This window comes from Lithobates pipiens, unplaced genomic scaffold (assembly GCF_037356315.1).
Source record: "Lithobates pipiens isolate NorthernLeopardFrog02 unplaced genomic scaffold, aLitPip1_a1.2 Scaffold_13, whole genome shotgun sequence".
Lineage (NCBI taxonomy): Eukaryota > Metazoa > Chordata > Amphibia > Anura > Ranidae > Lithobates > Lithobates pipiens.
Genome location: NW_027507718.1, coordinates 488,717,066 through 488,789,154, shown reverse-complemented (window position 1 = coordinate 488,789,154; position 72,089 = coordinate 488,717,066). Strand labels below are relative to the sequence as shown.

Sequence of the window (72,089 nt, the reverse complement as noted above, 5' to 3'; positions counted from 1 at the left end):
ACGCACCCCCCCGCGCGCGCGTCTCCTCGCTGACACACGCACCCCCCGCGCGTCTCCTCGCTGACCCACGCACCCCCCCCCCGCGCGCGTCTCCTCGCTGACCCACGCACACCCCCCCGTCTCCTCACTGACCCACGCACCCCCCCCCGCGCGCGTCTCCTCGCTGACCCACGCACCCCCCCCGCGCGCGCTCCTCGCTGACCCACGCACCCCCCCCGCGCGCGTCTCCTCGCTGACCCACGCACCCCCCCCCGCGCTCGTCTCCTCGCTGACCCACGCACCCCCCCCGCGCGCGTCTTCTCGCTGACCCACGCACCCCCTCCTCGCTGACCCACGCACCCCCCCCCGCGCGCGTCTCCTCGCTGACCCACGCACCCCCCCCGCGCGCGTCTCCTCGCTGACCCACGCACCCCCCCCGCGCGCGTCTCCTCGCTGACCCACGCACCCCCCCCGCGCGCGTCTCCTCGCTGACCCACGCACGTCTCCTCGCTGACCCACGCACCCCCCCCGCGCGCGTCTCCTCGCTGACCCACGCACCCCCCCCGCGCGCGTCTCCTCGCTGACCCACGCACCCCCCCGCGCGCGTCTCCTCGCTGACCCACGCACCCCCCCCGCGCGTGTCTCCTCGCTGACCCACGCACCCCCCCCGCGCGTGTCTCCTCGCTGACCCACGCACCCCCCCCGCGCGCGTCTCCTCGCTGACCCACGCACCCCCCCCGCGCGCGTCTCCTCGCGGACCCACGCACCCCCCGCGCGCGTCTCCTCGCTGACCCACGCACCCCCCGCGCGCGTCTCCTCGCTGACCACGCACCCCCCGCGCGCGTCTCCGCGCTGACCCACGCACCCCCCGCGCGCGTCTCCTCGCTGACCCACGCACCGCGCGGCTCCTCGCTGACCCACGCACCCCCCGCGCGCGTCTCCTCGCTGACCCGCGCGTCTCCTCGCTGACCCACGCACCCCCCGCGCGCGTCTCCTCGCTGACCCACCACCCCCCGCGCCGTCTCCTCGCTGACCCACGCACCCCCCGCGCGCGCGTCTCCTCGCTGACCCACGCACCCCCCGCGCGCGCGTCTCCTCGCTGACCCACGCACCCCCCCCCCGCGCGTCTCCTCGCTGACCCACGCACCCCCGCGTCTCCTCGCTGACCCACGCACCCCCCGCGTCTCCTCGCTGACCCACGCACCCCCCGCGTCTCCTCGCTGACCCACGCACCCCCCGCGCGTCTCCTCGCTGACCCACGCACCCCCCGCGCGTCTCCTCGCTGACCCACGCACCCCCCGCGCGCGGTCTCCTCGCTGACCCACGCACCCCCCCGCGCGTCTCCTCGCTGACCCACGCACCCCCCCCGCGCGCGCGTCTCCTCGCTGACCCACGCACCCCCCCCGCGCGCGTCTCCTCGCTGACCCACGCACCCCCGTCTCCTCGCTGACCCACGCACCCCCCCCGCGCGCGTCTCCTCGCTGACCCACGCACCCCCCCCCGCGTCTCCTCGCTGACCCACGCACCCGCGTCTCCTCGCTGACCCACGCACCCGCGTCTCCTCGCTGACCCGCGCGCGCGTCTCCTCGCTGACCCACGCACCCCCCCCCCCCGCGCGCGTCTCCTCGCTGACCCACGCACCCCCCCCCCCGCGCGTCTCCTCGCTGACCCACGCACCCCCCCGCGCGCGTCTCCTCGCTGACCCACGCACCCCCCCCCGCGCGCGTCTCCTCGCTGACCTACGCACCCCCCCCGCGCGCGTCTCCTCGCTGACCCACGCACCCCCCCCCGCGCGCGTCTCCTCGCTGACCCACGCACCCCCCCCCGCGCGCGTCTCCTCGCTGACCCACGCACCCCCCGCGCGCGCGTCTCCTCGCTGACCCACGCACCCCCCGCGCGCGTCTCCTCGCTGACCCACGCACCCCCCGCGTGCGCGCGTCTCCTCGCTGACCCACGCACCCCCCGCGCGCGTCTCCTCGCTGACCTACGCACCCCCGCGCGCGCGCGCGTCTCCTCGCTGACCCACGCACCCCCCGCGCGCGTCTCCTCACTGACCCACGCACCCCCCTGCGCGCGTCTCCTCGCTGACCCACGCACCCCCGCGCGCGTCTCCTCGCTGACCCACGCACCCCCGCGCTCTCCTCGCTGACCCACGCACCCCCCGCGCGAACGCGTCTCCTCGCTGACCCACGCATCCCCCGCGCGTCTCCTCGCTGACCCACGCACCCCGCGCGTCTCCTCGCTGACCCACGCACCCCCCGCGCGCGCGTCTCCTCGCTGACCCACGCACCCCCCGCGCGTCTCCTCGCTGACCCACGCACCCCCCGCGCGCGCGCGTCTCCTCGCTGACCCACGCACCCCCCCGCGCGCGTCTCCTCGCTGACCCACGCACCCCCCGCGCGCGCGCGTCTCCTCGCTGACCCACGCACCCCCCGCGCGCGTCTCCTCGCTGACCCACGCACCCCCCCCGCGCGCGCGCGTCTCCTCGCTGACCCACGCACCCCCCGCGCGCGTCTCCTCGCTGACCCACGCACCCCCCGCGCGTCTCCTCGCTGACCCACGCACCCCCCGCGCGCGTCTCCTCGCTGACCCACGCACCCCCCGCGCGCGTCTCCTCGCTGACCCACGCACCCCCCGCGCGCGTCTCCTCGCTGACCCACGCACCCCCCGCGCGCGTCTCCTCGCTGACCCACGCACCCCCCGCGCGCGTCTCCTCGCTGACCCACGCACCCCCCGCGCGTCTCCTCGCTGACCGACGCACCCCCCGCGCGTCTCCTCGCTGACCCACGCACCCCGCGCGCGTCTCCTCGCTGACCCACGCACCCCGCGCGCGTCTCCTCGCTGACCCACGCGCCCCCCCGCGCGCGTGTCTCCTCGCTGACCCACGCGCCCCCCCGCGCGTCTCCTCGCTGACCCACGCGCCCCCCCCCGCGTCTCCTCGCTGACCCACGCGCCTCCCCCGCGCGCGTCTCCTCGCTGACCCACGCGCCCCCCCCGCGCGCGTCTCCTCGCTGTCCCACGCGCCCCCCCCGCGCGCGTCACCTCGCTGACCCACGCGCCCCCCCCGCGCGCGTCTCCTCGCTGACCCCCGCGCCCGCCCCCCCCCCCGCGCGCGTCTCCTCGCTGACCCACGCACCCCCCCCCGCTCGCGCGTCTCCTCGCTGACCCACGCACCCCCTCCCCCCGCGCGCGTCTCCTCGCTGACCCACGCACCCCCCCCGCGCGCGCGTCTCCTCGCTGACACACGCACCCCCCGCGCGTCTCCTCGCTGACCCACGCACCCCCCCCCCGCGCGCGTCTCCTCGCTGACCCACGCACACCCCCCCGTCTCCTCACTGACCCACGCACCCCCCCCGCGCGCGTCTCCTCGCTGACCCACGCACCCCCCCCCGCGCGCGTCTCCTCGCTGACCCACGCACCCCCCCCCGCGCTCGTCTCCTCGCTGACCCACGCACCCCCCCCGCGCGCGTCTTCTCGCTGACCCACGCACCCCCCCCCCCGCGCGCGTCTCCTCGCTGACCCACGCACCCCCCCCGCGCGCGTCTCCTCGCTGACCCACGCACCCCCCCCCCCCCCCCGCGCGTCTCCTCGCTGACCCACGCACCCCCCCGCGCGCGTCTCCTCGCTGAAACACGCACCCACCCCGCGCGCGTCTCCTCGCTGACCCACGCACCCCCCCGCGCGCGTCTCCTCGCTGACCCACGCACCCCCCCCGCGCGTCTCCTCGCTGACCCACGCACCCCCCCCGCGCGTCTCCTCGCTGACCCACGCACCCCCCCCGCGCGCGTCTCCTCGCTGACCCACGCACCCCCCCCCCCCCCCGCGCGCGTCTCCTCGCTGACCCACGCACCCCCCCCGCGCGCGTCTCCTCGCTGACCCACGCACCCCCCCCCGCGCGCGTCTCCTCGCTGACCCACGCACCCCCCGCGCGCGCGCGTCTCCTCGCTGACCCACGCACCCCCGCGCGTCTCCTCGCTGACCCACGCACCCCCGCGCGTCTCCTCGCTGACCCACGCACCCCCGCGCGTCTCCTCGCTGACCCACGCACCCCCGCGCGTCTCCTCGCTGACCCACGCACCCCCGCGCGTCTCCTCGCTGACCCACGCACCCCCCGCGGCTCCTCGCTGACCCACGCACCCCCCGCGGCTCCTCGCTGACCCACGCACCCCCCGCGCGGCTCCTCGCTGACCCACGCACCCCCCGCGCGTCTCCTCGCTGACCCACGCACCCCCCGCGCGTCTCCTCGCTGACCCACGCACCCCCCGCCCGCGCGTCTCCTCGCTGACCCACGCACCCCCCGCCCGCGCGTCTCCTCGCTGACCCACGCACCCCCCGCGCGCGCGTCTCCTCGCTGACCCACGCACCCCCCGTCTCGTCGCTGACCCACGCACCACCCCCGCGCGCGTCTCCTCGCTGACCCACGCACCCCCCCCGCGCGCGTCTACTCGCTGACCCACGCGCACCCCCCCCCCCGCGCGCGTCTCCTCGCTGACCCCCCCCGCGCGTCTCCTCGCTGACCCACGCACCCCCCCCGCGCGCGTCTACTCGCTGACCCACGCGCACCCCCCCCCCCGCGCGCGTCTCCTCGCTGACCCCCCCCGCGCGTCTCCTCGCTGACCCACGCACCCCCCGCGCGTCTCCTCGCTGACCCACGCACCCCCCGCCCGCGCGTCTCCTCGCTGACCCACGCACCCCCCGCCCGCGCGTCTCCTCGCTGACCCACGCACCCCCCGCGCGCGCGTCTCCTCGCTGACCCACGCACCCCCCGTCTCGTCGCTGACCCACGCACCACCCCCGCGCGCGTCTCCTCGCTGACCCACGCACCCCCCCCGCGCGCGTCTACTCGCTGACCCACGCGCACCCCCCCCCCGCGCGCGTCTCCTCGCTGACCCCCCCCGCGCGTCTCCTCGCTGACCCACGCACCCCCCCCGCGCGCGTCTACTCGCTGACCCACGCGCACCCCCCCCCCGCGCGCGTCTCCTCGCTGACCCCCCCCGCGCGTCTCCTCGCTGACCCACGCACCCCCCGCGCGCGCGCGTCTCCTCGCTGACCCGCGCGTCTCCTCGCTGACCCATGCACCCCCCGCGCGCGTCTCCTCGCTGACCCACGCACCCCCCGCGCGCGCGTCTCCTCGCTGACCCACGCACCCCCCCCCTCCCCCCCCCGCGCGTCTCCTCGCTGACCCACGCACCGCCCGCGCGCGCGCGTCTCCTCGCTGACCCACGCACCCCCCCGCGCGCGTCTCCTCGCTGACCCACGCACCCCCGCGCGTCTCCGCGCTGACCCACGCACCCCCGCGCGTCTCCTCGCTGACCCACGCACCCCCGCGCGTCTCCTCGCTGACCCACGCACCCCCGCGCGTCTCCTCGCTGACCCACGCACCCCCCGCGTCTCCTCGCTGACCCACGCACCCCCCGCGTCTCCTCGCTGACCCACGCACCCCCCGCGGCTCCTCGCTGACCCACGCACCCCCCGCGGCTCCTCGCTGACCCACGCACCCCCCGCGCGTCTCCTCGCTGACCCACGCACCCCCCGCGCGTCTCCTCGCTGACCAACGCACCCCCGCGCGTCTCCTCGCTGACCCACGCACCCCCGCGCGTCTCCTCGCTGACCCACGCACCCCCCGCGTCTCCTCGCTGACCCACGCACCCCCCGCGTCTCCTCGCTGACCCACGCACCCCAAGCGTCTCCTCGCTGACCCACGCACCCCCCGCGTCTCCTCGCTGACCCACGCACCCCCCGCGTCTCCTCGCTGACCCACGCACCCCCCGCGCGTCTCCTCGCTGACCCACGCACCCCCCGCGCGTCTCCTCGCTGACCCACGCACCCCCCGCGCGTCTCCTCGCTGACCCAGGCACCCCCCGCGCGTCTCCTCGCTGACCCACGCACCCCCCGCGCGTCTCCTCGCTGACCCACGCACCCCCCGCGCGTCTCCTCGCTGACCCACGCACCCCCCGCGCGTCTCCTCGCTGACCCACGCACCCCCCGCGCGTCTCCTCGCTGACCCACGCACCCCCCGCGCGTCTCCTCGCTGACCCACGCACCCCCCGCGCGCGCGTCTCCTCGCTGACCCACGCACCCCCCGCGCGTCTCCTCGCTGACCCACGCACCCCCCGCGCGCGCGTCTCCTCGCTGACCCACGCACCCCCCGTCTCCTCGCTGACCCACGCACCCCCCGTCTCCTCGCTGACCCACGCACCCCCCGTCTCCTCGCTGACCCACGCACCCCCCGTCTCCTCGCTGACCCACGCACCCCCCGTCTCCTCGCTGACCCACGCACCCCCCCGCGCGCGCGTCTCCTCGCTGACCCACGCACCCCCCGTCTCCTCGCTGACCCACGCACCCCCCGTCTCCTCGCTGACCCACGCACCCCCCGTCTCCTCGCTGACCCACGCACCCCCCCCGCGCGCGTCTCCTCGCTGACCCACGCACCCCCCCCCCCGCGCGCGTCTCCTCGCTGACCCACGCACCCCCCCCGAGCGCGTCTCCTCGCTGACCCACGCACCCCCCCCCGCGCGTCTCCTCGCTGACCCACGCAGCCCCCCCCCCGCGCGTCTCCTCGCTGACCCACGCACCCCCCCCCCCCCCCGCGCGCGTCTCCTCGCTGACCCACGCACCCCCCCAGCGCGCGTCTCCTCGCTGACCTACGCACCCCCCCCGCGCGCGTCTCCTCGCTGACCCACGCACCGCCCCCGCGCGCGCGTCTCCTCGCTGACCCACGCACCCCCCCCCCGCGCGCGTCTCCTCGCTGACCCACGCACCCACCCCCCCGCGCGCGTCTCCTCGCTGACCCACGCACCCACCCCCCCCTCGCGCGTCTCCTCGCTGACCCACGCACCCGCCCCCCCCGCGCGTCTCCTCGCTGACCCACGCACCCACCCCCCCGCGCGTCTCCTCGCTGACCCACGCACCCACCCCCCCGCGCGCGTCTCCTCGCTGACCCACGCACCAACCCCCCCCGCGCGTCTCCTCGCTGACCCACGCACCCACCCCCCCCCGCGCGCGTCTCCTCGCTGACCCACGCACCCACCCCCGAAACGCATCACCCCGCCGCGCGTCTGTCACGGCTGCCCCGAAACGAATCACCCCCCCCCCGCCGCGCGTCTGTCACGGCTGCCCCGAAACGCATTACCACCCCCCGCGCGTCTGTCACGGCTGCCCCGAAACCATCACCTCCCCCCGCCGCGCGTCTGTCACAGCTGCCCCGAAACGCATCACCCCCCGCCGCGCGTCTGTCACGGCTTCCCCGAAACGCATCACCACCCCCGCGCGTCTGTTACGGCTGCCCCAAAACGCATCACCACCCCCGCCACGCGCCTGTCACGGCTGCCCCGAAATGAATCACCCCCCCTGCCGCGCGTCTGTCACGGCTGCCCCGAAACGCATTACCAACCCCCCCGCGTGTCTGTCACGGCTGCCCCGAAACGCATCACCTCCCCCCGCCGCGCGTCTGTCACAGCTGCCCCGAAACGCATCACCCCCCGCCGCGCGTCTGTCACGGCTGCCCCGAAACGCATCACCACCCCCGCGCGTCTGTTACGGCTGCCCCAAAATGCATCACCACCCCCGCCACGCGTCTGTCGCGGCTGTCCCGAAACGCATCACACCCCCCGTGTCTGTCATCACTGCCCCGAAACGCATCACACCCCCCGCGTCTGTCATCGCTGCCCTGAAACGCATCACACCCCCGCGTCTGTCATGGCCGCCCCAAAACACATCACCACCCCCGCGCGTCTGTTATGGTTCCCCCGAAACGCATGACCACCCCCCCGCCGCGCGTCTGTCACAGCTGCCCCGAAATGCATCACACCCCCCGCGTTTGTCATCGCTGCCCCGAAATGCATCACCATTGAAGGGATTGAAGAGGATCTGGTAGATTCTGTTAAGCTCTTAAAACCCTCCAGAATTTCTACAATCAATATTGTTGTCTTTGACTCGGCGGTTTATTGGGGATATTTTAGTTGCTTTCAAAATGACAAAATGACAAAATGACAAGGTACAAGTGAAGATTTTGAAGGCACTCTTAGTAATCCATGAAGCCCACGCCTTGTAGAAATCAGCCATAGTAAATCATTTAGCTGCTCACATATATTGACATTGAACATGTAATAGATGCATATTAAAGTGATATTCATGGTAATTATTTATTTATTCTTTTTTTATAACAAACGCGTAGCGCTGGCCCCGCGGGGTTGCCACGTGTTACAGTATCCACACATTTCACCCTGCCGCCACACATCCATTAGACACACTTCTCAGCCAATGAACAGTCTATTGCTTGTTTTTGTTGTGTGTTTTTTTCAGTGGATTGAACTAGGTTGGGGAAAAGGGACATGGGATGCCCATAGAATGGGCATAAAAGTAGCTGCGCCACAACTTAGAGAGTCACACGCAGAGTAAAAGTAGCCGTGCATATAGTTCTTCAGCAGAACAAAAGATGGTTGACTCTAAACTTGACAGTCCTCTCCTCGGCACACTTCATCCAGCACACTACTTAAGCCGCGTACACACGTAGCCATCCGTCCGACGTATTTAGTCTGGCGGACTTCCCGCCAGACTGTACGTCGGACTTTCCGAACGGGCTACTTGCCCACACACGGCACTTTTTCAGCGGACTAATATGGCGTACTAAGTCCGCCGTACTATCCGCCCTACTTTTGAAATGAACGGACTCACCCACACACGCGGAGGAAAGTCCGCTCATTTCGAGTGCGTCTCCAGGTAGGTGGGGCCCGCGAAGGAGACGTTGCTGGCCCCACCGCCTGGTATGGTCTTAAAGGGGAACCCCAATGCCGAAAAAAATCGGCGTGGGGGTCCCCCCAGGTCCACATCAGACCCTTGTTCGAGCACGCTACCCGGCGCGCCCCCCCCCCCTCCTGAGCCATACCAAGCCGCGTGCCCTCAACATGGGGGGCGCCTTGGGGAAGGAGGGGCCGCGGGGTCTGCGGGCGGGGGGCTTATCGGAATCCGGGAGCCCCCTTTAATAAGGGGGCCCCGGATACCGGCCCCCCACCCTATGTGAATGAGTATGGGGTATAATGTAACCCTACCCATTCACCTGTAAAATAAAAGTACAAATAAAAAACAACACACAAGATAAAATAGTTTATTGCACAGCTCCGGGGGTCTTCGGGGGTCTTCTCGCCGGACTCCTCCGCTATCTTCTTGTAGCTCTTTTGCTAGCGGAGGAGCCCGGCTTTTCTTCCTCGCCGCCGGCCTCTTCTTCCGACTTCGGGGTCTTGTCCCCCTCTTCGGTTATTCTGCCGGGCCACCGCGCCTTCTTCTAGCTCTTTTACAGGCGGTGGCCAGGTCTTCAGTCACCATGCGACATCAACCCATGTGACATCCCCTGAAGACCCCGGCCCTTGTCCCTATATAAGTCGCCGCGTTCCCGGTCCCCGTCATTGTGAGCGGAGGACTCGGCAAGGCAACATCTGAAGAAGAGAAGAACGGAAGGTGGCGGCGACAGAAGACCAGGCCACCGCTTGTAAAAGAGCTAGAAGAAGGCGCGGTGGCCCGGCAGAAGAACCGAAGAGGGCGACAAGACCCCCGAAGTCGGGAGAAGAGGCCGGCGGCGAGGAAGAAAAGCCGGGCTCCTCCGCTAGCAAAAGAGCTACAAGAAGATAGCGGAGGAGTCTGGCGAGAAGACCCCCGAAGACGGAAGACCCCCGGAGCTGTGCAATAAACTATTTTATCTTGTGTGTTGTGTTTTTTTTTGTACTTTTATTTTACAGGTGAATGGGTAGGGGTACATTGTACCCCATACTCATTCACATAGGGTGGGGGGCCGGTATCCGGGGCCCCCTTATTAAAGGGGGCTCCCGGATTCCAATAAGCCCCCCGCCCGCAGACCCCGACAACCAACGGCTAGGGTTGTCGGGAAGAGGCCCTTGTCCTCATCAACATGGGGACAAGGTGCTTGGGGTGGGGGGGCCGCGTGGCCCCCCCTTCCCCAAGGCACCCCCCATGTTGAGGGCACGCGGCCTGGTACGACTCAGGGGGGAGCGCTCGCTCGTCCCCCCCTTTCCTTGACGTCTCCTTCGCAGGCCCTGCCTACCTGGAGACCCGTTCGAAATGAGCGGACTTTTCTCCGGGGCGGGAAAAGTCCGCTCATTTCAAAAGTACGGCGGACTGGCACACATGGCCGGATTGTCCGCCGAAATGCGAGTCCGGCGGGAAGATTGGAGTGTAAAACTACTTTCTAAGTCCGCCGTACTTTCGGGTCAAAAAAGTATGCCGGAGGCTACACACGGGGGGATTGTTTGGCGGACTTCAGTTTGCCGGACTTTTCCACCCGCTTGTTTGATTGTGTGTACGCGGCATGAGGAACACTTCACTGTTCATCTTTAGTCTCCTGTCACTCCATGACTAGGCTTCACTATGAATAAGTCCCAGTATTTATTACTTGATGGCCTTTTGTAGGCCGAGGTCTGCAGTACCCCTTTTCTGGTACAAACCGATTTACTTGAGAAGAATAAATGTAGATGGACTACTGATCCCAGCAAGTCTGATTGCAAATCCTGCCCGCCCTCCTGGCTGCAGCAACTTGAAACAAAACTCCCACAGTCTATCCCTCTGGCTCTACATCTAGCTACCACGGCATGTCTCTTCCAGAGCTTTCCACTCGCCGAAACTTGTCTTGGATCCTTCCTGAATGACTTTACTCCAAACATGCTGACCAACTGTCCTTCCAGCTCCTGTTCCAGGACACCTCTCCATGGCCATGTAAGGAGAGGCTCCCTCCCAGCTCCCAAACTCCCCACCTGAGGTATACCCCCCCCCCCCCCCGTACAGAAAGGGGGTTCCCTCAGCCACCACAGTCTAACACTCCATCATCCTCCCCTTTTTCCAGAACCTTCTCCCTGGAAACAGAGGAGGTGCCCAAGAGCTGAAGCACATGTCAGTAACTTACTGCTATACTAAACCACTTCCCTGGACCCAGATCAAAACGGGCTTAGCACACAGCATAGACCTGCTTAAATTTACCTGCGCTTTCAGTTTACACAAAACCTACACCTCGCACCTACCTACCTAAGGTAGAAGGGGTTACACCCCCCCACCAGAATACAGTTGGTCGCCAGCTGTCAAAAATGTAAAAATGGTTCCTGGGCATCCCATGTTACAAGTTGGATGGTGAAAGGAAATAACTTGGACAGGGCTATAGTACGAATAAATTACGTACCAAAAATAGATATATACACTCTTGCCACGTATATACACTGTACAATTCAACATGCAACCCTAACTACAGGTCCCTGCAGCTAGGCACATACACTTGGGAGCCTGAGCATTGCTCCTGCAGGAGGAAAACTCTGACTCACCACATTACTTGTCCTCCGGAGCGGTGGAGATGGACAGCCATCCCATCTTAGGAGTTCCTAAAAGACAAAAATGCACAACAGCCTATCTTTACGTACTAACTGTATAATTTACATCACTACTGGAAGGGCGTTATGATCCTCCCTAGATGAGAAAAATCTGATCCACATTACCACATATATTTCTCCTGTTTGTCATTATTCTATCAAAAGGGAATTATTTAACCCCAAACAGAACAATAACCAAACATATATGTATAGAACTTCTAACAGTCCTTCTTTTGCTCCTGCTAGAAGGGGCCCCTTCTCGGACAACAGGCAGCAAAGAGGTGGGCAGGGACAGTACCCCCAAGTGTCCTTGATAACAGTCCTTCCATCAGACACTCTGGGTAGCAGGTGAAAGCTGTCCCTGTAAAAGAAATGTCAGTGAAGAAAACCACGCAGACCCTGTCCTGTTCTTGCAGCCCTTGTGGCTGCTGCTATGGTGGCTGCACAGCCCAGCAGTCCTCCTCACACATAGAAGCTGGGATCCGGCAACCTCTTCCTGCTATCCCTTTCTCCTCTGATGGAGACTGAATGGCTCCTGGTAGGTTGACCCGCCTTTACAACCAGGACTCTGTCTGTAGGTGGCACGGCCCAGCTTCCATTCCTCCCGAATGTCCTTGAACCGGGCCCAAGCATCACTCTCTGGTGCCCTTAAAGGCTTTGAGACATGCATGAACTCCCAGATTGGGTCGTCCTCCCACTCTCCCCGGGAGTTCTTCACGATGTCCATAATTTGAGAGGGGACATACGGAAAATCTAGATCCCACTCCAGAGCAACCCTTCTCTATATTTCCCACTGAAACCGAGAGAACCTTGCCAATTCCTTGGGCTTCCCTTTTCCGGGCAAGACAAGCCTCTTGGGCCTTTAATACCCACTGCCTGTAGGTGGAGGGTCTGCTTATGAAGAGTCTACTGCAAGAATCTGGGGTCCATACTGGGGGATGAGTTTCTTCCCTTGTCTCTGCAGAATGAGAGTCTCCTGTCTCCCATTCCTCCTCATCGGAGCTTTCCTCAGGGGACAACCATGCAAATGGTCCTTCCACGGACCCATATTTTTCTACTATTCTGGGGGAACCCCAATCAATGACCCGGCCCTTGCTTACCCCACCCAGCTCACCTGAAGGCGCACCTCCTTTTAGCATGGGCTGCTTACGGAGAGGTACAGCAAGGGCCTTGGAGCAGGCCGGCTCCTCAGGGATTTCATCCCTGCACACTAGCACATGCAATCACCAGGCCCCTGGCCAGGCTATAGGTCGTGATAGCATCCTCTTCCTCATGCATGTCCAGGATCTTTGCAGAGGAGTCGCCAGGCCACAACACCTCTCCACCTTTTGGCTGGTGATCCCTTGCCCTCTCCGGCGGCTTACACAAAACCTACACCTAGCACCTACCTACCTAAGGTTGAGGGTGCTACACGTTCTACTTACCTGATCTGTGCAGTTTTGTACAGAACATCCCTACTCCTCTTTTTGTGGCCCCTCGCTGGTACTCCTGGCCCCTCTCACCTGCCGAGTACACCCAGAGCAAGCAGCTTGCAATAGGGGCACCTCAGCAGCTTGCTCCCGAGCTGCGGCTCTGCATATTTATTCACGCACAGAGCTGCAGCTTGGCCTGCCCCTCTCACTTCTCATTGGCTTCATTGGGGTGAACAAGTGGATGTACCCATTGGTGATCACAACAACCACTATGGGCTCCATGAAAAGCACATCTTTTTACAGGCAAACCTTTTATAGATCCTAGTTTTCTACATGTATATTGAGATAGTGGGGGTTATTTAGCCCAAGTGTAGCACCCTCTAGCGAGAACAGTCCACAGAAATGTTTTTTTCAGGGCTTATTGGCCCACTTTTATTAAAGAAGATCCAACAAAACAGGGTTTCCCTCGCAGGGGGTTTTCACAGTCAGAATCAGCATTAAATGACAGGATGTTCAGGTGCCTGGCTCTCTTCAGCAGCAACACCACTGCTCAGGCTCCCACATGGAGTCCTCCTGACTCTTGTCAGTGACCTCAGGCTCGGGTCTCTGGCTTTCACAGTGCATCCTGCACTCTCTGGGTTCACCCATGCAAACCTGGACTCCTTGGGAGGGTGGAGCCCAGAACTATGGTCAGGTGTTCTAAGAATAGGCCAGCACACACCTGACCAGTCTGTGTGCTGGTGAGTCTCAAAATCCGGACCCAGGACTGGGAATTTCATCCCACCCAGATCGCTATGAAATCGGCGGGCTCCAGATCCCAAAACAGATTTTCCTAAACAACGAGGAAACTGAAAAGCCAGTTTCCTCCCAAATGAGCAAATCCCCTGGAGCCCCTCAACCTGCCTGGTTGAGAATCCTGCGTCCTTCCGCTGGTGGGGTACCACACTAACACAATATACATGAAGAGTGCTTGCCTACCACGTCAACTAGGCCAAATCCATATGTCAAACTTTAGTTGGCCACACAACCCAACTTTTTTTAAGCAATGGTCTATATCGCAGCACCACATTTCCTGATTGGTGAGAATCCAGCTTTTAGCCCTTTTAAAGAGGAAGTAAACCCTGATGGGTTTACTTCCTCTTTCATTCCCTGCAAAGGTAAAGCATAATGGACTACTATGCATCATCAAAAATAGATGGAGCTTATGATCATAGAAAATAATTATTGCACACATTATGGCGATTATTGATCACATCTATGCAAGTGTGTGTGTGTGTGTGTATATATATATATATATATATATATATATATATATATATATATATATATATATATATATATATATATATTATATTTTTATTATTATTTATTTAAATTTTTTTTTTTCAGGCCAAACGCATATTGATCCAAAAGAATCGATTAAGGCTACCCTGGAAAGTACATTAAAATACTTAGCAGAAATGTTACTCCCCAATCTCTATAGTTGTTATTCAAGAGCACATTTACAGGACCTACCCAAAGGTTTTTCAGGCGCAATGCAGGCAATTTCAGGTAAACCATCAATCTATGTGCAGTTCATTTCCTTCTAAATTGATATTCGGGCAAATTTTTAGTTTTTTGTTTTTTTGGGGGAAATTTGGATGTATCCGAGTTTCCGAATTACAATAGTAATGCATTTAAGCAAATCCAAACATAAGAAAAAGGAAAATCCGACGGAATTTGCATTTTTAAAAAGAATACAATAAAAAATAAAAGAACAGAATTCAAAAGACAATAAAATAGAATAGAAAGAATATAACCGTTATTCAAATAGAATCAATTTGAATGGAATAGAAAAAAATAATAGAATAGAAAAAATACAGAATAGAATGTAACCATCATTCAAATTTCAAATGCAATTCAAATGGGATTTGATTCAAATGCAATTCGGTAAATTCAAATAGATTTGAATACGAAAAACAATGTCACATGTCTAGTGTCATGTAATAACTGGGGGGTGGAACCCTGGCATTTAGCTACAGGTGGAGGGCACAGGTGTTTTGTGAAGCCCTGCTGCCAGCAGTTTGTCAAACTCTTACAGATGATGGGGCAGTATGAACCCAGGGGGGATAAATGCCTGGAATACAAGAGGTCTGAGTAGCTTGAAAAAGTCTAGACTTGTTTTGAAATGTTGCTGTGTGGAAAAGCAGTTTGGTTTGTACTGCCATGCAGAGACGGTCCGCCAGATACGCTCACTACGCAAGCTGAATAGGGCTCCGCCGGTTTGGGGGGCCCTGATAGTTGGATTGGCTCTGCTCAGGGCCGGACTGGCTGCCCCTGGGGCCGCCGCCGCTGTGAGGGCAGCGGCGCCAGAAAAAGTATGGCTGCAGGGCCGGGTCGACGTGCAACTGCACAGACACCAGCGCTGTTCCGAAGTTTGCCGTGCTCAGAAAGAGCCTGTACACGCTCTGCAATCTTTGGAAAGGCGGGCGCATGCGCAGTGGCACGATGGCGCAGAGAAGTGCCATTTTTAAAAGTAAAGCAGTAGCACTCAGTCTGGTGTGTGCTGTGCCTCTTCCTATATCCCCCCTGCAGCCTCTGACCTCCCATCCCCCCCGCAGCCTCTGACCTCCCCCCCGCAGCCTCTGACCTCCCCCCGCAGCCTCTGACCTCCTGTCCCCCCCCGCCTCTGACCTCCTGTCCCCCCCGCAGCCTCTGACCTCCTGTCCCCCCCCGCAGCCTCTGACCTCCTGTCTCCCCCCCCCCGCAGCCTCTGACCTCCTGCCCCCCCCACCCGCATCCTCTGACCTCCTGTCACCCCCCCGCAGCCTCTGACCTCCTGTCACCCCCCCGCAGCCTCTGACCTCCTGTCCCCCCCCCCGCAGCCTCTGACCTCCTGTCCCCCCCCGCAGCCTCTGACCTCCTGTCCCCCCCCTGCAGGCTCTGACCTCCTGTCCCCCCCGCAGCCTCTGACCTCCTGTCCCCGCCCTAGCCTCTGACCTCCTGCCCCCCCCCCCCCCCCGCAGCCTCTGACCTCCGGTAAACATTTAGGGGATATTTAAAAGTACATATAGGTAAGCCTTATTATTGGCTTACCAATAGGTAAAAGTCAGAGGTGGGAGTTTACTCCCACTTTATGGTTGCTCCAAGCTGGCAAAAAGTCTCATCCTTGAACCAGGCATTAAATAAGACGGAAGAATCTCTGCTCTCTATGTGGAAGCGGTGATCTCTCACTGGCATGGCATACTGCCAGAGGTCAGTTTTTTCTACTCAAGCTGTGGTTGTTTTCTAAAGAAAAATAACTGAGAGATTTTGCTCACCTTGTTTTGGCAGACACACAGCTCTTCACTCTGCAGCACCACCAAAGAACAGGGAGCAAAGAAAACCATTTTATGTGTGCCTTTCTAAGCACAAGGCACCACTAGCCAAAATGCTGAAACTAGATAGGCATGCAGCCCAACACGTAAACTTGCCTAACCAATTGGCAACTGCAATACGTGTGTATGTATATATATATATATATATATATATATATATATATGTGTGTGTGTGTATATATATATATATATATATATATATATGTGTGTGTGTGTGTGTGTGTGTGTATATATATATATATATATATATATATATATTTATTTTGCAGTTTGCCAGTGGTATACCAGGGTTATGGCTGAAGTGATTTTTAAATTTTATTTTTATTTTTTCCTTGAAAGTGATCCGAGTGGCTCATTAGCCACTGGATTGCTTTCCAAAGCAGTGGGAGGGGATGTTATTCCCCCCGCCCACCGGTGTCTCCTCGGGCTTACCGTTTTTCACCGGCTTGCCCGAGACATGATCCGACGGTGCCGCCGGCTGGTTACAGAGGCAGTGAGATTAGACTGTCTCTGCTTCTATGGCCTTGGAGGACCAAAGCAACATCATGTCACTTCCAGTCCAGGGTGGAGATAAACAATTTTTTAAAATCTTTTTTTGCTTCTAAAGGTATTTTGACCCCATCCATCAATCAATCAAGAGGACCTGTCATCCTTTTTTCGATGACAAGGGATTGCAAGGGAAATAAAAGTGCTAAAAAAAAAAAAATGAAAGGGACTGTAATTTGTCGCCATTCCACAAACATGCGTAATTTTAAAGCATGATATTTTGGGTATCTATTTACTCAGAGTAACATCATCTTTCATATTATATAAAAAAAATTGGGGTATTTATATTGTGTGTGGTTTGTTTTTGTTTTTTTTGTTTTTGTTTTCATTAAAATAGATATTTTTTTTCCCAAAAAAGGTGCGTTTTAAAAACATCTGGTCAAATACCAAGTGACATAAAAAATTTCAACGATTGCCATTTTATTCCATAGGGTCTCTGCTATTATTTTTTTAATATATATATATATATATGACAAAAAGTGACTTCTGCACGAAAAGTGTTTTAATGAAAAATATCAAAACATCCAAAGTGTATAGGCCATCACAGTAACAGTTTTGGGCTAATATAGATCGCGCCCTTCTTCAAAACATGGTGCCTACATCATCAGTTTTCGGTAGCATCTATGTTTGTGAGCAACTATTTTCAAGGCTGAAGCATACGAAGGGCAAAATTAAAACCAAAATATCTGATGAGCACCTTAAGAATTCATTGAGAATTGCTACTCCATCCAACCAACCAGATATTGATGCATTACAGTTTATCAAAAAAAAGTACTCGGGTACATTATAGCGGTGATCTTTAACTTGTGATCTGCCTGACCATTTCTGCTCATCAACTATCCTTATTGTCTGTTTGACCCAAGACCATTCCTCTTCTTCCAATGTGCCAGGGAAGGTCAAACGGTTGGACACTTCACTAGAGGGAGGATATACAAAGCTCTATATGTAATACAAAACTTGAAAGATGAAACCGATTAGGGTAAAATTTGAACATTGCACTAAAAAAATCACTTGACATTAAACACTACAACAATGACCCAAAATAAATTCTGTCTGAAAATACATTTTTACTTTACTTTCCTTGTTAATAAAGTAGCTGACGTGATGAAATAAAAAGATTATAATTTTTCTTTTATATATATATATTTCATTTTTCAGGAGCAACAACGTGAAGGGAAAATTAAAAGAGTAATTCAGGCACAAGGTACTTGTGAAGCAGATCGGGAGTTATTAAAGTTGAGAATGGTTCATAAAGTTTTTTTTTTTTTTTGAAAGGTGTTTATTTTGGTTTTACAGCAAAAAGTACAATGGAAACTGACTTGCATTACAGGTACGTAAGGTGCTAATGACTATACCAAGTCATATAGCCATTAATGTACAACGGGCTGGTAGTCCGTGATGGAACAGAAAGATCCCAACAACATTCATACAGACACACATTCAAACCCACACCACACACAACCCCATATCAATGACAGATTTTCAAGGTCCCCCTATGCAACAGAAAGTTCCACACAGAACCATCCCTGGTTAGTGAGTAGGCAACCTTCAGACTGAGTTACATTAGTGGATGACTCAGTAAAACACATGGCCAAGTATTATTCTCCACAATTTTTTTTTTATTGTGCATTAAAAAAATAAAATTAGACATACTATCTGCCAATAGAACTTACAGCAGAGTTCCACCCAAAAATGGAACTTCCGCTTTAAGCACATTTGGCATGTCATTTTTTTGTTGGGGAGTGGGGGCTTCGTTAGGAGGAGGACTTCCTATCCCACTTCCTCCTTCCGTCCAGGGACCGCCAAGGTGACTCCTCCTTTCGCCTTAGGAGGCCCCTCCCTCTAGGCAATCTCCTGGGACACGTGACAGGTCCCAGGAGATCACCTGTCCACTCAGGGAGTGCAGTGCGACTCACGCTTGCGTCGTGCATGCCCAGCCGTGAAGCCGAAAGCTGTTACGGCCGGGTGCCCAGAGTAGCAATGGAGGCACTGGCAGAGAGGAGGGGGAGAGGGGCGACGCTACGTTCGGCCGCATCGCTGGACCGTGGAACAGGTAAGTGTCTGTTTATTAAAAGTCAGCAACTACAGTTTTTTTGTACCTGCTGACTTTTAATAAACATAAAAAGCCTGGAACTCTGCTTTAACCTAAGTGCATTCTATGCATCCGAAAATATACCAAATCAAATCATTATTCAACCCAAAAAAATGTCAAACCAATAATTCCAAGGCCAATAATAAACACGTTATCTCCTCCAATTCCGCAACATGTCTGGTTGACGAATGACCATTCAGAAACAAACTGAAAAGCACGAAATGAAAAGCGTGAACCGAAAACCGTTAAATGAAAAATGCCATAAGAAAAACGCAAATCAACACTCATCCAACATCTGCTAACATGAAATTAGCGGAAGGAGCCCAAAGGGTGGCGCTAAAGAGCTGAAAAACCATGTAGTACGTCTAGTACCCCACTATGTTCCGAATTGTTGGCCAACAGTTGTGTGACCGTGTGTATGCAAGACAAGTTTGAGCCAACACACTTCGAAAACAAAATTGCATGGTTTTGTTGGCGGAAAGTCCGATCATGTGTACGAGGCATTCGAGCAAGAATCTTTGCTAGTATTTTTCCGTCATTGTTTAGGAGAGATATGGAACAATAGGACCCACATTGCAAACTATCCTTACCAGGTTTGGTTATGACAATGAGTGCTTAATTCATAGTTAGGAAGTTTCTCTGCTTAAAGCGGAGGTCCACACAAAAATGGAACTTCCGCTTTTCAGAACCCTTCCCCCCCTCCAGTGTCACATTTGGCACCTTTCAGGGGGGAGGGGGTGTAGCTACCTGTATAATACAGGTATTTGCACCCACTTCCGGGCATAGATCACCGCGGTGGTCGGTGACCTACGCCACTTCCCACCCCCCCCCCCGCTGGGAGACACACGGGTCCCAGAGACGGCAGGGACCATTCAGATTGCGCTGTGCGACGCAGTAGGGAACCAGGAAGTGAAGTCACTTCCCAATTCCCTTACCAAAGATGGCAGCAGCAGCATCCGAGGACCGAGGGTCTGTTCGGCCTCGGATGCCGACATTGCGGGCGCCCTGGACAGGCAAGTGTCCTTATTTTAAAAGTCAGCAGCTGCAGTATTTGTAGCTGCTGACTAAAAAAAAAAAAAAAAAAACTGGGTAGGCCTCTGCTTTAAGAGAGTCCTGGAATGTCTTAAGGAGCCTAGGAGCCAGGTCTTCTGTGTGCCTGGTACCATTCTGAGGGGAGGCCATCTAGGCCCGAAGTTTTACTGGTTGGTAAGAGGTGTATGGCTGTAGTTACTTCCTCCAACGTGATAGGTTTATCTAAGGGAAGTTGCTGGGGGTTACTAAGTGCTGGAAAGTCAAGTGATTCAAAGAAACCCATAAAGGCTTGCTCTAAAGGTAAAGTTGTATCCTCATAGAGCCTGCTATAGAATTCTGCAAAGGTGTGGTTGATGGTCAATGCGTCAGAGGTAGCTGACCCATCCGGGAGTTTCAGAAATCAAACTGTCCTGAAAGTCTGTGTGGGCAAGATATGCAAGAAGCCTACTGTTTTTTTCCCCCATGCTCATGAATATGAGCAGAGAGATATAATTGTTGCTTCCTAGTCAAATCTACAATATGAAACTATTGTAGGACCAGCAATTGGCCACGTCATTCAAAATGGAATCTGAATGAAACAAGGGTCTGTGGTCCAAAGTCAAACCCACCTCTATTATGGAGTGATCAGACACCGTCTGCGAAAGATATGCTATGGACTGGACACACGGCAAGAGGTCACCCGTGGTCAGTGCATAGTCTATTCTGGAGAGGGCAGCATAAGACCTGTAATGGCAGGGGAACACCTTGTCTGGGATACTTCCAGCACCATAAATCTACAAATCTATAGGTATTGCACCCCACACAAAACAATTTAGATTGTAAAGGCTTGAATCTAATTTAGGCTGCAACACAGTTAAAATCCCCAAGATGAGCATAGGACAGTTAGGCAATGTACAATAAATTCAGAGAACACTGTAGCCATGACCAGAAGGGGAAGGTATACTGTGACCAACAGGAGGGGAATTAAATATATAGTCCCAAGTAAGATAATATACTGCCCCTTTAGGGTCCATAATAACTTGGTGACATGAAAATAGTAACCCTTTACGAATTAGAATTGCAACCCCACGGGCCTATTTAGAATAGGTAAGAGTGGTAGTTATGGGCCACCCAATGTTTTTTCAGAGCCAAAATCTTAGAACCTATGAGATGAGTCTCCTGGAGACACAGGATGTGCGGTTTATATTGCTTCAGGGCCTTGAAGACAGATGCTCTTTTAAATTTAGAATTCAGTCTGCGGACATTCCACAAACAAATATTTACCTTAGACATAGTGTAGACATTAAAACCTCCAGAGCAGGAGGGACTTCCACGCATACAACATACACACAACAGCAAAATGATGTACAATAGCATAATCATTATCCAAAAAGGGTAGCATTACCCCTGCCCAGCTCCAAAAAAGGGGAGTGGGCTTATACCCCTAACTTGTAATATGCATGGGGTGCATGGCCAGAAACAGAAAGCAAAGAATTTCAGAAAAACCAAATGGTCAGTGTTCAACTAAAAATCAGGGGAAGTTAGAGTAACTCGTCCCATGGCAGCTTGAGCCAGTTACTCTCCAGCAGGAGATGTGTATGGTCGACCAAACTTTCGTTTAACAAATCTTCAGTAGTGGATAACAAAAGCATAAGGGGACAAGGGTGGGGGGGGGGGGGGGGGGAAGATGATTCAGCTTTTCCAACTTAATGTGCGGACATCCATCAGGTAGGTGGGTGTGGTAGTGATTCCCACCAAGATAGGACATCTTGCAGGGAGTGGAAGAATCAAACCCTCCCTTGGTGGGTAACCCGGAGGGCAGCAGGGAAGAGCATGGAGTATTGTATATCCCACTCGCAGAGTTTCTGCTTGACACGCCTATAATTGGCTCTTTGGTTGTGGACTGTCACAGAGTAGTCGGGAAACAGGAACACCACAGCGTTGTTGATCCGGAGACATCCCTTCTTCCTGGCTGCCCCCAAAATGGAGTTGCGATCCCTGTAATTAGGGAGATGAATCACCATTGTACGTGGAGGGTGTCTCTCAGGGAGGGGATGCTCAGGGACTCGGTGGGCCCTCTCAATCACGAAATGGGGAGAATTGATTGAGGCCAAATTCTTGTTCAAGCCAACTTTCAAGGAAGGCTACAGGGTCAGATCATACCAACCAGACGCAGGTTATTCCTGCTGAGACGGTTCTCGCGGTCATCCATAGATCAGACCAACCAGATGCAGGTTATTCCTGCTGAGACGGTTCTCGCAGTCATCCATCTTTAGCTTCTAGGGTTGCAATCTTGCATTTGGGCAGGATGGGGTTAATGGTGTCCTCTAAGTCACTAATCCGTTTTTCAGTCTCAGTGACCCGGACACACTTCTGTGTGGTTTACCTCAATGATACCGAGGACCTCCAACAGTGTAGGCCCCTTGCCGTCATCCGTGACATCCTCTTCTGGGGTCGCTTTCAGGGACACGTCCAAGGGGTCTGGGAAGGTGGCGGGAAGGCATCCTGGCTGTCCCCAAAGAGATCAAGAGTGGAGGCTAGCCACCAAAACGCCACTCTAGGATGCAGAAAACTTTCCTAACTGGGAAGACTTGAATTAGAGACGATTTTCATCTATGGTTGATCAGGATGCTGCAGAATAGTAGGAGATACCAGAGCTGCACAGAAACACATCTGATCACCTCCCACGCTAGGCCACGCCCCATGGTTTATAAAGTTTAATCACTGGCTATTAGCATATTTTCACGGACATCACCCACATGTAAAACATCAAACTATGTGTGTTATGGAGCATTGGCATCCATTCCTAATGTCATTCCAATGCCGATATAGAGTAAGCAGGTACACTCGCACTACTACACACCAATGTAAATGCTCAAATTTATTGTCGCACACTTTTGCCAAAAATGATTCAGGCCATATTTTTTTTTTTTACTTGCTTTTGCGGCTTTTTTTTTTATTAGCCACCGCAATACCGCTGTACATATACAGTATCTCACAAAAGTGAGTACACCCCTCACATTTTTGTAAATATTTAATTCCATCTTTTCATGTGACAATACTGAAGAAATTACACTTTACATTGTAGCAAAGTAGTGAGTGTAAAGCTTGTATAACAGTGTAAATTTGCTGTCCCCTCAAAATAACTCAACACACAGCCATTAATGTCTAAACCGCTGGCAACAAAAGTGAGTACACCCCTAAGTGAAAATGTCCAAATTGGGCCCAAAGTGTCAATATTTTGTGTGGCCACCATTATCTTCCAGCACTGCCTTAACTCTCTTGGGCGTGGCATTCACCATAGCATCACAGGTTGCCACTGGAGTGCTCTTTCACTCCTTCATGACGACATCACGGACCTGGTGGATGTTAGAGACCTTGCGCTCCTCCACCTTCTGTTTGAGGATGCCCCACAGTTGCTCAATAGGGTTTAGCTCTGCAGACATGCTTGGCCAGTCCATCACCTTTACGCTCAGCTTCTTTAGCAAGGTAGTGGTCATCTTGGAGGTGTGTTTGGGGTCGTTATCATGTTGGAATACTGCCCTGCGGCCCAGTCTCGAAAGAGAGGGGATCATGCCCTGCTTCTGTATGTCACAGTACATGTTGGCATTCATGGTTCCCTCAATTAAATGTAGCTTCCCAGTGCCGGCAGCACTCATGCAGCGCCAGACCATGACACTCCCACCACCATGCCTAATTGTAGGCAAGACACACTTGTCTTTGTACTCCTCACCTGGTTGCTGCCACACGCTTGGCACCATCTAATCCAAATACATTTATCTTGGTCTCATCAGACCACAGGACATGGTTCCAGTAATCCATGTCCTTAGTCTGCTTGTCTTCAGCAAACTGTTTGTGGGATTTCTTGTGCATCGTCTTTAGAAGAGGGGACGATGGCCATGCAGACCAATTTGATGCAGTGTGTGGCGTATGGTCTGAGCACTGACAGGCTGACCCCCCTCCACCCCTTCAACTTCTGCAGCAATGCTGGCAGCACTCATAGGTCTATTTCCCAAAGACAACCTCTGGATATGACGCTGAGCACGTACACTCAACTTTTTTGATCAACCGTGGTGAGGCCTGTTGTGAGTGGAACCTGTCCTGTTAAACCGCTGTATGGTCTTGGCCACCGTGCTACAGCTCAGTTTCAGGGTCTTGGCAATCCTATAGCCAAGCCCATCTTTATGTAGAGCAGCAATTCTTCTTTTCAGATCCTCAGAGAACCATGTTGAACTTCCAGTGACCAGCATGAGAGTGAGAGCGATGGAACCAAATTTGACACACCCGAGACCTTGTAACACTAACGAGTAACATGACACCAGGGAGGGAAAATGGCTAATTGGGCCCAATTTGGACATTTTCACTTAGCGGTGTACTCACTTTTATAGCCAGCGGTTTAGACATTAATGGCTGTGTGTTGAGTTATTTTGAGGGGACAGCAAATTTACGTTGTTATACAAGCTGTACAATCACTACTTTACATTGTAGCAAGGTGTCATTTCTTCAGTGGTGTTGCATGAAAAGATAGATTAAAAATGCCAGGGGTGTACTCACTTTTGTGAGATACTGCATGTACGGCCTAGTATTGAGCTGGCTATACTAGGATAAATAACGACAGTGAATAAAAAAAAAATCTACTTCCCGTTATAAAACATATCCAATAATAAAAATCTAATTTAGACCAAAATGTAATTTACTACATATCTTTGGTTAAAAAAAAATTCCAGTAAGTGTATATTAATTGGTTTGTGTGAAAGTTAGAGTGATTTCCAACTAAGGTGTATACATGTATATAAAAGTGTGCGGCGCTACCTTAAAATACCAAACGATATGAACAAAACAAAACAAGCAGAAGACAAAATAAATGTGCAAATAGCAAAACTCAATGCTAAAAGCACATACACCACAAATGTGTATACTGGCTAAGAAGTGTAAATCACCTATAGCAATAAAGTAAATCACAATCGCATATAATGTGCATCGATGCAGACGAAGACGATCCATGAGGTACAAAGGAGACATTGCTGGAAGTGGCAGCAGAGGAGAGTGGAGATCCAATCGATATAGAATTTGAGGTGAAATCAGAAGAAGAAGAGAGGTATGTGAGGGATGATCAGCAGTCTATGGAGGAGGATAGAATAACGGGGACATTTATAGAGGAGGACACTCCTACAGAGATCAGCACAGTACTGGCACTGGATTACCTTGTGGGATTACCCTGTGAGACTATCTTGTGAGGATTACTGAGAGAGAAGGAACCATTTCATCTATTCCCCCTACATGTGTATCTGACCCTGCGGGGTCTAGCATTAAGGTGAGAGACTGGGGGAAACGGGGGATGCACTGGTGGAGCACTGAAGGTGGTTTGTGGAACACGTCTATTTCCGAGTGAATACGGCATGTTGTTATCAGCATGTTTGGATACTGTATTTATTTATTAAGCACTGGAACATCAGCTTGAACATTTTTGGACACTTTGTTTTTTTGTTTTTTTTCTATATTTTTATCACCATTTTGCGATTTTTGCACATTGTATGTGATCTTCATTTATCACATTGTTATAGGTGATTTGCACATTTTATATTGTATTTAATTTTTATTATTTTGTAAACACTGGAACAGCAGTTTGTACATTTTCTAGGATATTTTTTTAGTATTATTTTGTGATTCTTTGCACATGTTATGCGATTCTTTGCACATTATATGCGATTGTGATTTACTTTATTGCTATAGGTGATTTACACTTCTTAGCCAGTATACACATTTGTGGTGTATGTGCTTTTAGCATTGAGTTTTGCTATTTGCACATTTATTTTGTCTTCTGCTTGTTTTGTTTTGTTCATATAGTTTGGTATTTTAAGGTAGCGCCGCACACTTTTATATACATCTTTTTAAAAAGTGTTGAGAGCATTATTTGTGTTGGCAGCTTCCTTGTGTTTTTTTTAGTTAATTAGCCATTTATTAGGAATTAGTTAATTTAGAGGGGTTGTGCGCACTAGTACTTTACTTTTTTAAGGTGTATACATATTGTTGTTTTTAGCTATAGATGCTAAACTGGTAATGGCGGTCAGTGGCGTCACTGGGGTTGTCACCTGCTGCTGTAAAACATGGTGTCACCCCCCCGGATGGGATTGGGGTGATGGCTGGAGCGGGATGGGATAAGGGTGATGGATGGAGCTGGAAGGGGATGAGATCGAGGGAACGGATGGAGATGGGATCGGGGGAGGAGGAGAATGGAGCCGGGATGGGAGCGTGGAATGGATGGAGCTGGGATGGGAGTGGGGGAATGGATGGAGCTGGGATGGGATTGGGGGAATGGATGGAGTCGGGATGGAATCGCGGAGAAGGATAGGAAGGATGGAGCCGGGATGAGATCTTTGGTTTCGGGGGTTAGAGAATATGTGCTAGGGGGTGCTTTGGGAGGGGAGAGGAATTGTGCTGGGGGGGTAAAACTTCAAATCTGCCCCCCCCCTCATCTAGCACAAGTCCTTTCTAACCCAAAACAAAGCACCCCCAGCCCATAACCTCCTCTAATCACTCCTGGCAGCATAAATGTTACCTGCCAATTCCCCCCCCCCCCCCGGTGGATGCTGTGGCGTGGTGTTCCTCCTCCTCTGCACTTTCTCCTGGTCTGTGCACATGAAATGTTAGAGCCGAGGAGGAGGTGGCTAATAATCCAGTCTGCAGTGAGTGCAGCCGGCGGGGAAAGAAATTTGATTGCGGCACGTGGGAAGGTTGGATGACTCCAGGCACCCTGTCTGTCACTGCCTCACTCCCCCCCCCCCCCCCCCCCCCCCCCACACACACACACGTATGGAGCTTAGGAGATCCCAGTCGGGGAGGAGGGGGGAACTGTGACGCCCTCTCAATGCGGCGCAGATGCCAGTCTGCACCTGGTGTCACCTGGGGGTGGGACACATCCCCATAGCTAAGCCACTAATGGTGGTGATCAGCAACTTATACTGTGGGAAGCAATCTGTCACTAACAAAAACTGGCTGGGAGGGACAGTAACTCACTGACATTGACATTAATACAGTGATCAGTGATAATACTGTACTAATGACACTGGCTGAGAAAAGGTTAACATCTAGGAGCATTTAAGGGGTTAACTGTGTACCTAACAAGTGTAATGTGTGCTGCTTTTACTAACCAATCTGGCAACTTTTTCTCCCTGCTTTTCAGCAGAAAAAACAGCCAGATTACTGTTCTGTTTGTAAACACAGAACTCTGTGCTGTGATTGGACACTGGACACAGCGAATCAACAGGTTTTAGCTGAAATCAATCATAGGCTGAAACCTGCTGACAAACTCATGCTGTGTCCAGTTACAACACGGATCAACAGGGAGTATGAGCATGCACGCCCCAAACCTGGAAGTAAGCTAGCAATGTACATGTACGTTGCTGTGCCTGCACCTGCTGCCCACTTGCAGTATGTTTGTGGCAAGTGGTTAACACAGCAATAAACAAGCATGCAAAGATGCAAATATAGCCTTAACAGACCATTGGCTTGTAAACTGGTGATGAACTACGTCTTGCTATATAGGAAAGTTCTTCTGTAAAAGGAACTTCAGTCAAGTTCCTCCACCCCAAACTCGCTCATCCATGTCCTTATAGGAGGTATCAGTGATTACTTCATAGTGCCAACATCCTAAGTTAGAAGCACTAACTTTAAAGTGGTTGTAAACCCTTACAAACCACTTTGACCTACAGGTAAGCCTAGATTAAGGCTTACCTGTAGGTCCAAGAAATATCTCCTAAACCTATACAGTTTAGGAGATATTTACTTGAAGACAGCCACCGCTGTCTACAGCACGTGCGCATGCGTGGGAATGACGTAATCGCAGCGCCGGAGCAGCGAGACGAAGAAGATGGACGCTCGGAACTACAGGGGACAGCGGAGACTTCGCTGGCTCCTGTGTCAGGTAAGTGACACATAATGGACTACTATGCAATGCACAGTAGTCCATTATGCTTTACCTTTGCAGTGAATCAAAGAGGAAGTAAACTCATCAGGGTTTACTTCCTCTTTAACTGCACTTAGGTATATATATCAATCATGATGAGGTAGAAAAATTGTCTATTAGAACACATAATTAAAAAAGATAACACGGAGTGTACATTACAACAAACTGAAGGTGCTACAACTGTAATAGGATGGTGAGATAGAGGAGATCCTCTATATCGCTATCCTGCTACCGTTGTAGCACCTTCAGTTGTTTTTTAATACATTTTGTATTATCTTTTTTAATTATGTGTTCTGATAAACACTTTTTCTAACTTAATATAATTCTTATATATACCGTTAAAGTCCAAATCCAGGGGGAAGACATTTGTTTGATCCATGTCCTTTATGGACCTTGCTTTGTGCACTGGTGCACATTTATGTTGGAACAGGAAGTGGCCATCCCCAAACTGTTCCCACAAAGTTGAGATTATGAGTTACCAGTACCATGGACTGTCCAGCTGAAGTGGTAATCAACAATCCCAGATGAAGATCCAATGGGTTCAGTGGGAGGACAATATTGCATTTAGTAGAAATTAAGATAGATACTTCTTGCCAATATTTTTTGATACTAGGGCAGTCCCACCAGATATGGCGTAGGGTTCCCAATTCATTACAACCTCTCCAGCATTGTGGTGAAATCCAAGGAATAAATTACAACCAGCCTGGTTGAAGTAAAATACCACTCGTGAAAAAGCTTTTGCGGGGATTCCCAGTGGGAGATAGAATATGAAATGCGTAGGGGTTAGGTTAAAGTTTGATGCCATAGTTTAGGTGAAGGCGGAGTGTCTGTGAGTGAAGACCAGAACTTGATTGAGGGGGACGGCTGGTCGACAGGTGTGGTTAGCAAGCTGTATGCCAAGGAGATTCTTTTTGACTGATTGGATGTTAAGCATTCCCTGCAGTTTCCTGAATATTAAATTTTTGTTTATTTCTTTATGACAGTGATAATTACATATCCACCAACCTGGACAAACCCTGGGATAGAACATTTTCAGGTGATACCTGTGGACACAACATCTGAAGAATACAAAACCGTAAAAAAATATTTTCTGCAAACCTCCGGACATTCATATAATGATGTGCAGGTAGAGTATTATGTTTTTATTTTTTATGCAGGAAAAAGAGAAAATTTCACACCCCCAAATTACCTTGTTAATTGTTGTGCCAGGCTTAAAATTTGAAAGAAGGGCATGGGTAAATTATGCTTATCCTCTATAAACAATAAGACTAAAAGGCATTATCTGGCAGCTGTCCATGCATGATCTGCAAATGATTGTTCTACATGCATTTTGTTGACAATTGAGCTTTCAGGAGGAATCGCATAGCTCCCAACTGACCCTGATTTCGAGGGACTGTCCCTGATTTGGAGCAATGTCCCTCTGTTCCTCATTCCTCCTCATTTGTCCCTCATTTTGGTCTGATCTATGTAGAGGTATATAAAAAAAAGTACTTTTTATCCATCAAAAAGTGTTTTCTAGCGCCAAACCTTTCACCTGATTGCTGCATTTGTAAATTTCAAAAGCCAATATAAATGAATAGTGGTAAAAAAAAATTTTTTTGTACAATTCTCCTTTAAGGGGGCGTGGCAAGGGGTGTGTCCTATGCCTGCATGCTTTTGCTGATAGGTGTCCCTCATTCCCATCTCAAAAAGTTGGGAGGTATGGAACTGAACTCTAAAAGCTTTGCCAAAAAAAATAAAAATCTAGTCACCAGTTTTTCCTGTGGTTTCCCAGCAGCTAATATTTGCCTCATTACTGATTTACCATGCCTTGTTATGCAGTGTCTCTGCATGGAGGCAACCATCTTGGTATAGACTGTGCTTTGCTTCCTCATGTTAGAGCTTCCAGCAAGGGAGCAGAGTCAGAAGAGGCAGAGTCCTAAATGATCTTACAAAAGCAGATATATTTGTTTACCAACTTCATGCCCTGGAGGATTTTATCCCCTTCCTGACCAGAGCACTTTTTGCGATTCGACACTGCGTCGCTTTAACTGACAATTGCTTGGTCATGTGAAGTTGTACAAAATTTACGTCCCTTTTTTTCCCCCCACAAATAGAGCCCTCTTTTGGTGGTATTTGATCGCCTCTGCGGTTTTTATTTTTTGCACTATAAATATTTTTTACTTTTTGCTATAATAAAAATCCCCCAAAAATATATATATATATATAAATTGTTTTCCTTCATTTAGGCCGATATGTATTCTACATATTTTTGGTAAAAAAAAATCAGACGATCGACTCTGTACCGAGATCGTAGTTGCGGGGTGTCAGACTGACACCCCGAAACAACAATCGCCACGATGGGTGCCCCCAGGGGTGCGCAGCAGCTCAAAATCCCGTCATTTGACAATGTGCGGGCGGCAAGTGGTTAATCCATCAAATGGGGTCAGTTAGCGTTGATGAAATTGTATGTATATGGGTAGGAAGGGTAGTGCTAAATGACCCATTCTCTGAATGATCTAAAGTTGTAAAGGTTGTGCCTTAGGGTTCTGTCTTGGACAAATGCTGTTCAATTTGTTTATTAATGATATAGTGGTAGACCTAGATGGCAGATGAAGTTCAGTACTGAGAAATGCAAAGTTATGCACAAAAATAAACATGCAAAATACACATTGTGAGGGGCTTCTCTAGCCACTGCCCGCCGGCTGTCATATGACGTCCTTGACTTTGAGCGGATATATCTGAATGATGTCTGCAGCTACAAGCATCATTCAGATATCTGCTTTTTCAGCTGGCGATTCCCTACACCATAAGAATGATCATAGCCGATCTATGATCGTTTAGAGCAGGGATATGCAATTAGCGGACCTCCAGCTGTTGCAGAATTACAATTCCCATGAGGCATAGCAAGACTCTGACAGCTACAAGCATGACACCCAGAGCAAGAGGCATGATGGGACTTGTGATTTTGCAACAGCTGGAGGTCCACTAATTGCATATCCCTGGTTTAGAGGCTGGGGCAATGATATGATGTCACTCCCGGCCTCTGCATTCGAACAAACGGTGCTGACTCGTGTAGGAAGTGGGAATCGTTTTTTAAATTTTTTTTATTTCAGGCTTCCCAGCCTAGAAGTGAGATTTGGGGTCTTATTGACCCCATATCTCACTGTAAAGAGGACCAAATAGGAATGCCATATTCTTATTACAAGGGATGTTTACATTCCTTGTAATAGGAATAAAAGTGATTTAACAATAAAGAACAAAAAAATAAAATAATTTAAGCGCCCCTGTCCCCGTGTGCTCGCATGCAGAAGCGAACGCATGCGTATGTCCCGCCCACATATGAAAACTGTGTTCAAACCACACGTGTGAGGTATCGCTGCAAACGTTAAAGTGAGAGCGTTAATTCTAGCCCTAGACCTCTTTAACTCAAAACAGGTAACCAGTAAAAAATGTTAAAGCTTCACTTATGGGAATTTTTAAGTACTGAAGTTTGGCGGCATTCCATGAGCGTGTTAAATTTTGAAGGGTGACATTTTAGATATCTGTTTACTTGGCAGAACTTCATCTTTCACATTATGTAAAAAAAAAAATGGGCTAACTACACCTTTTTTTTTTTTTTCTTTTTTTTTAAGCACAAAACTGTTTTTTTTTCCCCAAAAAAATGTGGTGGTTTGACTGGCGGCCTTATCCGCATAGCCCCCTGAATGAAAGCCCGCACAAGGGAATGTGATGCAAGTGGCTTCTGGAAAAACACTGACAAGGCCGAAATCTGCACCTTGATAGTGCTTACGGCCAAATTCATTTCTAGGCCTGACTGGAGGAAAGCCAAGATCCTACTAGTGACATACTTTCTAGGATGCCATCAACTGGGTTCACACCAGGAAACATATGCCTTCCAGATTTTGTAGTAAATAAGCCTGGAGGCCGGCTTTCTGGCATTGACCAAAGGAGAAAGGACTGGCCCTGAATGCCCACGATCCCTCAGAATGTGGGTCTCAGCAGCCAAACCGTTAAACTCAGACTGTGTAAAGCAGGATGATAAATTGAACCCCGTGAGAGTAGATCTGGCCGGAGAGGGAGGATCCACGGCCTGCCTACTGCCAACTTCACGATCTCTGCGTACCAAGGTCACCTGGGCCAAGCCGGGGCTACCAAAAGAACCGACTTTGTTTCCCTCTTGACTCTTCCCAGAAATCGTGACAGGCGGGTACGGTGGGAAGGCATAAATTAGATTGTACTGATCCCAGGGAACTGTCAGAGCATCTGACCCCTGAGCAAGTGCATCTCGTCCTTGACACAAACTTGTCCAGCTTTCTGTTGAATCTGGACGCAAACAGATCTACGTCTGGAGTGCCCCACTTGTGACATATGTTCCGAAACACGTCAGGGTGCAGAGCCCATTCTCTTGGGCACAACTGCTGGCGGCTCAGAAAATCCGTCTGCCAATTTTCCACTCCTGGAATGAAGACTGCAGAAAGGCATGGAACATGCCTTTCTGCCCAAGCAAGTATGCGATTCACCTCTTTTTGTGCAACCAGACTTCTGGTGCCACCCTGGTGATTGATATAGGCCACTGCTGTGGCATTGTCGGACTGAACCCGAACAGGGAGACCCCGTAGTCTGTAAGACCAGTTTATGAGAGCCATATAAACTGCCCGGATCTCCAAAACATTTATGGGCAATAGCTTCTCGATCGCAGACCATTTCCCCTGCGAGCATGTCTCCTCCAACACTGCTCCCCAGCCTGTCAGGCTGGCATCTGTAGTTATAATCTTCCATGGAAGAGGAAGAAAAGTTTTGCCTTTCAGCAGATTCTTGGTTTGTAACCACCGAACGAGACTCTTGCGTGTCCCTGGGGATAGACACATAGGAAGATCCAAGGCCTGGGGCTTCCTGTTCCAAGCCGCAAGGATGCATCTTTGCAGAGGCCTTGAGTGGAACTGGGCGAATGGAATGGCCTCGAAGGAGGCGACCATTTTCCCTAACAGTCTCATACACAACCGAATGGGGGAAGATCTTCTGCCCAGAATTAGGCGCACCAGACCCCCTATAGCCAAGGCTTTTGGCCTTGGTAAAAACACCCCGCCCTGAGCGGTGTCAATGACCATGCCCAGATACTCCAACCTGGTAGCAGGCTGTAGGGACGACTTTTCTAGGTTTATAATCCAACCTAGGCGTTCCAGGTGTTCTAGCGTTCTGGTAACACTGTGGTTCAGGAGCGCTACTGTTTTCTCTATGAGAAGTAAATCGTCTAGATAAGCCATCACGGTTATACCCTGAGCTCTTAGGTTTGCCAAGAGAGGGTCTAGAATCCTTGTGAAGACTCGAGGAGCGAGACCGAACGGCAAGGCCACAAATTGAAAATAGCGCAGATTTACCGCGAACCTTAGATACTTTTGGTGTGCGGAAAAAATTGGCACATGAAGATATGCATCCTTGATATCTATTGATGCCTGTAATGTTCGGGGTGATTAAACTCAATTGGTAGATGCACGTTTTAGTCTACATCAGGCAGGCGGTTTATGGTTAAGGGCCTGGTAGCCCACGTTTATTATAAGAAAACAAAATATTAGTTCATCCAGTAATCCCACGCAGGGGTTTAAATTCATTCAGCACACAAATGAACATACCAAGCCACCTGGCTCTCAATTGTCAACAGTTCCTCTGCTTGCTCCCAACAGATTTGTCAACTCTTTCCAGCCCCCTGGACTCACCGACTTCCTTAGTCTTCCTGACTCTCAAGGTTGTCAGCCTTTCCCAGTCCCTTACACGGACTACAGTCTCCCACAGGGCAACCCACTCTTCAGCCAGCAGCAAGCTGCTCACACTCCTCCATGTGTTCTCCACTCCTCCACACCCATCTACAGCTTCCTGTCTTGCTTTTTAAAGACACTGCCTTAACAGGTGGGTTAATCAATTGTATTCCCTTAAAGAGAGCACAACCCAAACAGAGGGGAAATATAGCGTCCTTCCAGGACCCAGCCACGGCGTCCATTACATATCCCCCCCCTGTGTTTCGATCCGGAGGGAGGAACACCAGCACCCATCATGATGGTTGGGACACCTCTGTGCTGGCTGTCAGCCACGTAGGCCCAACCTTTTTTCCGGGTGCGCTTCCAGGAACATTCCCCCCTGGATCTTAACAGGTTCCTATATTGTCCTATACTCAGCCTTCCTCTTCTTTTGGGGTCCCTGGGCTTATTCACTTTTCTTGGGGGAACTCTGCCTTCCTTGATCCCTCCTTTCAACTTACAAATACCCATTTTACCCTTCACCATCGGTATTTCTGGTTCAAAACAGTTTTTCTTGGTACCCACTGCAACCAAATCATTGTTTACAGAACGAACTCTTAACAGATCACAGCTTTCCAATTCGGTGTTTGTTAGAAGAAGACCTGAGGAGGGACTACATCCGACGGGACCATAGCACAGCTCCATCTCACCCGTTGTCCAACACTCCATGTGTACCTGTTCTAACAAACTACCCTGACCCAAGCATAAACCATTTTTTCCAGGTGTACAGATTACATTGTTACGGCAACCAACATTAACACTTTCTCCCATAGTGTCTCCGGGCACCTTAACTTGTACCTCTGGGCCAGTGACAGAAAGCATCTCTGCTACTGCTGAGTCCATTCTGGGCCCTTCCTTCTCATGAGGCCTAGCGGGTAAGGCAGTATCTGCGCCCTCTACTGACCACTGCTCCGCCGTACCTCGGACCACACCAGCCGAGATGTTGCTAGTCATCACATCAGACGGAGAGACCTCTGATATCTCAAGCAGTTCTCTCGTGTGCCTTCCATACCAATCAATAACTAGAAGTACGCTCACAGAGAATCTGGAGATCCTGTGCCAAATGGTTAACCATTGGTCCCACCAATTCCACTGTTTGTCATGGTTTCCCAGCACTGCCTGTACCACCTGGCTCCACCCATTGGTGCTACGCAGCACCACCTGGTCCAACTGCGGCGGAGATACCCAAGTATACAGTAAGTTCATCTTTACCAACTCTAGCATTTCTAGTAAAGTTTCTGTCATCTCTAAACATCCCATGTCTAAACACCAGAACTTTCTAGGGTCTTCTACCCTGTCCAAGACATGGAGGGGCTCAGCGACTGCAGGTTGAGAAGGTGAGACATTTGAAGAGACCTCATCCTCCTTGGAGGTACTCATCATCACGGCCTGTTGCTCCCCTGGAGAGCTGTCAGACACATGTCTCACACTTATCCCTTCTGCACCAGTGTTGGTGAGCCTCTGCAGGTTATTATAAGTCACACTATCACTTTGATACTTCATATCATTTAGCTGTGGGGCTGTGGACAACACATCTGCGATGCCAGTGCCCTGAACTGTTTCTTCAGAGGGGAGGGCAGCAACCTTTGCAGGGACCAAGACGCCCTCAACCACCAGCGGCTCTGCGATCCCCCTGTCTGGCATAGCAGTTGTGTCCACACCCTGGTTACTTAAGCTAGCCTTATCCAGCATGGCTAACAATTGTTTGGCCCAGCTCTCCCAGTCCATTGTGGTTCCACCATGGGTGTTCCACAGCGTTGCATCACCTGCTGTAGAAAGCCGCACAGAAACATGGGATTCATTAGCTTTAACTGCACATTCCTCACTTCTATATACATCATTTTGTAACACCATACTTTTATCAACGTTGCATTGGGGTGATGCTTCATCAGCTAAAGCTTGGTGCAGCACACCATTCTGAACACCTTTTTCTGGTGGCACTACAGACACATCCAGCTTTGTACACTCAGCTTTTGCAGGCTGAATTAACCCCTTGCCCACTGGGCTACACGTAGGGTTGTGGGGCTGTGCCCACACGCTTTCACTGTGTGAATTAGTCCCCCCTTGTTCCACCAGCATAGCACCAGAGCCATCCTGGACAGCCTCTGACTCCAACACATGGAGACCCCATGAGACTTCCATGGACAATCCTGTGCCTCTGCCTGTCATGGGAGATCTCCTACTCTCATCACTGGTAGTGAACACATTACCAACCTCACTCTCAGATATGACATTACAAGAAATACATGTTTCAATGTCATTACACTCATCACGTTTAGCAATAGTATCACTTTTGTTAGTACGATCATTAGCATTCTCATTACATGTAGACACAACTGCTGTTTTTGTGGTTTGTTTATGAGCCACCATAACCTCTGAGCGACTCTTCACAGCACCTGCTCTCTGTAAAGGGGCACTTTTGCCTATTTGGGCAGCTCCATAGCTGACCTGGGAAACTCTCTGCTCCAACACTGCAAGCTCCTTGGAAGTTTCCCTGGGCAACCCTGCAGCAGCTGTCACTAGGGAACATGGTACCAGCACTGTTTTGGTCACCCCTAGCTCAATTTTCCCAGCCATCTGCTGGATCATAGCAGGCATATGCAGAGTCCCCATGTCCTTTTCAGTCTTTAGCCCTGCGTCTAGTTGGGCTTTACGCTGCGCCTCCCCACTGCTCTGGGTAGCACAATGCAGAAAGTCTATGTCCATTTGTACCGCGGATCTCCCCACTGGACATACTCCCACTTCACTGGGTTCAGCATCATAAACTGAAACAGTCTTACCAGTTCCTGCAGCTGGTGTCATAGCCTTCACTTGAGTGCGTTGTCTCACTGGTGTGGTGTCTCCACAGGCTGACTCCCCCATGTGGCCATGGAGCAAAACTGCAGCCTTTCTGGACCCACTGACGCCCCCTGTAGGTAACACAAGATCCTTGTTGCTAGGGGTAACTGCAGACTTGCGCTCCAAAGCAGGTTGGCTATACCTCATGCAGGATTCAGGCTGATATACTCTCCTTTCTGGACTGACCCCTTTTCCTAAGCGGTCATGACAGAAAACTTTACGTTTCTCTGGATTTCCAAATCCTAGGCCTTCTGGCGACACTTCTCCCGTCCTGGAGCATTGCTGGCGGCCCATGATACGATGGAACTCTCCTCTAAGAAGGATTTCCTCTTTAAACTTGCTGTAGTCATCCTGGTCCCCATCCATCAAATGGTAAACCGACCGGAACTCTATCCGCAATAAGGTTTGCAACAGTTTTGGCCACCGGTCCCTAGGCCATTTTCTCTTTACAGCAACTTTTTCAAATTTTACAAGGAAGTCTCCCACCTCCTCTGTAGGCAGCATGGGTTGCACATAGTCAGAGGCCAAGATCTCAGCCCCTTGCAGTGCACCCGACTCTTTGCGATTCCGCTGGAACCATTCATTCGCTGTCTCACATGTCACTGGCCCCTTTTTACTGGTCCTACAAGGTGGAGACATCTTCTCAGGCCATGCTGAGCTCACTTCTTGGCATCTCCTCCATGACTGGCTCTCACTCGTTGCCATTGGATACCACTTCTGAGGACACAGCTGATCACAATCATTAGTAGATGAGCTCCAGAATTCATCAACCTCCCATCCAGCTTGGTTATTCCACAAACATTCCTGTGACAAGGGGCAATGGGCAACAGCATGTCCCCACTCACTACAACTAATGCAGCGCAGAGGCCTCCTTGCGTCATGCTGTGGCACCTTTGGGCTCAGGCTGCCAGGAACAACATCTCTTTCACTTCTCCTTTAACTCGGGGTGACATAATCAATTTACCCCAGATCACAGCGATGTCAGACTCAGACAAATTCTCTGGTGTGGCTGGGGCATGTGGTGAAATACCCTCTAGCCACAATAGCCGCTCTCTGGCTTTAGCAAGGATTGCTTCCTTTTTTTGCTTTGACCGTCCCATCCTTGCAATCACATGCACACAGCAGCTTGTAACAGTTCTCAGCAAAGAAGGAGAAAAAAAAAAAAATCTGATGTTTGATTCTTCCTTCACAGGTACACAACCCGCATGCAACACAGTCCATCAAATAAACGTATATGCAATGCTGTTCGCCTGGCTGCCACACACAGCTAGCAGCAGTTCCTGATGCGACTCACCATGGAGCAAGGACCCGGACTCCACCGTCTACATGCCCGCATTCTCCACCACTTGTAATGTTCGGGGTGATTAAACTCAATTGGTAGATGCACGTTTTAGTCTACATCAGGCAGGCGGTTTATGGTTAAGGGCCTGGTAGCCCACGTTTATTATAAGAAAACAAAATATTAGTTCATCCAGTAATCCCACGCAGGGGTTTAAATTCATTCAGCACACAAATGAACATACCAAGCCACCTGGCTCTCAATTGTCAACAGTTCCTCTGCTTGCTCCCAACAGATTTGTCAACTCTTTCCAGCCCCCTGGACTCACCGACTTCCTTAGTCTTCCTGACTCTCAAGGTTGTCAGCCTTTCCCAGTCCCTTACACGGACTACAGTCTCCCACAGGGCAACCCACTCTTCAGCCAGCAGCAAGCTGCTCACACTCCTCCATGTGTTCTCCACTCCTCCACACCCATCTACAGCTTCCTGTCTTGCTTTTTAAAGACACTGCCTTAACAGGTGGGTTAATCAATTGTATTCCCTTAAAGAGAGCACAACCCAAACAGAGGGGAAATATAGCGTCCTTCCAGGACCCAGCCACGGCGTCCATTACATGCCATAAACTCTCCCCTTTGCAGGGAGGAGACCACAGAGCGTATTGACTGCATTCAGAAGGACCGGATGCGTAAAAACAGGTTGAGATCCTTCAGATCCAGGATAGGTCTGACACCTCCATTTGGCTTTGGAATGGTGAAGAGATTCGAGTAAAAGCCTGAACCCTGTTCTTTTGGGTCCACTTACACTATCACCCCCTGGAATAGTAAGTGATCTAAGGCCAGAAATAGTGGTCTTTGCTTTACTGGATCCCTGGGGATCCTTGACCTTAGGAAGCGAGAAGGTGGAATCTCCTGAAACTCTAGCTTGTAGCCCAGAGATAGCGAGGAGGTTACCCACTTGTCCCGGATCCCTTCCCGCCAGGCTTCTGCAAACTGCAGGAGCCTTCCCCCCACTCGGCTGAGCCTGGGTGCCCCTTCACAAGGAAGCTTTTGAGCAGAAAAAGAACGCCTAAATGATGGTCGTTTGCTCTTTTTGATTGGAAGGAGAGTAGATTTACCCCCTGAAACTTTTTGGACAAACTTGTCTAATTCTTCTCCAAATAAACGTTCCCCCTTAAACGGAAACCCAATCAAATGCTTCTTGCATGATAGCTTAGCTGCCCAATTTTTTAGCCATAGGGCCCTTCGCATGTGTACCAGGAGAGACAAACAAGATGCTTGTTGGATAGAATCCAAAATCGCATCAATCATAAAACACAGAATTTGCAGTATTTATGCATAATCCTCCACTTCCTCACTGGGAAGATAGCCAAGCATCTGCTTAACCTGTTCCTTGAGGAACTGACACAACCTCACAGCTGCGATTGTAGGTTGCACTACAGTGCCAGTCATGGAAAAGGAGGCTTTCAATAATGTTTCCAGCTTCTAATCAGTTGGATCCTTAAATACCTGAGCATTATCCAAAAGGACAGGTCAGGTTTCTATTGACACAAGAAACAGCCGCATCGACAGATGGGACCCCCCATTTCTTGGTGAAACTTTCCTCCAGAAGATAAAGCATAGAAAACCTTTTAGGAGGAGCAAACAGTTTATCGGGATGTCCCCAATCCTCATACAACAATTTATCCATTAAGGGATGAATTGGAAAGGAAAAGGCAGTCTGTGGGATTTTCCTGACCCCCAGGGAAGAAACAGAGGATGTGGCAACCTCAGCAGCGGGCATTCTGAATGTGGTACGCACCAACTCAGTATAATATTGGACTGTTTTCTGAGTGCCTGGGAGGAGGGGACTCTCTCCTCTTCCTCTGACTCATCCAACTGCTCATGATCCCTGTCCCAAGATAGGGATCTCTCCTCATTGTAGGAGGTGTCATCTGAAAGAGGAATCTCAGCAGAGGGAGGGGATCTACCCCTTTTTCTGCTATCTTTTAGGGAAGCTGAAATAAAATTCATGATTCTCCCTTCAAAACCCTCCAATGTAGCCTTAAGGGAGTCTTCAGTGACATATACCGGATGCTTACTGCTCACAGCTCCTGTGTCTTCCACTTACAGCTGGCGCTGGTGCTCTGGGCTTTTAAAAATTGCCGCTTGGCGCCTGCGCAGTAAAGCTCCGTGCACGCCGATGTGCACGGCTCACAACCACAGGATTTTTTGGGTTCCTTCTCAGAGGAATCTCTTACCTGGACCTTGTAAAAGACTCTGCCAGAAACTTTTGTGCCACTTTGTAAATAGTACACCAAGTCTGGTTTTCCCAGAGCCCAGTCTTCCAATAGGAGAGGACTTGCAGGCAAAACCTTGTTTCTTCGGCTGACGAGGCCCGGGTACCATATCATCTTGGGAGTCAAAATATGATGTATGTCCCGTGATGTATGATCAAGAAAAAAAAAAAATTCTTTTTTTTTTATAATTTTTCCAAAGATTTGTGGCAAAAATAACATCTTCAAAAGAATCAATGTGCCTTTCAACAAATACCTTGGTGTGTCACCTTTCTAAAACGGGATCATTTGGGGGTGTTTCTACTGTCTTGGCATTTTAGGGCCTCCAAAAATGTGATAGGTAGTCAGGAAATTCAATACCCTTAAAAGCCTGAAGGTGGTCATTGGATTTTGGGTATGTGGCTAGGCTGCCAAAAAGTCTCACACATATGGTATCCCCATACTCAGGAGAAGTAGCAGAATGTGTTTTGGGGTGTAATTCCATGTATACCAAAAGCATGTTTGAGATATACTGTATCTCATTAAAGTCACAAGTTTGTCTGAAAAAAAGATAAAACAATATTTTTTTGCATTTTCCAAAAACTCATGGCAAAAAATATAATGTTCTATATTCCATTTGTTGGTGGAACAATCACAAGTGAAATATAAGGATTGCACATTAATCAATCAATTTGCATGAATTAATTAGGTTATGAATAACATGTTTGGCATGTTTATATATCAGCACGAATACTTTGCCCCGTACACACGGTCAGAGATACTGACAACCAAATTAATTCCGGAAGAGGTCCGGAAGTGATGTTGCATACACACGGTCGGACTCAGTTGTCGGAAACTCAGATTGTACATAACGTGATGGTGTTATTTCGTTACGACGGGACTACGTTCAGGCTAGTAGCCAATAGCTTTGGTCTACGAATTTGATCTGAGCATGCGTGGCACTTTGTCCGTCGGAGTAGGCTACACATGATTGGAGTATGTCCGATCGGAGCATTTTGTCGAAAAATTTTACTGGCAAGTTGGAAAAGTTGGTCCGTCGGATATTCCGACAGAAACAGTCCGATGCAGACCACACACAGTCGGAATATCCGACAAAACGGTGCGATAGGAAACATTCCGTCGGAATCTCCGACCGTGTGTACAGGGGCTAAGAGTCACATAGGTAACATAGGAGGACTATACAGCACTTACTGATTGATTAATGACATTAGTTTATAACGAAGGACATTATGCATGTTATTTAAGTGAATATTTTATTAATGGAATTTATTATTTTGATGTTGGTTTGGCATGTTATGTTTTGATATGTTTTTAATCTAATATAGAAGAGCAGTTGTTTTTGGAAATAAATGTGCCTAAGCAGCTTAATGAGAGAAACTAAATTTTTAGTTTAGCAAAATTTTAGTAGTCAATAATTTTACAGCAAACTCCATGTTTTCAAAATCATTCTGGTCAGCCTCAAACAAGAACACCACCATTGTTAGGATGGTGGAGACAGAAAAATATAGATCAGGTCGATGTTTGCAAAAAGAGAGAGCTTTGAGAGCCTTCTGATTGTCTAAAGAGTTTATTTAGTGCATTCTTCTGTGATGAAGAAATTTCAACTTTCAAAATACCATACCATAATACTGTAAGTTCAAATTCTGCATTCTATATTATTTACAATAACATTTTGCAACATCCCCACTACAGTCAGTTGATATGTCTATCAAGTAAATTACATTTTTTTCAGACATTTTGCTCTTCAGACTCACATGGCAAGCTTAATTTCATTTGTGTAGGCTACAATGAAAAAAACAAAACAAAACAAAAAAAAAAAACAATAATAATTGTTCATATATAGAACTTATGTATTCAAAATTTTAATTTAGTCAAAAGTTATTTTTTTTCAAAAGCAATAGTGTCCATGGGAGTGACTGCATACACAAAGCATGACAAGCCTTCATTAGAGCCACCAAATGATGGGCAAACACCGAAACTGAATGACAGGGACTGCCAAACACTAATAAGGATTGCGGATAAACACTCAGCTCAAAGTTGCTATTTCCATAAAATGTTCTGCAGACAACTTTACAAGGCCAATACCAACGCAAGAGATGAAGCCAGTGACAACGTTTAATTTAAATTTTTGATTTTTGTTTGCTGGTGAAGTCTCAAATGTTTTAAAACAATATTTAGCTTTTCTGACCTGCTTCAGTTTAGGTAACTTATGCCTGTAAAGATGCTTGCAAAAAGTATATAATGCAGCAGATTTTCAGATGCAAAGGTATCAACCAGGTGCTGAAGGGATACCATGAATAGCGTCAAAGAAGAAGATAGATGAGTGGTTAACTCCCATATGTCTGCTGTATGTCAGCTCTGTCATTTAATAATGTTATACCGAATTTCAGTTTTCTGCTATATTATTTATTTTCACAGGAGGGTGCTAAAATGGAAATGTCTGCGGGATTCTTCCTACTTTTCCTGCTCTTTTCTCTAGGTATGTCTTCCTAACCAAATGACTTAGTTGCAGGGAATGTCAAATATAAAAGCAAAGACTAAAGCATACATGGACTTTAAAACGTATATTTATTTGTGTCCAATTTTGGAAAATTAGAAAAAAAGTTTAGCGTTTACCAGGCCCATCCTGTATTTATGATTAAAAGTGAGATTTTACAATACATATCTAACCCACCCCCCCCCCCCCCAAAAAAATCCCCCAAAAATGTAATACATTGCAGCTCACCAATAATTTTATTTTATTTCAAGTTTTGTTTTTTCTTTTTTGAACTGGTCATTTTGCCAGAATTTCAAATGAAAAATAGGAAAAGCAGGTTCTAAAAAAGTTTGTTTGTTTTTCTAATCATTACTTGGGTCAAATAGATGTTCATTTTCGACCACAGTGACAAGAAAATTCGAAGAAGCAGGTTGAGAAAAGTTTCTAGAATGGTAACAGTGTTCAGCATGTGGCAGTGGTGGAACTACCAGGGTCGTAGCAGTCGTAGTTGTGACTGAGCCTTGGAGTTCCACTACTGTGGGGGAGGCCGAAAAGCCTGGGAAGTGGCTCCAGGGTTTCTGGCCGCAGTTATGAGCACAGAGGGGGTTATTTACTAAAGGCAAATCCACTTTGCACTACAAGTGCAAACTACAAGTGCAAAGTGCACTTGAAATTGCACTAAAAGTGTACTTGGAAGTGCAGTTACTGTAGATCCAAGTGGGGGGGGGGGGGGGGCATGCAAAGAAAATAAAAAAATAGCATTTTAGCTTGCATATGATTGGATAATAAAATCAGCAGAGCTTCCGCTCATTTCAGATCTACCCCTCAGATTTACAGCGACTGCATTTCCAAATGCACTTCCAGTGCAATTAAAAGTATACTTTGCCCTTGTAGTTTGCACTTGTAGTGCAACATGGATTTGCCTTTTGTAAATAACCCCCAGAGTGTCTATTACACTCTCTCTCACACTGCCCAGACCACCCCTCCCCTCCTCACACAAACACTCAGACAGGAGAGGAAAGAACTAGAGAGAGCAGGATCTTCTCCTCATCTTGCCCCCTCCTGTGTGTCCCTGTGGCCTCACTCACATGCCAATCCCTGGTAGCTCAATGCCTCGCAAAGGGAAAATCATCTAGTGCAGGAAAGGCCAGCATGCACTCCCTCCACAAGGGATCCACAGCTCTCCGGGACAGCCTTCCTTCATAATTCAGCTTCTTAGTGATTGAAAAGAAGGCAACACACAGGTGGGTCAGACATTGAGGGGACTGAAGAGAGTGCATTGTCACCTCCAGAGCTCCTCTAACAACACAGCATCCTGCTGGGGTTTCCCTGGTGTGGTGCACTACAATCCTCAGCATGCTCTGCCATGCTATGTGTATGTATAGCACAGGCTAGTAGGCCTTGCTTGCTGACCACTCCAGGGCCCAAGACTCCATCTATGGTGAGTGAAGCGTCCCTCCCATCCGCTCTTATCTCGCCAGTCTGTGAGCACACTAATGTAAGGGAGAGTTCTGTGGACTGTAATGTAAAGGGGGACTCTGATGTAAGTGGGGGCTTTGGTGAGTAGAGACCCCCTTACATCAGGATTCCCAGAGTACCCCTTACATCAGTGTTCCCCTTTACATTACAATCCACAGAGCTCCTCCTTAGGGTCCTTTCACATGGCCGGACTCTGCCAATCGGATATCCCTGCTCAGCGGGAGATCTCTCCACTGATCTTCGCCGAGCAGGCAGATGATAGGTGCATGTCTTCTCCACTTGTGCAGAGCGGACACGGGCACAGCTCACTGTTCTTTATGGGCCGGCCTGCCTGTCATCCAATCCACTAGACGGATGGTGGATTGATCCCCATCTATCTGTTTCATTGGATCGGATGCAGGCAGGTGTAAATGGACACAGCTGTTTACATCCACCTCCCCACATAGAACAATGGGTTCTCCAATCGCTTTGCACATGCCCTTATAGTGCAAGTGGAAATTCTGAAGACTCTGAAGCAACAGGGGTTCTGGGAACCCTGATTAAAGGGGAATGCTGGGAATGATGATGTACGTGGATTCTCCATCTACCAGAGATCCCCATATATATCAGAGTCTGCAGTGTTCCCCCTTACATCAGAGTTCTCACTGTTCTTTCTTAAATCAAAGTCCCCAGAGTTCTCCCTTATATCAGAGTCTACACAGTCCCACCTTACAGGGTAAAGGAACCGTGCAAGTTCAGATGTAAATGGTAAACTGCATATTCAGATGTAAAGCAGAACTCCGTGGACTCTGATGTGGGGGGGGGGGACTCTTGTGATTAAATAAATACAATTAGAATGGTTATTTAATCACAAAATATATGTATAATGTACACTACAAAAAAAGAATTTGCTGTGCGCTGCTAAAGTCTTTGGGTTTGGCTTGAAGAAAAGGTGGCAACCCTGTCCAAGACGTCAGGAAGTGGTCCTGCTGCAGGATCATAATCAAGGGGCCCCCACTGGGAGTAAAAGACCCCAGGATTATTGGTAAAGGCCCTGGGACCAGATGTCAGGCGGGCCCTTCATGGTTCCTTGCAACGGGGCCTTGTAGGTTCTAGTTGTATGTTCTCTGGTATGTGTTTTTTGTTCAGTAAAGTTCATTCATTTCAAAATGAAATGTTAAAAGCAAAAAAAAATAAAAATCTTTCAAATGACAAACAAATGTTCTGAGAGTTTTCGGGACAAATTTTCCTCCCCAAGCAATCGACTCAGCTTAATTGCTTCTGATCAGTGCTTTCACACTGATCATCTGGAAGAAAACGGGGAAGAAAAACGCATGACCATTAAATCCTATGGAACTCTTCACACTGGTCAGTTTCAGGTCTGTTGCATTTCCAATTATCCCAATTGACGCATTACAATAATGTAAAAAATGCATCCAAAATGCACATTTTTGGTGCGTTTTTGAGTCTCATATCCTTTTTTCACAGGTGCAAAATACACCAGAAATGCGACAAAGATGCAGTAAAAAAAATCTATGTTTTTGCCACATTTTTGCAAAGAAGCAGTGTGAAAGTAACCAAAATCGCTCAGAAGGGAAGTCATGGCGATTTAATAGTTGATGTTGAATCACACATTGAACGGATGATAAAACTGAAGCATGTATGACTACCATTAGGTGGGACAGTTCTCTGTCTACAAAGTACAAGAGAACTATAATAGGTGGTCAGTTACTTTATAGGGTATGAAGGAGTGGAAAGAAAGTCAGTGTATAGAATGGAGAAATGTCACATGAAGGCATCACTTATTTTTTTGATGAAATGTTTGATTTATTGGATTTTTCTAATAACATTGTAATGTTATAATTCCTACCAGCTCTGTACCATGGTCCCTCTCTTTACATTACCAAAGGACGTCCCATCATTTTGCATATTATTCTGCTTTACATAAACCGCCCTCATTACTGGAGATAAAAAAAGAAAACGATCTGTTAATCTTAAAAGCCAACAATCTGCGTGTGGCAATCCAAAAATCTTAAGATGCTTTCATTGTATCTGATCTGTTTGTTTTGTCTTTACATATGAGGTATTGTGAAATGATATAAAACTTCAACTGACTCAATAGTAGAAGTATGTACCTCTGTTATGTATGTATTTATTATTTGTCAGGTAAAGAAAATAATATAATGGTTTATTTTTTTTTAAGGATCCCTTGGACAGATTAGAATGGCTAAGACTCCAAATGTCATCCCTACATCACTAAGAGGGACAGTCTCCCTCTCCTGTAGAACCCGTAAAGCTGTAAATGATGCAAATCCAAAATTCCATGCCTTACCCTGGAACCATCAGAAACCGGAACAATCTCCTCCTTTAATTATATATCACGCATATCGCCAAAATACCGCAGTTTCAGACCGATTCAGTAGAACTGTATCTATACCTGATGTCGTTCTTAAAATTACCAACTTTGAAATACCGAATGAAGATGACTATTACTACATAAAGCACATAGAACACCCGAAGACACAGTGATACGAAGCATTACAAATACCTTCTGCATGTGTGCATGTGTATTAGTATGCATGAAATCTGTATATACTTCCTCAATCTAAGGATCTTCATCTTACAGTTATCCACCTAGAATGAAATGGAAGGTGATCCCTGGATCATATAGAGAAGTGAAGCTATACTGGAGACTATGACCCCAACATATTGTCTTCAATTCCAAATTAAACAAAAGCATACTTTTGAAATTGTGTTTTGTCTGCCATGTTTGTACTATGTGAGCTACCACTTTATGAGACAGGAAGATTTAGAACAAACCTGTCATCAGTAAGTACATAGAAAATGGCCAACCACCTCTTCTCACTGTATAACAGGCACCCTCAGGGGCCATAATAAACCTTTAGGCATTGCAATTAGAGAGTCATTCATTGCCAGAATTTTGAGTCCAGGAAGAGCTAGAATTGTAAGAAGTGATCGTAAAGGCTCTTTTTTTTTAAATAACAAACATGTTATACTTACCTCCCGTGTGCAGTGGGTTTTGCACAGAGCAGCGTGGATTCTCCTCTTCTTGGGTGCCTCTTTGCTCCTCCTAACCCCTCCTTCCTTTGAGTGCCCCCTCAGCCAGCAGTTTGCTACAGGGGGCACCCAAGCCGAGTCAGAGCTCCATGTATCCATTCAGACACCTAACCTTGCCCAGCCCCCTCTCTGCCCTGACTGGCTGACTGACTTTGATTGACAGCCATGTGAGCCAATTGAGCCGCTGCTCTGTCTCAGCCAATCAGGAGGAGTGTACTGGATGGCTGAGGGGGTAATGGACATCGCTGGAGAGGGAAGGGGCTCAGGTAGGTGATGGGGGGGGGGGGGGCTGCTACACACAGAAGGTTTTTTTTTTATCTTAAGAGGGTCCCCAGGTGTGAGGAAAGGTTCAAGGCAAAGCATTGAGAAGTTGTGCTACACAGCCATCCATCACAATACCTGAAAATTGAATACAAAGGATCATAATCTAAAAAAAAAAAAAATCGCATGTGCACATTTAAATCCAAGGTTTGAGTGTATAACACCCTTTTAGTAAAAGGTAGAGTTGACCTAGTAAGCATTTTCCTTATGTCCCAGCTTCTTACCGCTCAACTTTTTACTTTTAGATATTTCCATCAAGTGTATTTAGTATTAAGGGAATATGGAAGATGAAGACTCTGGAGGCCTGGGGCACAACTACAGATCATGGGGCACCATATCATAATTTTGATGGGGCCTCCTGATGACCTCTTTCTGTGGTACCTGGCAGTTTTGAAGTAACAATAATATTTAGGGCACTTTCACACTGGCGTTGGGGGCATCGGAGGTAAAGTGCCGCTATTTTTAGCGATACTTTACCGTCATTTCTAGCAGCACAATTGCCCACAAAGTGCCCCTGCTGAATCGCTTTGTAGGCGCTTTGGCGGGCAGAGGCATTTTACGAGCGGTTAAAGAAAGGGAAGGGAGTAGATGTGGCGCTATACCTATAAAGTTCCTAGAATGGTATCATTAATATCGGCAAATATTTTGAAATATAAAAAAATAAAAAGTGTATATACTGTATGTGTACACCAATTTATATGTGCAAGAATAATTAATTAACTCTTTTTTCCATTCTAATAAGTGTAATTAATATGCATGCGACAAACGACTCCTCATTAGTAATCCATAAAATATAACATAAACAATTTCTTTCTCAAAAATGATAAATGTGATGGTGAACAATATGTTGTAAAAAGGGGTGATCAAAGACCCACTAGGGGTTAAATAATGACTGTAGTGAAAAGAATGTTCAAAATAGGTGAAATATAGTGTGTTGAGAAATAAGTCCAACTCAGGATTAGCCAATCAGTCCAAACAGTGCAAAGAAAATAGAGTGTTTCCACTTCAAAAAGAGAGATCCCCAACATGTGTATCCAAAAAAGAGCTCTTGTTGCCCTCACCAGATCTAAAGGAACCCCCCAGAGGAAAACCATACAGCAACACAGGGGCTCACACTGTGGCAGCGAGGTCACCCCCAAGGGGGGCAGGGGATCTGGTGAGGGCAACAAGAGCTCTTTTTTGGATACACATGTTGGGGGATCTCTCTTTTTGAAGTGGAAACACTCTATTTTCTTTGCACTGTTTGGACTGATTGGCTAATCCTGAGTTGGACTTATTTCTCAACACACTATATTTCACCTATTTTGAACTTTCTTTTCACTACAGTCATTATTTAACCCCTAGTGGGTCTTTGATCACCACTTTTTACAACATATTGTTCACCATCACAGTTATTATTTTTGAGAAAGAAATTGTTTGTTGTATTTTATGGATTATTAACGAGGAGTCGTTTGTCGTATGCATATTAATTACACTTATTAGAATGGAAAAAAGATTTAATTAATTATTCTTGCACGTATAAAGTTGGTATACACATATATACACTTTTTTTTTATATTTCATATTTGCCGATATATTAATATATTATTATACTATATAATATTATTATATTAATTATACCATTCTAGGAACTTTATAGGTATAGCGCCACATCTACTCCCTTCCCTTTCTTTAACATAATTCCCCCCCCCCCCCCCAGGGTGGAGACATTTAGTAGAGGCTGCTCATACCCATTATTGTTAGTACTTCAGAAATAACCCATAGTGCAATCTCATTTCCTTTTGTCATTTTATGAGCAGTGTATACATCTCTCCTAAAGTGCCCCCAAGATCCTGCTTGCAGGACTTTTTCTAGCGTCCCGCAAGCGCCCCGCTCTCACACTGGAGTGACAAGAGAGGCACTTTACAGGTGCTATTTTTAGCGCTATAGCACCTGTTATGTGCCTCAGTGTGAAAGTAGCCTAAAAATATACAATGTAGCGCCCTCCTAGATAGGTTGCTGGTCAATGGTGGCTGGTGCTAAACATTTTTTGGGGGGCAGCAAACAAACCAGGCATGCATCGCCTTCCCCCCTCCAGCGATCACGGAGCCAAGACTTTCCTCCTCCCAGAAAACCAGGTCTTCTTTAGATCCTCCTCCTGTCCTGATTGGCTAGGGGGGAGAAGCCGTTAACCAATAGCGAATATTGTTTCTTCAGTCTCACAAATGGGAGGGTTCGGGGAGCAGAGCTCTACTTCCCGAGCACAACTTTTTTCAAAGTAATCAGAGCCTCAGTAATCAGAGTGTTTGAAAAAAGCCTCACAAAAAAACAGACCTCATAGAAAGCCATTAGTCCGGCACCCCGCATGCAAGATGGGGGGGCGATGCCCATTATGGGCTGGCTGCCACTGATAGATAGATAGATACTGGTGGCTATATAGGTACATACTTAAAGTGATTGTAAAGGTTTTTTTTTTTCTTAAATAAACATGTTATACTAACCTGTTTTGTGCAAGGGTTTTGCACAGAGCGGCCCCTGATCCTCCTTTTCTGGGGTCCCACAGCAGTGCTTCTTGCTCCTCCTCCACATCGAGTGCCCCCCCCAGAGAGCTGCATTCCATGGGGGCACTCATGCGGGTGTGCTCCCGAGTCCTGCTGCTGCATCCTTTGACACAGACAGCAGGACTCTGCCCCGTCCCCGTCTCCCGTGTCTCTGGATTCAATTGACAGTAGCAGGAGACAATGACTCCAGTTGCTATCCAATGAGGACCTGAGACAGTGGCTGGAGCTGCTGGGCTCATGCTTGTTACTGGAACGATGGGGTTCAGGTAATAAAAAGGGGGGCTCTGGGGGGCAGCTGCACCACAGAAGGTTTTTCACTTTAATGCATAGAATGCACTAAGGTGAAAAACCTTGAGACTTTACAACTCCTTTAACCACTTAACAACCGGCCCATAGCCGAATGACGGCTACAGGGCGGTTGTTTAATTCTGGGAGGACGTCATATGACGTCCTCCCAGAATTCCGCTCTCACGCGCCCCCTGGGGCGCGCACTCGAGAGCATCCGTGACCGCCGGCTCATCGCAGGCGTTTACCACGTGATCGCTCCGTCAAATGATGGAGTGATCACTTGTAAACAAACCGGCGTCATGTTATGACGCCGGTTCCTCCCTCCCCCTCTCTACCGATCAGTACAGTGGAGGGGGAAGAGATCTGTGTCAGCAGCGATGTGGGCTGCATCTGCAGTGCCCACATCGCTGCTCACCGAAATTTAACCCATCAATTCCCTGCCAATACTCTGCAATGCCAGCTAATACTCTGCAATACCAGCTAATACTCTGCAATACCTACCAATACTCTGCAATACCAGCTAATACTCTGCAAAACCAGCTAATATTTTGCAATACCAGCTAATATTCTGCAATACCCGCCAATACTCTGCGATACCAGCTAATACTCTGTGATACCAGCTAATACTCTGTGATACCAGCTAATACTGTGCAATGCCAGCTAATACACTGCAATACCAGCCAATGCGCTGCAATACCCGCTAATACTCTGCAGTACCCTCCAATACTCTGCAGTACCCGCCAATACTCTGCAGTACTCGCAAATACTCTGCAGTACTCGCCAATACTCTGCAGTACAATTCCAGCCAATACTCTGCAATACCCTGCCAATACTCTGCATTACCCTTCCATAAATTGCCATACCCGGAGATACCCAGCCATACTCAGTGATACCCTGCAATACCCAGCCATAGACATCCCCCCCTCCTGCCGCCCTCCGGTGCTTCTACCGACTCGCCAATACGATCAAAGCCAGAATCTTCAGGCTTCCCAGCTTAGAGGTGAGATGCGGGGTCTTATTGACCCCATATCTCACTGTAAATAGGACCTGTCATGCCATATTCCTATTACAAGAGATGTTTACATTCCTTGTAATAGGAATAAAAGTGATCAAAAAAATTATTTTTGGGGGAAAAAAAAGGCCAAACTAAAATAAATAAAGTAAAATGAACAATAAAATAAATAAAAATAAATGTTAAAGCACCCCTGTCCCCATGTGCTCGCATGCAGAAGCATGAAAACTGTGTTCAAACCACACATGTGAGGTATCGCTGTGAACATTAGAGCTAGAGCAATAATTCTAGCTCTAGACCTCCTCTGTAACTCAAAACATGTAACCAGTAAAAAAAATTTAAAGCGTCGCCTATGGGGATTTTTAAGTAGCGACGTTTGGCGCCATTCTACGACCGTGTGATATTTTGAAGAGTGACATGTTAGGTATCTATTTACTCGGCGTAACTTCATCTTTCACATTATGCAAAAATTGGGCTAACTTTACTGTGTTTTTTTTTAAGCACAAAACAGTTTTTTTTTCCAAAAAAAAGCATTTGAAAAATTGCTGCGCAAATACCGTGCGAGATAAAAAGTTGCAACAGCCACCATTGTATTCTCCAGGGAGTTTGCTAAAAAACATATATAATGTTTTGGGGTTCTATGTAATTTTCTAGCAAATAAATGATGATTTTTACATGTAGGAGAGAAATGTCAGAATTGTCCTGGGTGCTCCAGAACGCCTGATGGCGCTCCCTGCATGTTGGGCCTCTGTATGTGGCCACACTGTGTAAAAGTCTCACACATGTGGTATCGCCGTACTCAGGAGTAATAGCAGAATGTGTTTTGGGGTGTAATTTGTGGTATGCATATGCTGTGTGTGAGAAATAAACTGATAATATGACAATTTTGTGGAAAAAAAAAAAGTAAAAAAAATCTTGATTTTTGCAAAGAATTGTGGGAAAAAATGACAACTTCAAAAAACTCATCATGCCTCTTAGCCCCTGTACACACGGTCGGACATTCTACCAACCAAATCCGTCGGATTTTGCCTGTCGGATCTTGTCCGAAACTGTTGCATACACACGGTCGGACTACGTTGTTGAAAAATCCGATCATTCAGAACGTGATGATGTAATTTTGTTACAATGGGACTAGTAGCCAATAGCTTTGATGTAGGAATTTGATCTGAGCATGCGTGGCACTTGGTCCGATCAAAATTCTGTACACATGATCGGAGTGTGTCCGATCGAACCAGTTGGTCGGAAAATATTTCCAACATGTTGGAAAATTGGGTCCGAAGGAATCATTCCGATGCATACCACACACAGACGGATTTTCCGACAACACGGTCCGATAGGACACATTCCGATGGATTCTCCGACTGTGTGTACAAGGGCTTACTAAATACCTTGGAATGTCTTCTTTCCAAAAAGGGGTCATTTGGGGGGTATTTGTACTTTTATGGCATGTTAGGGTCTCAAGAATTGAAATAGGCCGTCAGTACTTCAGGTGTGATCAATTTTCAGATATTGGCACCATAGCTTGTGGACTCTATAACTTTCACAAAGACCAAATAATATCCACCAATTTGTACTTATTTTTTTGCCAAAGATATGTAGTAGTATAAATTTTGGCCAAAATTTATGAAGAAAAATTACTAATCTGATAAATTTTATAACAGAAACGAAGAAAAATTATTTTTTTTACTGAATTTTCGGTCTTTTTTCTTTTATAGCACAAAAAATAAAAAAACGAGCAGTGATTAAATACCACCAAAAGAAAGCTCCATTTGTGTGAAAAAAAGGACAAAAATTTCATATAGGTCCAGTGTTGCATGACTGAGTAATTGTCATTCAAAATGTGAGAGCACCGAAAGCTGAAAATTGGTCTGGTTTTTAAGGGTGTTTAAGTGCCCAGTGGTCAAGTGGTTAATAAATAGATAGGTGCATAAATAGATAAATACTGAATGGTAAACTAATAGATACATATTGATAAATTATATAAGTCAAGTTCTAGCTGCACCTCTCCTAAAACATATAATAGATAGCTGAACAGATAGATAGATAGATAGATAGATAGATAGATAGATAGATAGATAGATAGATAGATAGATAGATAGATATTGAAGAGTGTATTATACTCCCCAGTGCCCATCAGCGCAGCCTCATCAGTGCCCATTCATGCAACCTCACCAGCGTCAATGTAGCCTCACCAGTGTCCATCAGTGCCCATCAATGCAGCCTCACCAGTGTACATCAGTGCATCCTCACCAGTGCCCATCAATGCAGACTCACCAGTGTTCATCAGCTCAGACACATCAGTGCCCATCAATGAAGCCTCACCAGTGCAGCCTCATCAGTGCCCATCAGCTCAGCTTCACCAATGCCCACCAATTCAGCCTCACCAGTACCCATCAGCGCAGCCTGATCAGTGCCCATTAATGCAGCCTCACCAGTGCCCATCCCACCAGCTTCACCAGTGCCCATCAATGCAGCCTTACCAGTGCCCATTAATGCAGCCTGATTAGTGCCCATCAATGCCGCCTCACCAGTGTCAATCAATGCATCCTCACCAGTACCCATCAATGCTACCTCACCAGTGCTCATCAGCTCAGACTCAGCAGTGCCCACCAATGCAGCCTCATCAGTGCCCCTCAGGGCAGCCTCACCGGTGCCCATCAGCTCAGCTTTACCAGTGCCCATGAATGCAGCCTCACCAGTGCCCATCAGTGCAGCCTGATCAGTGCCACCCATTAATGAAGCCTCACCAGTGTCCATCAATGGAGCCTCACAAGTGTCCATCTATGAAACCTGATCAGTGCCCATCAATGCAGCTTCACAAGTGTCCATCAATGCAATCTTTTCAGTGTCCATTAAATCAGTCTGTTCAGTGCCCATCAGGTTAGCTTGTTCAGTGCCCATCAGCACAGCCTGTTTAGTGCCCATCAATGCAGCCTGCTCAGTGCCCATCTCTGCAGCCTGTTTAGTGCCCATCAGCTCAGCCTGTTCGGTGCCTATATATGCAGCCTGTTCAGTGCCCATAAATGCAGCCTGTTCAGTGCCCATCAGCTCAGCCTGTTCAGTGTCTATAAATGCAGCCCGTTCAGTGTCCATAAATGCAGCCTGTTCAGTGTCCATAAATGCTGCCCGTTTAGTGCCCATAAATGCAGCCTGTTCAGTGCCCATCAATGCAGCCTGTTCAGTGCCCATAAATGCTGCCCATTTAGTGCTCATCAGCTCAACCTGTTCAGTGCCCTTCAGCGCAGCCTGTTCAGTGCCCATCTATACAACCTGATCAGTGCTTATTAGCTCAGCTTGTTCAGTGCCCATCAACTCAACCTATTCAGTGCTCATCAGCGCAGCCTTAGCTGTGGTCATCAATGCAGTTTGTCCAGTGGGACCCATGGCAGGGTTGGCCCTGGGCACACCCTCTGCCTCAGCTTGCTGTTCACCTACCCAGAATCGGCCCTGTAAAAGGGACAAAAGTGGGGACAGACTTCCTCTGGTGACAGTGTCCTCAGCCCGGGAATTGTCCCCAGAAACCGGGGATGTCTGCTCACCCTACTATATAGTGGCCATGCACAGAATGATAAATTAACTAATCATAGGCTCAAGCCTGGTACACACCAATGCAGGTTGCAGTTTGCATATTCCAGGTGCAATTTGCATATTTCAATACACATTTTTGATCCATTGATCCCTTAGATCTGTCTGCCCTGATGCACCTCTGTATTGGCTGTTGAACTATTCTCCTATGGACAAAGCCCATGGACTTGTTCCCTGCCCCTGGGATTGGTATGTAGAGTCTAATTCCAGAGCTGCAGTTTATCTGTGGTCTCCAGCTGTGGGTGCTTGAACCATTCCAGCCTGCCTTTGTGCTGCAAACTTTCTTGTGGTCCCCAGCTGCAAGAATCCAGGCTGTCCTAGTCTATCAATACCTGCGCTGAAAACCTACATCCTCTGCAAGTTGTGCTTAACATTTTGGAATATCCCACACCCCTCTATCCTCTCCTGTTACAAGTTTCTTCAGCTGTAAATTACAAAAAGTCATCCCCTAGACTGATTTCTGAGCCATAATGAATAGACCGTTGCCGTGTGCCTAGAACGAACCTGTCTAATCTTTTGTGACCCCTTTGCAGGATCGATCCCTACATTCCATTATGATCACTTGGTGATCCTACCTGTGACATACTTCCTGTCCTAGGGTGAACGCTCACTCACCCTTCTATATCTATGGAGAAACACCCCAGGCTTCTCTTCTGACTTGGACTACAAACACATGTTCTTCTCTTTATCTCAATTACATAGGGGGCAGGGGAATTTGTGGTTTATCAAGGAGCTTGGGAGGATGATGTAATTTTTTTATGATTTGAAATCAATTCACAGATGATGAGGACATGGCATTTCTGGAAAGATGAACATGTATTTTCTGTACTTGCTGAAAAACGAATGCGGCCACCCAATCTATGTAGTGGTAAGGTTTTTGTTTTTGAGTTTAAATACATTTTAAGTGAGCCAACAAAGAATATCACTTATGCCACGTACACATGACCGGATTTTCTGGCAGACTAGGTCAGACGGAATCAGTCTGTTGGACAATCCAATGGACCTAGAAATAGAACATGTTTCAAATCTGTCCGACGGACTCAATCCCTATTGGGAACACCGTTCATCAGTACGCTGGTCCAAATACATAGCAAGGGATGCGATTGGTTACTGGCTATTGAACTTCCTTTTTTAGTCCCGTCTTATGTCATCACGTTCAAAGCAAAGGGACTTTCAAACGGACTCCGTTCGTGTGTTCGTGTGTGGCCAAGTCCGTTTGTTCGGAAAGTCCGTTGGAACTCCGCCGAAAGTCCATCAGGAAGACTGTTGGACCTAGTCTGCTGGAAAGTCCGACCGTGTGTACATGGCATTACGCATCAAACTTTTACCATTATGGCTAACATGGCACAAAATTCTACGAAAATTACAGTAATTTAAGGTCAAGTCAGAAATGAACTGTTTATCTAGAAATTAGATGAAATGATGACAAGATGGAAACATGATCATATATCACCCAATCAGAACATTCTCTGGATCTCCAACCTATGATATAACATTCTTCAGCTCAGTCATGAATTTTCATTCTCTAGTTTCCAATTAAATAAAATCGAATTCATGAAAGCTCTTATTAGGGATGAGCTAAACACCCCCCTGTTCGGTTCGCATCCAGAACATGCGTACAGGCAAAACATTTTTTCAAACACACAAACACTGTTAAAGTCTATGGGACACTAACATGAAAAATTAAAAGTGCTAATTTTAAAGGATAATATGCAAGTTATTGTCATAAAAAGTGATTGGGGACCCAGGTCCTGCCCCAGGGGACATGTATCTTTGTTTGCACTTGGCAGGCCTGACCCAGGCTGTCAAAAGCCTTCAGGAAGGAGACACCTGGTTGGAGGAACGGGTCCAAGTACTGTCTTCTCCCACTGGAATCCAGGGAACCCCTCAAGACTCTACCTCTTCTACAGGCACCACATCCTCTCCTACGGTGGTGATGCTTCCGCCTGAACCACGGGTCCCCACACCCGAAAAGTTTGCCAGGGAACGTAGCAAATTTAGGACGTTTCGCAAATTCCTGTGAACTGTACTTTGCCCTCCAGCTACGTACCTTCTCTTTGGAAGCCATCAAGGTCGGCTTTGTCGTCTCTTTACTCCTGGGTAAATCTTTGTCTCTACCGCGGGGAACCCAGACACTATGTCAGGAATTGCCCTACTAAACTTCGTGTTTTCCAAAAACTCCTGAACATATGCTTACTGGAATCCAGACCTCTTCTCATCTTGCTCTCTCTATCTCTTTGCAGCTTGCAGGAAAGACTCTGTCAGTGCCCGCCATTATTGATTCAGGAGCCTGCAGCTGCTTTATGGACCCATCTTCCGCAGCAAGACATCAGATTCCTCTGCTTCCTAGGACCCAAAGACTGTCCATTCACCTAAATGATGGGTCCACTATTAAATCTGGGCCGGTTACCCAAGAGACTTCCCCTTTGTCAGTCACCATTGCCCACCGCAAACTGCTTCGTATAGACATTATCTCCTCCCCTCTGTTTCACGTAATTCTTGGAATGCCCTGGCTACAAGCCCACAATCCTGGTGTCAGCTGGGTCACAGGGAAGGTCACCTTTCCCTCTCCTTACTGCCTGCAATTCTGTGGCTCAAAGTACCCTCATGGGCCTTTTCCTTTGCTATGTCTGGACACTGAAGCTGAGCTATGTCAATCTGTCCTGAAGGCTTGCCATGACTTCATTGACATGTTCAGCAAGAAAAGAACAGAAACTCTACCTCCCCATCGGGCTTATGATTGCCCTAGCGAGCTTCTTCTGGGGGCCGAAATCCCCTTCGGCAGAATTTTCCCGTTAACCAAATTAGAATAGGTGGCCCTTAAGGACTAGATTGCTGAAAACTTAAAGAAGGGTTTCATTCATCGATCCACTTTCCTGGCAGATCCGGGTATCTTTTTTGTAGAGAAGAAGGATCACACACCTCGGCCTTGCATAGACTACTGTGAGCTAAATAAAATTACCGTCAAGAACCCCCTTCCCTTGGTCCCGAGTTATTCCAGAGACTGGGAACAGCTACTATCTTTACTAAATTTGATCTTTGAGGAGCCTATAACTTGGTCTGCATCATGGAAGGAGATGAGTGGAAAAAGGCATTTTGCAACCGTTTTGGGCACTTTGAGTACATAGTATTGCCCTTCGGGTTGTGTAACGCTCCTGCCATGTTCCAGTATTTTATTAACAATGTTTTCCAGGACTATTTAGATCTGTTTATCATCATCTACTTAGACGATATTCTAATCTTTTCTTCCTCCCTAGATGCTCATCGCAGACACGTCAGGTGTGTTTTAACACCACTTCGACAGCGTGGCCTGTACGCAAAATCAGAAAAATATGAATTTGAACAAGAGAGTATACCATTCCTGGGATTAATTATCTCCATAGAAGGTATCAAGATGGTTTTGCAGAAGATCGCTGCAATACTTGACTGGCCAGTTCCTATTGATAAAAAAGGAATCCAACTTTTGTTGGATTCACGAATTTCTACTGGAAATTCATCAAGGGGTTTCTGCTATCATTGCCCCTATTACCCAATTAACCAAAGAGGGAGTTCCCTTCCATTGGACCCCAGAAGCTCAAGTTGCCTTTGAATCTCTCAAAGAATTGTTTACATCTGCCTCAGTTCTAAAACACCCTGATTCCGCCCTGCCATTTGTACTTGAGGTAGATGCTTCTGAGATCACTGTTGGAGCAGTACTCTCCCAAAGCCAAGGAACCAAGGCACTGCTCCACCCGGTAGCCTTCTTCTCCCGTAAACTTTCGGCTGCCAAAAGGAATTATGATGTGGGAGATCGGGAACTGCTGGCAATCAAATCTGCACTTGAAGAATGGCGGTACTTACTTGAAGGGGCAATGCACCCAATCTTGATCTTCACTGATCATAAAAATGTAGAGTACTTGAGGTCGCAAAGAGGTTGAAGCCATGGCCAGCCAGGTGGGCGTTGTTTTTCTCCAGGTTCTCTTTTCATGTTACTTACCGGCCAGGCTCTAAAAATACAAAAGCTGACGCTCTATCCAGAATATTTCACAAATCCCAAGAAACAACTTCCCCTGATACCATGCTTTCCCCAGGGAATTTTCTTCTGCTGCAGGAGGATTTGCTCTTCCGGATCAAGCAGGCTACTCTGGGGTGGACACCCCCTGCTAAATCAGAACTAAGAGCAAAAAAAGGGTTGTTCTGGTACAAGAACAAGATTTTTGCACCTGAAAGCATACGAGTCCCTATATTAGAACTCTGTCACAATCACGCACTAGCTGAACATTTTGGTATAACTAAAACCACTGATTTGGTACAACGTACCTTCTGGTGGCCTCAGGTAGGCAGAGACGTTTGTGGAATCTTTTTTCCCTTGCATTAGGACCAAGAGCAGTAGAGCCAAGGCCTGGGGATTATGGAGACCACTGCCTGATAGACCCTGGAAGATGTTATCCATAGACGTCATTGTAGAGTTACCCCCAGCGGAGGACCGTACCACTATCTTTGTGGTGGTAGACCAGTTGTCAAAAATGGCACACTTTATCCCTATGAAAGGCACTCCTTCTGCTTCTGAGACTGCGCAGGTATTCATCAGAGAAATCATCAGACTCCATGGAGTACCTGCCAACATTGTCTCAGATTGGGGGGTACAATTTCTAGAGATGGCTTTGCGGTTCGCCCGGCGGTCGGTTCACGGCGAACATTGCTCGTTCGCAATTCGCCAAACCGGCGGACTTCTGGTGCTGTTCGCGGCAGACATATTCGTTTACATTGTGAAGAACTTTGACCCATGACACATCCATCATGGGGTGCAGGACAGCAAATTGAGACATTTCAGCACATGAACATACCCCCTACCTTTTAAATAGACCTGATCTGGCGGCCATTTTACATTCTGTCTTTTGTGTACGGAAAAGATGCTGTGTGGAATCACTAGCTATTACTATTAGGTCCACAAAGGTCCTTTTAAGGACTGATATCGGTGTACAGTATATAGGGTTGTAATACACTTATAATATACTTTCTTTCAAATATAGAAAGCATATTATAGCTCACTGCAGTGCTGACCAATTCTGCAGCTGTCTTTTCTCAGTGTAGGGACAGTTTGGTCTTTGGAGCAGGGACAGTCTGCAATTCACTAGCTACTAGCTTGCTACTATTAGGTCCACAAAGGTCCATTTAAGGACTGGTATAGGTGTACAATATATAGGGTTGTAATACACTTATAATATACTTTCTTTAAAATATAGAAAGCATATTATAGCGCACTGCAGTGCTGACCAATTCTGCAGCTGTCTTTTCTCAGTGTAGGGACAGTTTGGTGTTTGGAGCAGGGACAGTCTGCAATTCTCTAGCTACTAGCTAGCTACTATTAGGTCCACAAAGGTCCATTTAAGGACTGGTATAGGTGTACAGTATATAGGGTTGTAATACACTTATAATATACTTTCTTTCAAATATAGAAAGCATATTATAGTGCACCACGGTGCTGCTGACCGATTCTGCAGCTACCGTTTCTCAGTGTAGGGACAGTTTGGTGTTTTGAGCAGGGACAGTCTGCAATTCACTAGCTACTAGCTAGCTACTATTAGGTCCACAAAGGTCCTTTTAAGGACTGGTATAGGTGTACTATTTGGTGTGCAGTATATAGGGGTGTAATACACTTATAAAATACTTTCAAATATAGAAAGCATAGTATAGTGCATTTCCACTGTGCAGCATTGTGACTGCTGAGCGGTTCTGCAGCAATACTACAAAGAGTGACAAACGCAATTAGAAAAAAGTATTATAACTGGTGTGATAGACCAGTGGCCCCCCAAAATGACAGATTGAAGCAGGGTGTTATATACCTTCTTCCACGTATACTGCACTTCCCTAGAGACTTTTGTCACAGGGTCATTTAAAAAATGACAGGCAGAGGAAGAGGCAGGCCCTTCCGCAGGGGCAGTAGGGGTAGGGCAGGAGCAACAGGGTTGAGCCAAAGTGGCAAATTGCAGAAGGTGTGTTTGATTACGTCAAAGGATGCACCAGACTTGGTTGAGTGGCTGGCTCAGCCTTACTCTTCTGCACCCTCCTCATCCTCTCGATCTGCACCCTCTTCACTCTCTGCTATGTGCACTCCCAAAGACACTACCACCAACACCACCAACACCATATACCCTCCGCTTGAGTCACAGGAATTATTTTCCGATCCATCACAAGACATTGCCGAAGCGCAGCCACTCTTGGCATTGGAAAAGTAAGAGGAGGTAGCAACAACTGCCACTCAGCAGTCTGACGACAGTACCCAGATCAGCCCAAGGAGGTTGGTCCCCGGTGTTGCTGCCTACTCCGAGATCTCTAATTATAGCGGTGGGGAAGGTGACGTCCATGATGACGTGTCTAGTGTTGTCACGTGGGTGCCCACAAGAGAGGAAGAGGAGGGGAGTTCAGAGGGAGATATAGACCAGCAGATAGGGAAGAGAAGCAGGCGGAACTTACATTGCACAGGAGGGACAAACCAGACTGCTAATGTATCAGGAGCGAGGCATCAACCATGTACGGTCACATCTGGTGCTCCCAGGATGCCGGCAGATGGCTCCGCAGTGTGGGCTTTTTTTTAACGTGTCTGCTGCTGACAATAGTGTTGCCAGCCTTTGCAGTCAGCGCATAAGTCGCGGTAAGCCCAACACCCACCTAGGAACAACCGCCTTAAGAAGGTACATGAGCTGCCATCACCGAGCCCAGTAGGAGCAACGGAACCCACAAAGCCACACTCCAGGCTCTCACTGTCCAGCCTCGTCTTCAACTTCTTCTCCTCTCTCCTCACAATTGTCCTCCACTCCACTTTCCATCATGCCATCCTCACGTTTTTCTGGAAAAAGGCAGGCTTCCGTGGGCCTAATGTTCGAGCGTAAAAAAAAATGATGGTGTCGGATAGCCCTCTTGCCCAACGGTTGACCGCTGGCTTGCCATAACTGTTAGCCCGCCAACTACTGCCATATAAACTGGTGGACTCGGAGGCCTTTTGAAAATTTGTGGCCATTGGAACACCACAATGGAAGGTCCCAGGAAGGAAGTATTTCTCACAGAAGGGCATCCCAGAGTTATATGGCCATGTTCAGCGGCAAGTGAATGTATCTCTGGCACACAGTGTCGGTGCCAAGATACATCTGACCACAGACACGTGGTCTAGCAAACATGGGCAGGGAAGGTATATAACTTTTACTGCCCACTGGGTGACCCTTCTGACGGTTGTCAAGCATATAACCCGTGGCACCCGTGTAGATTTGGTTTTACCGCCACGGAGTGCATGCAGGCCTCCTCCTACTCCATCCTCCCTCTCCTCCTCGGCTGACTCCTCCTTTTCCGCTGCTAGCGTCTCTTCCGCTGCGCCGCCAAAGATCCCCAGAACCCATTCGACATGCCAGGTGAGACGCCATGTTGTGCTGTGTCTGTTGTGCCTGGAAGCCAAGAGCCACACTGGCCCTGCACTCCTTTCAGCTTTGCTTTCACAGGCAGATCAGTGGCTAACACCGCTCATTTTGACAGTTGGTAAAGTGGTGTGTGACAACGGTGCCAATCTGCTAACGCATTGAAACAGGACAAAATTACACACGTGCCATGCATGGCACACGTCTTAAACTTGGTCGTGCAGCGATTTGTTGTCAAATACCCTGGAGTCCAGCACATCTTGCGGCAGGCAAGGAAAATATCGGCCCATTTCAGAAGATCTTACATGGCCATGGCTTGCCTTGCTGACATTCAGCGGTCACACAATCGGCCGGTCAGAAGTCTTATTTGCGGTTGCCCGACGCGATGGTACCTTATGCCTTATTTATGGAGTGTGCATTGCGTTGTGTCATTGATCAAGCCGTGGAGGAGCAGGAGCAGGAAGATGAGGAAGTCGCAATGGTGGATGAATTCCCGGGGGGGCTACTCTATCTGAGACAAGTCAACAACAGGAGTCTGAAGAGGAGTCAGAGGAGGATAGTGCGGGGTGGAAGAGGAAGAGCAAGAAGAGCATGTTTTAAACCTTTCTGGGATCCCTGTTGTTGTCCGTGGATGGGGGGAGGAGAACAAGGAGGATGACATTATCCTGGATGATGAGCAGGAGCCAGGCCACCACACTGCTTCCATTTTAGTGCAAATGGGGGCCTTCATGCTCCAGTGTTTTAACAGGGACCCCGTATAAAAAACATAAAGGTCAAGGACCATTAATGGATGGCAACATACTTAGACCCCCGGTACAAACACAAAATGGCGGAAACGTTACCACCATCTCAGAGGGCTGTCAGAATGGAGCACTTCCAGGCCTTTCTTAGAGAAATGCTGCATTCTGCTTTTGCGTGCACTGGCAGAGGAATTCCCACTCCCAGAGAAAGAGTTGCAGGTACCAATCCAACAGCGCCTGCAAGAAGAGGGCGGTTTATAGATGTGTTGGTCACTTCTGATATGAGATCATTCTTTCAGCTGACCCATCGACAGGTGTCACCCGGATCCAGCATCAGGGAACGCCTAGACCGACAAGTGTCTGACTACATCAGGTTAACGGCCAATGTGGACGCTCTGAGAAGTGATGAACCCCTGGACTACTGGGTGGGCAAGCTTGACCTCTGGCCAGAGCTTTCACAATTTGCAATGGAACTGTTGGCTTGCCCTTCATCTAGTGTCCTGTCCGAAAGGATGTTCAGCGCAGCAGGGGGGATCGTGACCGATAAGCGTACTCGCCTAGCTCACGACAGTATTGACTACCTCACATTTATAAAAATGAATGAGGCATGGATCTCGGAGGAATTCAACACATGTGACCAGTAGACCATGTATATGCATAACTCTATAAACGATTTATATAATCTAGCACATGGACCTTTTTTCTACCCTTGGCTTACCTGTACAAAAAAAGCACACCGTACTATATGCCCATACCCTCGTGTTTGAAGAGGTTGAGCGGTGTCATATTTTTGGGTCTCGCAGCGAGTTGCTGGTATCAGTGCTCTCTATCACGGTGCTGGTGTGGTATCAGTGCTCTCTATCTCGGTGCTAGTGTCAGCGCTCTCTATCACGTGCTGGTCTGGTGTCGCGCTCTCTATCACGGTGCTGGTGTCAGCGCTCTCTATCATGGTGCTGGTGTGGTGTCAGTGCTCTCTATCACAGTGCTGGTGTCAGTGCTCTCTATCTCGGTGCTGGTGTGGTGTCAGCGCTCTCTATCTCGGCACTGGCGTCAGCGCGCTCTATCTCGGCGCTGGCGTCAGCGCTCTCTATCTCGGCGCTGGCGTCAGCGCTCTCTATCTCGGCGCTGGCGTCAGTGCTCTCTATCTCGGCGCTGGCGTCAGCGCTCTCTATCTCGGCGCTGCCGTCAGTGCTCAGTCTCTATCGCGGTGCTGGTGTCAGTGTTCTATCTCAGTGCTGGTGTCAATGAGGGAGATAGCAGTGGAGAAGCCAATCAGCAGGCAGTGCCAGCACCATGGCTGAGTATCAGCACTAGACTGGCACCTCCGGACCACTGCAGTGGAGCTCTGCATAGGTGGGGGTAAGGGCCAGGCAGTGGGAGGGGTCAGGGGCTCAAGCACAGGTTGGCACACTGGGACACTGGCACAGGACTGCGTTGCCCTGACTGTGGCACTGATCATCTCCTGCACCCCCTTCATAGCCTGGCATGACCTTGCCTCTCTTCCATGGCCTTCAGGCGCTCCTGAATTGACAAAATTTCACAGATAAAAAAAGAATGCTTGTCTTTGTCGATCCCAGATTCACTTAATATTTCTGGTATGTCAGTGTCCATATGGGACTATGTGTGCACAGCTAGTAAGTATTTTGTGGCTGAAAATATGACCTGGAGGTTTTTAAGGTTCGCCTGCCATTAAAGTGAATGGGGTCCACCGCAAACCTTGCGGTTCGTGAACATTCGGGCACGTTCGCGGATCGCGTTCGCGAAACGCCCCGTCGGAAATTCGTCCATCACTATTTACTTCCCGATTCTGGAGGTCCTTATGCAAAGCTTTGAAGATCGAGCTATCATTCTCTTCCGCTTATCACCCCCAGACAAATGGGCAAACAGAGAGGGCCAACCAAACTCTCAAACAATACCTCCACTGCCTTTATTATTCACTCAAGATGACTGGATGGATCTCTTTACTTCCGCTGGCTGAATTCACCTACAACAATTCTACACACTCCGCTACAAAACAAATCCCATTTTTTGCCAATTATGGCTTCCATCCATCATTCCTGCCCAGCTCCATTCCAGAATGTCCTGTACCAGCAGTTCATGAACCAATTGATTTTTTTTCTCTCAACAATCAGGTCTTGCTAGAAACTATGGCCAGGACACAGGAACATAATAATGACGTTTTTGATAAAAAGAAATGTGGAGAACTGTTACTGGCACCTGGTAATCTAGTATGGTTGTCTACACTGAACCTGAAGATGGCTTGCCCTTCAAAAAAGTTGGGTCCTAAATTCATAGCCCCTTTTCCTGTGAAAAGGAAATCAATGAAGGGGCTAACGAGTTGGAACTTCCTGAGTCACTTAAAATTTATCCTGTTTTCCATGTAACACAATTAAAACCCTCTGTTGCTAAATCGCTTTCCTGTCCGAAACTCTAACCCTCCTGATCCTGTATTAGTAAACGGAGAAGAGGAGTTTGAGGTAGAAGCAATACTGGATTGCAGGAGGAGAAACAATCAAACTCAATTCCTGATCAAATGGAAAGGCTATGGGCCCAAGGAGAATTCATGGGAACCTGAAGAAAACATCCACGAGTCTGGTTCAATCCTTCAAAAGATCCCATCCCGAAAAATTGGCTCGGATGGGCATCTGGAGGCTGCCCCTTGGGAGGGGCAATGTCATGAAGATCCTGCCAGTAACAGGCAGATTAGACCCATCAGTGCACGATTGTGGGTGTCTATGTGCACACGCACCCATTAGTGTCTGGCGGGTTATTTAAACCTGTCTGACATTTGCATCATTGCTGTTTGCTCTGCAGTTCTTTGTATGCGTTCCCTGAAAACCTGATATCTGCTCCTGTTTTGACCCGGCTTGCTTTGAGACTGTTCCCTGCTATCTGCCTGTACCTGACCCTTGGCTTATTCCTCTGCCTGCTCCTTTTGTACCTCTGCTGCCAGCCTGATTTCCGACCCAGCCTGTCTGATGTTCCTGGACTCCCCTCCTGTCTGCTGGGCTTGTTTGCTGAGCCATCCAGTCTGCTGGGCTTGTTTGCTGATCCATGCAGTCTGCTGGGCCAATCTGCTGAGCCATCCAGGCTGCTCACCTGTTTGCTGATCCATCCAGTCTGCTGGGCCAGTCTGCTGAGCCATCCAGGCTGCTCACCTGTCTGCTGATCCATCTGGCTTGCTGTCCTGTCTGCTGATAATAATAGTAATAATGTGCTTCAATCATCCTGACACCATAACAACCATGGTGCCGGGTTGATTGAAGCACAAACACCAGGTGTTTGGAGTATCTTTATCTGCTGATTGTTAAACTTTATGGAATACACATATTTCTATTGTGGTGTAGGATCTGGACCTGCTGTCCCTCCATCCCTCTTTCTTTCCTTCCTTCTCTCCTTATTTCTTTCTTTCTCCCTCCATCCCTCATTCATCTCAGACTCGGACCACACCCATTTAAGCCACGCCCACTATTCCATTGCAACCAAGCACATTTTTCTTTTTCCTCTAAACCACGCCTTAAAACGAATACCCCTCTAATTATAATAAGACTCCGCCTATAGACAAAAAAGTGTCCCTATACATTTCTTTACAGTGTTGGCAACTATTGTGTTGATACAATGTACAGATAGAAAGGTCATCACCAGCTGCTGAATGACTACCCTGGACAGCACCAAAATGGGAATCACATTTGTGGTTGGGGTTTAGTATTAAAGTATTTATAACTAAGTGGAGAGGGATTAGAATGCTTGTCAGCTTTTATTGCTGTCTGTGTCCCCATTAAGGAGATTCACAATCTCTATGTGTCCTCTTTACCGTTTTCATTGAAAGTGATAGTAAAAGAAAAGCCCAAATTTTGGGGTTTCCCCAGAAAAGTAATAGAGGGAAAATTTCCATTGGAGATACTAGTTCTGGTGACATGGAGGTCCCCAGTGAATTCCATTAACCACTTGACCACTGGGCACTTAAACACCCTTAATAACCAGACCAATTTTCAGCTTTCAGTGCTCTCACAATTTGAATGACAATTACTCGGTCATGCAACACTGTACCCATCTGAAATTTTCGTCCTTTTTTTCCCACAAATAGAGCTTTCTTTTGGTGGTATTTGATCACCTCTGCGTTTTTTATTTTTTGTGCTATTAATGAAAAAATACCGAAAATTTTGTAAAAAAAAGCATTTTTCTTCATTTCTATTAAAATTTTTTGCAAATAAGTAATTTTTCTTCATAAATTTGGCCAAAAATGTATACTGCTAAATGTCTTTAGTAAAAATAACCCAAATTAGTGGATATTATTTATTCTGCGTGAAAGTTATAGGGTCTACAAGCTATGGTGCCAATCACTGAAAATGTATCAATTTGATCACAGCTGATGTACTGACAGTCTATCTCATTTCTGGAGACCCTAACAAGCCAGTAATGTACAAAAACCCCCCAAATGACCCCTTTTTGGAAAGTAGACATTCCAAGGTATTTAGTACGTGGCACGGTTAGTTTTTTGAAGTTGTAATTTTTTCCCACAATTCTTTGCAAAATAAAGATTTTTTTTATTTTAATTTTTTTTCACACCAAATTGTCATTTTACCAGGCTATTTCTCTCACACGGCATATACATTCCACAAATGAAACCCCAAAATACATTCTGCTGCTCCTCCTGAGTACGGTGATACCACATGTGTTAGACTTTTACACAGCCTGGCCACATACACAAGTCCAACATTGAAGTAGCAACTTCAGGCGTTCTAGGAGCATAAATTACACATCTAATACCTCAACCACCTATTACACTTATGAAGGCCCTGGAGCACCAGGACAATAGAAACGCCCACAAAGTGACCCCATTTTGGAAAGCTAACACCCAGGTGGGCACTGATGGGCACAGGTGGGCACTGATGGACACAGGCGCCACTGATGGACACAGGCGGCACTGATGGACACAGGCGGCACTGATGGGGCACTGCAGTGGCACAGGTGGCACTGATGGGCGCAGGTGGCACTGATGGGCGCAGGTGGCACTGATGGGCACAGGTGGCACTGATGGGCACTATAGTGACTTTGGTGGCACTGGTGTGGCTCTGGTGGCACTGATTAGCACACAGATGGCACTGGTGGGCACAGGCGGCACTGGTGGGCACAGGCGGCACTGGTGGGCACAGGCGGCACTGGTGGGCACAGGCGGCACTGGTGGGCACAGACGGCACTGATGTGGCACTGCAGTGGTGCAGATGAGCACTGATGGGCACAGATGGCACTGATGGGCACAGGTGGCACTGATGGGCACAGGTGGCACTGATGGGCACAGGTGGCACTGGTGTGGCACTGGTGTGGCACTGGTATGGCACTGGTATGCACTGTAGTGGCACTGGTATGCACTGGGGTGGCACTGGGGTGGCACTGGGGTGGCTCTGCTGGCACAGAGGTGGCACAGAGGTGGCACAGAGGTGGCACAGAGGTGGCAAAGGTGGCACAGGTCGCACAGGTGGCACAGATGTGGCACAGGTGATAGATGGCACTGGTCTGGCACTGGTCTGGCACTGTTCTGGCACTGTTGTGGCACTATTTGGGCACTGCTGGGCACTGCTGGGCACTCACGGTTATTTTTTATTTTCACTGGAATGTTCTCCTCTCCTCTCACGCTGCATCGGTGTGAGGAGAGGAGACTGATGACCTTAGCTTGACCCGGCAAGCCGAATTGTTTACATTTGTGATCGCTCCGTCATTGGACGGAGCGATCACGTGGTAAAGGACCGCTGCCATTGGTCCTTTACCGCGATCCGTGTTGCGCCGGGTCCCGTGAACTCGGCGAGCACGGATGTTCCGGCGTGCGCGCCCCAGGGGGCGCGCACGAACGATTCTCCGGGAGGCCGTTAATTAACGGCCTCTCAGAGATAGCAAACCGACCTATAGCCGTTAATCGGCTATAGGCCGGTTATTAAGTGGTTAATTTGCAGGGATATCCTCTAACTTCCTGTTTTGGCTATGGGACAGGAAGTGATGGGAAACTTCCCCAATGGGATACAGATGGGAAAAAAACTGATAGGGCTTATGAGCCTCCCTTACTCTATCCAAAATGTAAAAAAAAAATGTTTTGCCTACAGTTCTACTTTAAGTAAGGTGACAGCACATTAGTGATCTTCTCTCCCTGCATGTATTACTGTACCTCAAGGTTTCTTTGTAAAAAAAAAAAAAGAAATTGATGTAATTGGCTGGTCATGTTGCTCACATGAATGGGAATTGTAATGATTGGTTTGAGAATGGCAGATGTGTGCTTCTAATTATGAAATTAAACATACATTAACTGCTTGCTGACAGCCTGACATAGGAGTATGACTATGACGTCAGAGCTCTCCTTTGCTTGATCCTGTACTAGATCCAGCACTTCTGGATAGGGTCTGTGGCCTACATGACAGTTTACATAATACAGTATCAACAGACCCCTCAGGGCTATTATTCCAAACAGAACTGTTGATTTTTCTTCTAACAGTATTATTATTGGGGATTTTAAATGTAAAATGTGATGTTGTCCTATTATATCATCTGACAGTCTGCAAGTCAGCTGCTCTCTGGAATCAGAATTTTTTACTGAAACAAACTATCTTTTGGTAATCCATAAAGTACAAACTGGTAGTGGTAAGTACCTTCATATTTGTTGTTGTATTATATACAGTCTTATATTATTCACTAAATGGGATATTAGGTCGATTTAAAAGCCCACTATACCTTACATTAATGTGTTGCCTATTTTCACTCAAGTGTAAGTTTCTGTACAGGTGTAAGAACTTTTGCATACTTATATTTAAGGCTACTTTCACACTAAGGCGATTTTCAGGCACCTGTAAAATGCTTGAAAAGCACCTCTCATGCCCCCCCCAATGTGAAAGCCTGAGTGCTTTCATACTGAGGCGGTGGTGCGCTTGAGGGACGGGAAAAAGCCCTGCAAGCAGCATCTTTGGGGTGGTTTGGGAGCGGTGTATACACCATTCCCAAACTGCCCCTGCCCATTGGAATGCTTCGGAAACGCTGTAACACGGGCAATTTTAACCGTTTCTTTGGCAGCTAGCAGGGGTTAAAAGTGCCTTGCTAGCAGCTGAAAAGCACCACTTAAACATCAGTAAAGCACTTTATCGCTAAGGAACCCGACGCCCCAGTGAGTGTGAAAGCAGACTTAATGTTAGCAGTAGCTCTATACATTATGCATATACTGATTTATACAGTGTGACTTTAAAGAAAACTAGCATTTTAATCTGTATAAATGATGATGATCTTTGGCAGGGGTGTCCAAACTACGGCCCTCCAGTTGTTCAGGAACTACAATCCCCATCATTAGTGATGGCCGAACGGTTCGCCCGGCGGTCGTTTCGCGGCGAATTTCCGACATTCGCGGTCCGCACGTTCGAACGCCTTTTTCCGTCGTTCGCCGCGGCGGACTTACGTGTTTAATGTATACAAGAACTTTAACCTTTGGTGACACGTTTATCATGTGATACAGGACAGCCAATTGAGACATGACAGCACATGGACACTTGTACATTCCCCCTAACCTATAAATACACCCGATCCGGTGGCCATTTTACATTCTTTCTTCTGTTAAGATAGGGACAGGTTCCTGTGTGGAGTAGGGAGAGATAAACCACTAGCTATTTGGTACACAAAAGTTCTTTTCAGGACTGGTATAGGTGTTAGGTGTTGATAGGTTTGCTGTGCTGCTGATTCTTGCAGCAGCCTGAGTGTCTTTTGTTAGTTTAGAGAAAGGGAAAGGACGGTGTATGCTACAGGGACAGCCAGATTAGTCTTTCATCATCATCATCATCATCATCATCATTAGCTGTTACTATCAAGGTCCACAAAAGAGCTGTTCCAGTAACCACTAATCGTTCTCTTTTTTTGCCAATTTGTATAGGGACAGGAAGGAAGCAGTGTTGTCAGGCAGTGAGGGTAATTTTAAAGACTTGCTGTTATTATTAGTTCCACAAAGGTTCTTTTCAGGACTGGTATCAGTGGTACAGTAATAGGCTTGTACATGTATAATATTCTTTCTTCCAAATATAGAAAGGATATTATACTTGACTGCTGCCCTTCTGCTGCAGTCTGCTAAACATTCACAACTCACTTGTTCCACAAAAGTTCTTATAAGGACTGGTAACTTGGTATAGGGTGCTACGGTACATAGGCTTGAGTGCGGTACAGTCTGCTGTTCTGTAAGGACCGCTATCGGTCCACAATAGATAGGGTTGACGTGCACCACTGCTGACCGCTGCCCTATACTGCAGCAGTCCTTCAGCGGTATAGGGACTGACGTACAGTCTGCTAATCACTAACACACAACCTGCTTGTTCCACAAAAGTTCTTATAAGGACTGGTAACTTGGTATAGGGTGCTACGGTACATAGGCTTGAGTGCGGTACAGTCTGCTGTTCTGTAAGGACCGCTATCGGTCCACAATAGATAGGGTTGACGTGCACCACTGCTGACCGCTGCCCTATACTGCAGCAGTCCTTCAGCGGTATAGGGACTGACGTACAGTCTGCTAAACACTAATACACAACCTGCTTGGTCCACAAAAGTTCTTATAAGGACTGGTAACTTGGTATAGGGTGCTACGGTACATAGGCTTGAGTGCGGTACAGTCTGCTGTTCTGTAAGGACCGCTATCGGTCCACAATAGATAGGGTTGACGTGCACCACTGCTGACCGCTGCCCTATACTGCAGCAGTCCTTCAGCGGTATAGGGACTGACGTACAGTCTGCTAAACACTAATACACAACCTGCTTGGTCCACAAAAGTTCTTATAAGGACTGGTAACTTGGTATAGGGTGCTACGGTACATAGGCTTGAGTGCGGTACAGTCTGCTGTTCTGTAAGGACCGCTATCGGTCCACAATAGATAGGGTTGACGTGCACCACTGCTGACCGCTCACCTATACTGCAGCAGTCCTTCAGCGGTATAGGGACTGACGTACAGTCTGCTAATCACTAACACACAACCTGCTTGTTCCACAAAAGTTCTTATAAGGACTGGTAACTTGGTATAGGGTGCTACGGTACATAGGCTTGAGTGCGGTACAGTCTGCTGTTCTGTAAGGACCGCTATCGGTCCACAATAGATAGGGTTGACGTGCACCACTGCTGACCGCTGCCCTATACTGCAGCAGTCCTTCAGCGGTATAGGGACTGACGTACAGTCTGCTAAACACTAACACACAACCTGCTTGGTCCACAAAAGTTCTTATAAGGACTGGTAACTTGGTATAGGGTGCTACGGTACATAGGCTTGAGTGCGGTACAGTCTGCTGTTCTGTAAGGACCGCTATC

General features: G+C 48.8%; 1 gene segment (V, D, J or C); it reads left to right on the top strand.

Annotated features, from left to right (window-relative positions):
• Nucleotides 1–14,216: 14,216 nt before the first annotated feature.
• Nucleotides 14,217–46,574, top strand: LOC143975541 (Ig kappa chain V-I region S107A-like). The segment is given in 5 exon segments: nt 14,217–14,308; nt 17,818–17,863; nt 28,712–28,854; nt 42,309–42,369; nt 46,028–46,574. Coding segments are annotated over 2 exon segments (375 nt in total).
• Nucleotides 46,575–72,089: the final 25,515 nt, after the last annotated feature.